This window comes from Scardinius erythrophthalmus, assembly GCF_964197995.2.
Source record: "Scardinius erythrophthalmus genome assembly, chromosome: 23".
Classification (NCBI taxonomy): domain Eukaryota; kingdom Metazoa; phylum Chordata; class Actinopteri; order Cypriniformes; family Leuciscidae; genus Scardinius; species Scardinius erythrophthalmus.
This window is the reverse complement of record NC_138243.1, coordinates 10757408-10818355: the sequence shown is the minus strand read 5'-3', so window position 1 is coordinate 10818355 and position 60948 is coordinate 10757408. Positions and strand designations below refer to the sequence as shown.

The 60948-nt window shown below is 36.1% G+C and overlaps 7 protein-coding genes across 10 annotated transcripts; 3 read left to right on the top strand and 4 right to left on the bottom strand.

Annotated features, from left to right (window-relative positions):
• The first annotated feature begins 1793 nt into the window (after positions 1-1793).
• Positions 1794-8659, top strand: stoml2 (stomatin (EPB72)-like 2). Its single transcript, XM_081354389.1, has 10 exons — positions 1794-2021; positions 3562-3714; positions 3794-3893; positions 3976-4034; positions 4110-4211; positions 4300-4434; positions 4537-4681; positions 5634-5713; positions 5894-6022; positions 6967-8659. Exons 1-10 carry the CDS (start codon positions 1977-1979, stop codon positions 7081-7083), a joined length of 1065 nt encoding a protein of 354 aa, XP_081210515.1. The 5' UTR covers positions 1794-1976; the 3' UTR covers positions 7084-8659.
• A 1307-nt stretch (positions 8660-9966) lies between these two features.
• pcyox1 (prenylcysteine oxidase 1) lies at positions 9967-16470 on the bottom strand. The gene is made up of 7 exons (XM_081354388.1): positions 16315-16470; positions 14633-14777; positions 13509-13715; positions 12602-12776; positions 12287-12498; positions 11299-11451; positions 9967-10794 (listed from the first exon to the last, which is right to left on the bottom strand). The coding sequence occupies exons 2-7, from the start codon at positions 14742-14744 to the stop codon at positions 10124-10126; spliced, it is 1530 nt and encodes a 509-aa protein (XP_081210514.1). The 5' UTR covers positions 14745-14777; positions 16315-16470; the 3' UTR covers positions 9967-10123.
• fam136a (family with sequence similarity 136 member A) lies at positions 15853-18359 on the top strand. Of its 3 annotated transcripts, none has more exons than XM_081354391.1 (4): positions 15853-16468; positions 16598-16728; positions 17759-17899; positions 17993-18359. In XM_081354391.1, the coding sequence occupies exons 2-4, from the start codon at positions 16642-16644 to the stop codon at positions 18179-18181; spliced, it is 417 nt and encodes a 138-aa protein (XP_081210517.1). In that variant the 5' UTR covers positions 15853-16468; positions 16598-16641; the 3' UTR covers positions 18182-18359. The 3 variants fall into 3 exon arrangements, with proteins under 3 accessions (XP_081210517.1, XP_081210516.1, XP_081210518.1); XM_081354390.1 differs by having other exon boundaries at positions 15880-16475; XM_081354392.1 differs by having other exon boundaries at positions 16016-16111.
• A 598-nt stretch (positions 18360-18957) lies between these two features.
• Positions 18958-28110, bottom strand: gmcl1 (germ cell-less, spermatogenesis associated). The gene is made up of 15 exons (XM_081353977.1): positions 27855-28110; positions 27240-27426; positions 25922-26045; positions 25725-25821; positions 25519-25616; positions 22993-23105; positions 22848-22913; positions 22690-22774; positions 21334-21424; positions 21121-21261; positions 20867-20936; positions 20712-20787; positions 20487-20632; positions 19831-19918; positions 18958-19741 (listed from the first exon to the last, which is right to left on the bottom strand). The coding sequence occupies exons 2-15, from the start codon at positions 27413-27415 to the stop codon at positions 19598-19600; spliced, it is 1515 nt and encodes a 504-aa protein (XP_081210103.1). The 5' UTR covers positions 27416-27426; positions 27855-28110; the 3' UTR covers positions 18958-19597.
• A 983-nt stretch (positions 28111-29093) lies between these two features.
• Positions 29094-41678, top strand: ggcx (gamma-glutamyl carboxylase). 2 transcript variants are annotated; one of them, XM_081354674.1, is made up of 15 exons: positions 29094-29407; positions 30087-30296; positions 30390-30548; positions 31486-31651; positions 31794-31872; positions 31982-32088; positions 32706-32869; positions 32949-33250; positions 35636-35767; positions 36090-36241; positions 36380-36549; positions 36649-36779; positions 36897-37044; positions 40213-40417; positions 40494-41678. In XM_081354674.1, the coding sequence occupies exons 1-15, from the start codon at positions 29377-29379 to the stop codon at positions 40651-40653; spliced, it is 2316 nt and encodes a 771-aa protein (XP_081210800.1). In that variant the 5' UTR covers positions 29094-29376; the 3' UTR covers positions 40654-41678. The 2 variants fall into 2 exon arrangements, with proteins under 2 accessions (XP_081210800.1, XP_081210801.1); XM_081354675.1 differs by having other exon boundaries at positions 29162-29407; positions 30090-30296.
• On the bottom strand, positions 41437-47384 carry snx24 (sorting nexin 24). The gene is made up of 7 exons (XM_081354676.1): positions 47084-47384; positions 46657-46740; positions 45242-45346; positions 45034-45128; positions 44854-44883; positions 44524-44588; positions 41437-42982 (listed from the first exon to the last, which is right to left on the bottom strand). Exons 1-7 carry the CDS (start codon positions 47150-47152, stop codon positions 42912-42914), a joined length of 519 nt encoding a protein of 172 aa, XP_081210802.1. The 5' UTR covers positions 47153-47384; the 3' UTR covers positions 41437-42911.
• A 3097-nt stretch (positions 47385-50481) lies between these two features.
• Positions 50482-57836, bottom strand: loxa (lysyl oxidase a). The gene is made up of 8 exons (XM_081354671.1): positions 57718-57836; positions 56930-57601; positions 56012-56120; positions 55418-55555; positions 52871-53027; positions 51360-51455; positions 51156-51271; positions 50482-51071 (listed from the first exon to the last, which is right to left on the bottom strand). Exons 2-8 carry the CDS (start codon positions 57549-57551, stop codon positions 51065-51067), a joined length of 1245 nt encoding a protein of 414 aa, XP_081210797.1. The 5' UTR covers positions 57552-57601; positions 57718-57836; the 3' UTR covers positions 50482-51064.
• Positions 57837-60948: the final 3112 nt, after the last annotated feature.

Genomic DNA, 60948 nt, shown 5'->3' with positions numbered 1-60948 from the left:
TTAAATTATTATTATTTTTTATTTTTTTTTATTTTGCGTTTTCATTTTTATTTAGTTACATTTTTAGTAATTTTGTTGTTTTTTTGTCATTTTATTAGTTTTTTTTTAAATAGTTTAAATATTTTTAAATATTTTATTTTAGTTTTAGTTATTTTAGAACAGAACGTTAAACTAAATTAAAATGAGAAAAAATGCCTTGGCAAGTAGCTGAAATAAAATACGTTTTTTTTTTTTTTACTTATTTTATTTCACTTATTTTATTTCACTTAACATTGTTTTATTTCTAGTAATGGTTTTAGTTTTAGTTAACTATAATAAACCTATTGTTCAATGTTTGCATTTGAACAAAACTGCATGAATAATGTTAATGTTTATTCAATAACAAAAAATGTATAAATGTATGGACTGTAATGATGGACTATTTGACTGCTGAAATGAAATTAACATGGTCATATTTCCTTTCATCAGTCCATCAGGTGGACGTATGGACGTAAAGCAGGATGACAGTCAAAAGTCAACTAATATGGATATTTCTGTTATGTACTCTCCTATTGCCAAACCCTTGTGTGATCCTTTGGTCAAATATGACCAGTGTAAAACTTTTTATTGTTGTTGTTGTTTTGTAACACAATTTGTGTACATTTTTTTATTTATTATTTATTTTATTTTATGCATAACTTAATGTATGCATTGTTCTGTTATTAGTAAAATAACTTTACATTTTAAATCTACAAATCTCCATTGTGACTGGAGCAGTGTTATAGGATTACTATAATATCAATTATTTATATTTTGAATTAGATTTTATTTTCATTTGTATATTTATGCTGTTCATTGTAATTATAGTTTAAGTTTTAGTCATGTTATGTGCTTTTGTAATTTATTTCATATTTTGAATTAGCTTTAATATATTTTTCAGATATAATTTTAGTCATTTTTCTAATTTTCTCATTTTTCAATTTTTTAAACATTTCTAATTTTCGTCAAAGAATTTTGTTTCATTTTTTTATTAAGTCTTAAAGCGCCGGTTTCACAGACAAGGCTTAAGCAAGTCCCAGACTGTTTGAGCTGTTTTAACTGAAAGAAACTTGCACTGAGATATCTTTAAAATACATCAGTGCCGTTGTTTTGTCTCAAGATGCACACTAATGTTTTTTTCTAAGGCACAGTTAAATGTCCTAATTGAACTAAGGCATAATCCTGGTTTAATCTAAGCCCTGTTTGTTAAACCGGGCCTATATTTCATTTTATTTCAGCTTGATTTAATTTACGAAAACACTTATTAACGTTTTAATAACGTTTATTAACGTTTTAGTTTTGGTTAACAATAAAAACACTGGACTGGAGCTGTTGATATGAGCCCACGTTGCACATGCATCACAACAAATTATAATTTCTCCTAAATTATGCAAAACTAGTTGATGCTGTACGGTAGTTTAGTATAGTCGTGTATGTTGTCATGTAGAAAAAAATTACATCCAAGGGGCCCTTTAACCTAGAAGGCATTTAGCCACATTGCACCCCAGAGAAGTTATAAAGCCATATGTAAAAGTTTGCTTTACAACATCATCTAAAAGCTGAATTAAAAATATGACTGCCCACTAGTGGCTGAATTTTAAAATACAAATATAAAACAACAACAACAACAACAACAACAACAATAATAATCATAATAATAAGAAAAACATCCCTTGAAACATTCATAAACATACTGGTGTGTACAATTAAACGTTATAATTTATTCGTAATATTTCACACTCAACGTTAAGCTAAAGACATTACGGACGTATTCCCGGAACCATATGAAAAGCATTTGTTTCCCTCGCAGACCCGGATGTTTGAAATTGACGCACGCCTGTGATGTTGTAACTTTGATTTCCGCAGCTGTTAGAGGGTCACGTTTGTAGTGTAAGCTCGGGAAGAGTTCATTCATTTGTTATAGACATCTTCAACATCTGTTTTCACACAGGGTGAAAATGCTGAGGACGGTGGTGTGTCGGGCAGGGAGCGGCCTTTTAAAGGTAACACACGTGCACTGCTGTTCTGTAGGACTGTCCCGTCACTTCTTGACACCTCTGCTGAATTCTGTCTTGAAGTTCATTTCGAAATTAAATCGATATAAACGAGTTCGTTCGCACGATTTTTTTCGAGATAATATTCTAAATATTTAACACAAGTATTATGAATTTCATTGAAGACGTGATGATTGTTACATCAGCTGCTTGTTTCATCTAGCGTGTTATTATCCCACATTACTGTACTTCAACTTCAAGCCTCATATGAATAATGGCTGGTGTCAGATATGTTTAATAACTTTTGAATTAAACAAAACGGTCTGGCAGATGTCAGAATGACTTTATTTGCCATTGCAGAGATACAGCGGAATTTATCTTCATCGACAACACACACACACACACACACACACACACACACACACACACACACACACACACACACACACACACACACACACACAGTACAAGTAGTACAGAGTTGTACTCACTGATCTATTATATATTTTAATGGTTGTACAACATTTACTACACTACATAGTGCTCAAAGTTTTAATTTTTATTTCAATATATATATATTTTAAATAAATTGATTTAATTATATATTTATATATATAGAATATTCTTTTTGTCAATTCAATTAATCGCATCTAAAATAAAAGTTTGTGTTTGAATATATATATATATAGCCTATATGTGTGTGTTTATATGTGTGTGTTTGTGTGTGTGTATATATTATTATATTGATATATGTGTGTGTGTATGACGTATTAAATTATTCATAAAACATATTGATACATAATATATAAATATATAATAATATTCATTCACAGTATTATATTATATAAACTCAAACTTGTGATAGATGCGATTGATCGATTTGACAACACTGATGTGTATATATATATAATTTCTTTTTTTTATTTACTTATCTTATTATACAAATATAAAAAAGGTTATATATAGTACCGGTCAAATGTTTGGAAACATTACTATTTTTTAGTATTTCTATTTTCTCCATGCTCATCAAGCCTGCATTTATTTGATCAAAAATACAGAGGAAAAAAACCCTGTCATATTGTGAAATATTATTACAATTTAAAATAATGGTTTTCTATTTTAATATGCTTGAACATGTAATTTATTCCTGTGATCAAAGCTGAATTTTCAGCATCATTACTCCAGTCTTCAGTGCCACATGATCCTTCAGAAATCATTCTATAGATGCTGACTAATTATCAATGTTGGAAACAGTTGTGCTGCTTAATATTTTTCAAAGATAGAAATCTTTTTAGCATAAGAGACTTTTCAAAAACATTAAAAATAGTAATGTTTCCAGACTTTTGACCACTTGTGACTTGTGTATATGTATGTATGCATTTATGTATGTGTGTGTGTGTGTGTGTGTGTGTGTGTGTGTGTGTGTGTGTGTGTGTGTGTGTGTGTGTGTGTGTATTTATTTAATTATCGTATTTTTGAATTAATGCAAACATTTATTTTATATATATATATTTGCTGTGTAATTTGTCTGTCTCTCTTCTGTGAACAGCATTCGCGTCAAACAGTGCCTGTGTTGTGGAGGACTCGAGCTCAGCAGCGATGGGCCTCCAGCCTTCCCATGAACACTGTGGTCCTGTTCGTTCCCCAGCAGGAGGCTTGGGTAGTGGAGCGGATGGGCCGCTTCCACCGGATCCTGGAACCAGTGAGTTCTCATCTCTTCTCCACCAATAGCTTCAATATATATGAATCACTTCCATTTCAAATATTTGATTTCCCCGCAGGGTCTAAACTTCTTAATTCCAGTCTTGGACAGAGTTAGATATGTTCAAAGCCTCAAAGAGATCGTGATCGATGTGCCGGAGCAGTCAGCAGTTTCCCTGGGTAAATCACAGGCATTCTGATCTTTTTCTCTCCCACTTTTATGGATTATTGAGATGAACTTTATATGATGTTTTGCTTTTAGACAATGTGACCTTGCAGATAGATGGAGTTTTATACCTCAGGATACTTGATCCGTTTAAGGTAAGTACTTTGCTGCTTTATTCCAGTGTTTCTTTAGGCCTTCCTCTCATAATGTGCTGTTGTTCTCGTCTGAAGGCCAGTTATGGCGTGGAGGACCCAGAATATGCCGTCACCCAGCTGGCACAGACCACCATGAGATCAGAGTTGGGAAAACTGACCCTGGACAAAGTGTTTAGGGTATGAATGCCAGGCAATCTGTCAGTGACTTACAATATTGGATATACTATTCATTTGCGTGCTTAAGGGTCTTTTCGTCCTTTGGCAGGAAAGAGAGTCCCTGAATTCCAATATTGTCCACTCGATAAACCAGGCATCAGATGAATGGGGGATTCGATGTCTTCGATACGAGATCAAAGACATTCACGTTCCTCCACGGGTAAAAGAGTCTATGCAAATGCAGGTATGATGATTTACTCTTCAACTTGATCTCATAGATCTAAAGGACCGAAAGGAGCTCCTCTCAATCATATGACTGATGTGATATGATATGAATGTCGTTCAGGTTGAGGCCGAGAGGAAAAAGAGAGCGACTGTTCTGGAGTCAGAGGGACACAGAGAGGCGGCCATCAACGTGGCGGAGGGTCGCAAACAGTCTCAGATTCTGGCGTCTGAGGGACAGAAGGCCGAACAGATTAACAAAGCTGCTGGTGGGCTTTTTACTTTGGTTTGGAATAATGTTAGCAGCTGAATAAAATGTTGTCAAATCAAAATTAAACCAAAATGATCTTATTGTGAACAATATATGGTATAACTTGTCCCACCTCTGAACTGAATTTCTTTTTTGACTGATGCCGCCAGGGTTATTATCTAAACTAAACCATAAAAAACTGTTTCATTACTTGAAATAAAAATAAACGTTAACTGTAATATTGAATATGAATTATTTCAGCTATTTACTATTTCTCTTTTTTGTTTAGTTTAAGTACTAGAATAACAAAAAAGAAATGAGCTAAAACGGACATTTAAATGTGTATAAACAGTACTTTTCCGTTATATATATAATTAATATATAAAATTATAAATTAAAAGTGACTAAAAAACAAAATGACTGAATTTAAAATAAATTAAAAAATATATAGAAATAAACTCACATTTAAAATGTTATACAATAATAGTATATCAATTATTTTACAGTTTTTACATTGAATAACCTGTTTTTACTTGGAAAAGCATAAAAATTTATGAAAATTAAATAAGTTAGGAATGCTGTTTCATGTTATATTAAAAATTGTTTTATAACTATTAATTTTTTAATATTACGGTTGCTTTTTTATGTATAGTGAATTTAAATAAACATATAAAAACATATGATAACTTAAAATATTTTTTTACATTATTATTGATTTATAATGCATTTATTTATAATAATACAAATTACTGTTATAATAACAGATAATTGCAAACAAATTGAATGAAATAATTGTTGTTGTTAATTTTTTTTATTGTTTTATTTATATTATTATGAAGAAATACAATAAACATTTTTCTTGTTATTTTTAAATAATGCAAATGTATATTAATTATATGTTCGTAATTAAATCAATGATTGAATATTCATAATCCTCACTGACGTATTACTGCTCTTTTCCCCCTGTGCAGGAGAAGCGAACGCTGTATTGGCTAAAGCGGAGGCGAAGGCCAAAGCCATCCGGCTGCTGTCCGAGGCGCTCACTCTGCAGGTACATCTCATCCTCTTTTGAAGAGCGCAGATCACACTTATAAACATGACACTGTATCTCAGCAGAGAGGAAATCAATTCTTCAGTCTGACTGATAGAGTATTACATCTGAGACGAATATGGTGAGTTCAGACTGTTTTATATTATAAAGGCATCTTGTTGATGTCTCATAACTGTACAGAATGGAAATGCTGCGGCATCTTTAAGTGTGGCCGAACAGTACGTCTCTGCTTTCTCCAACCTGGCCAAGGAGTCCAACACCATCTTACTGCCCTCGAACACAGGAGACATCAGCAGTATGGTCACTCAGGTATGACTTCATGCTGTACCCGACAGTGATTCATTGTTTTTGAACAAAGCCTCTTTTGTTCACCAAGGCTGCATTTATTTGATCAAAAATACAACAAAAGCAGTAATATTGTGAAATATTATTTTCAATTTCAAATAACTCTGATATATTCTAAAGGCGCATTGTGTAATATTTAGCAGGATCTGTTGACAGAAATGCAATATCATATACACAACGTTTTCAGTGGTGTATAAAGACCTTACTTAATGAACTGTTATGTTTTTATTACCTTAGATTGAGCCATTTCTATCTACATACACCGCGGGTCCCCTTACATTGAAATGCGCCGACATGTAGGAGCCCTAAACGGACAAATGTGTTTCGTCACTGTTGTTCTTCGTGCAAAGAAGCTAGCTGAAGTCAGCGAATAAAACACTGACACAATGATGAACAAGTAACAATAATATTCGCAATAATATCGTTTTACTGAATAATTAAGTAAACATAATTTCTTAATTTATCTCTGTAAAGAAACCTCATTGCGTAACTGGCTACTCTCTGCTGTCTCAGACGACGACATCTTTTCCTGTCGGCCGCCGTAACTTCTGCTGGTTGCAATTCGCAACCTCACCACTAGATACTGTGTAAAATTACACACTGCACCTTTAAAAATGTAATCTATTCCTGTGATCAAAGATGAATTTTCAGCATCATTACTCCAGCAGTGTCACATGATCCTTCAGAAATCATTCTAAGATGCTGTTATTAATTATTTAAAATTCTAATTAAATTTGAAAATATTGCCGCCATAACAGTAATAGATGACTTTTAAAAACATTTAAATCTGAATTATTTTTAAAATCTACTGTAATCTACGCTAGTGTTTATATGGTACATAAAATATCCTAATAATTAGAATCATTTTTAGTTTGCATGTATTCCTCATTGTTCTCTACCGTCTTCAGGCCATGGCGATTTATGGGAAGTTATCAAAGACACAAGCTCCGAGCACGGCAGACATCGCGACCCCCGAGTCCTGGGAAGGAAATGCAGTGTCTGAAACTGAAACTGCACAGAAATAGGTTTGAGTCTCATTCTGGGACAAAAGACACAAACTGATACCGATTCTGTTTGTAGAGGACTGATGTGATAAAAATTAAATTATGATGATAAAATACCTGAAACACTATGGTGTTCTGTAGTAACTACACAAAGGTTTTATTGTGTGCGTTATGTTTTGTTTCTGTCTAAGTTTGGGATGTTTTGTTTCTAGTTCTTGTAAAATTAAAGGCCATTCACCATTATTCAAAGGTTTCTGCTATTCATATTTTCAATAAAAAATTTAAAATAAACAAGTAGTCATGAATTCATGAGATTCTAATTAATTGCAAATGAATGAATTGATGAACTGCAGAACATTGGTAAATGTTGTATGGCTGGATACAGCTTTTTCCAAACCGATGTATTTTGAGAGAGGTAAGGTACGCCACATTAGCGAAATTTCTGTGAAATATTTCATGGGCGAGAATGGTCCATTGTCTGTCGTCAATTGTAGAAGCATGCAGTTGCACCTGTACACTTTTAGGGAGGACAAACTTTAAATTCACTAGGGCTTCCCCTGCGTGTGGTTGCTACATGGTCGTTATATGGCGTTTGAAGGGTGGTGTGATGGGAATATCAGTGCTGATCTGATGCGTACCCCGAGATAAAATCCTGCAGACGCCTCTGGAAGCGCAGGTCACACAGAAGTCACTTTCACTCTATTAATATTTCATAAGAAATGATATTTCCTGCATTTAGAAGTGCACTACAGCAAACTCAACAAAAAAAGTAGTTTATAATTCAGAGCTATTGCTACTTTTATATGGTTTTAAGTAGAGGGTCGTGTATGTATTATATTTTGTAAAAAAAAAAAAAAGTGATCAAGACTACATAATTTCGTAATTTTTACTTTTTCCTGAAAATTGTGACGTAAACTCACAATTCTTGCTTTTTTTGCCTGCAATTCTAACTTTTTTTTTTTTTTTGTTCCCAGAACTTTTTAAAATTTGTATTCCCTGGTGGGAACTTTCGATAGAAAACCATGGAAAGCAAGCTGAGTTAAAACCTTTGTCATATACACTAATTTCACTGGTCTTGAGGCCACTAACACAAACATTTAAGTATATCATGTAAAACTGCACAAATAATACATTTAATCACATTTTAAAAGACATTAACCTTTATTGCAATCGTAAACATGTTTTGATTTTCAATCAATATAAAATTCTCCATCTTAAGTCCCATCAATGTCAATCCTGCTTTTGACAAGTTTTAACAATCATCCATTTGTTCTTATAAAAAAAATCCCAAATATGTAAACAGACTAAAATGAGTGTTTAGTCTGTTTAGCATCATTTACAACGGGATAAACTTACAAAAATAAGAAAGGCTCATTTTCATGAAAAACACAAAGTTAGAAACTCATATCAAGTCCAAGTCTCAATACTTGCCAGTTTGCCATTACTGTTAATGTCTGTGCAACAAGGGGAAAAAATACTTCAGAAGGTTTTGATCCATTATTCTCTGATCATTATTAAAATTCAACAAATGTAATGCAATTATTTTTAATTGAATCACCATAAATTGACAGCAGTAAAACAAATACCACCATAATTGAAAAAAACTGAAATAAAATCGAGTCACACATCCATTCTTTTGAATTTAAACTGTCATTCAAGGTTTTTTTTTTTTTTTTAATTTATGAAACCGAAGACACTTTAAGGCACCAAGAATAATTAACAATATATTAAATGCAAATTTGCAGGAAGAACAAAATAAGAATTCAATAGTTTCCTGTGCACATTCATCAGAGTTATAGGTCATTGAGATTGTAAATTACAAGTTAAAGGAGTGAACAAGTGATCTAACGTGGTAGTTTTAACATATCAGTGCAAACTTAGCACATGATAGCATCCTGACCACTCACTCACACACACACACACACACTACTAGCAGTAGTATCAATCAATCTATATTAGTACTTTGTTCCATTTCGTTTAAAATAAAGAGCCACCTATAGTGCTAATCCTAGTGCTTCTACATACTGTACAGTTTCTCATCACAAGATGATGTTATTAAAAGAGCTAAGTGGGCAATGTACCCACAATCTTATAAACGCTCACTATTACGGTGAAATTTCACAGTGCATCCTGGGTGGCTCTTCTTAAAATGTACCTGAAGGACACAAGAGTGAATCTCATGAATCCCGTCTAGAACACAAAACAAGCGGAATACATTGTATTGTAATTACCATTCATATTAGTAGTAAAGTGTTTAATTTGTCATTTTTAATTTAACTACTTTTATTACAATATTTGTTTAATGTAATATGGCTAAAACATTATATTAATGAAAATGATCAATGAGAATAACTTGCTTATGGGGAAAAAAAGTGCTTAATTGAGAAGAAAATATTTTACAATACAACCCTACAGAGATTCCCCCACAAGGACGAATGTAGACAGACTGTCTGTCAAATAATTATTTTCTCTATGGCTTTGTAGTCTGTGAAACATGCTGATTTACCCTTAAGTGCTCTGTACAAAGTGAAATTGTATAAATCTATTGTTCAGAAATCTATAATAATAAAGATAATAACTAATAACTATTAATTGCTATTTTTTTTTGTTGCAGTGAAGTTAAGTGATGCTACCTTAAATGCCAGGCCACTGCTAACGAAATCATTAATGAATCGCAAAACTGACAAAAAAAAAAAATATATATATATAAAAATCTATTAATTATAATAATATATAGTTTATAATAATATATAAATTGTATCATGTAAAGTATATTTGTAGTAAAGATCAAGTATTTACTATACTGAATTGAACTTATGTAATGATAAGATTCTTCCACATTACGGTAATGAGAATTTTGGGGTGAAAGTGCTTAATTGTGCTGAAAATAATGTTACTAAAAATGGGTGAAATATAACTTCTTATTTTGGGGGTGAAATATAAAGCAGATATTTCTTTATGAGATTCACCAAGATTTTTTTTTTTCAAATAAACAGCATCAAAATCCAATCTCTCATCTCCATTAGAGAGTTTATTGCTTATGAAGCGCCCTGCTCTTCTGTCAAAGTTCACCTCTGAGTCGGGTGTGCAGATCCTCCTGGTCGATTTTGCCCGTCTGCTGGAACCAGCGGTGATGGGCGAGCAGGGCCAGATTACGGCCAGAAATGGCGCTCATCTCCATGGCACTGGCCGCCCACTCCACGGCGTTGAGGTAGTAGAGGCGCTCGTGGAGGATGAAGGGAGGCGTCCTGCGGTGCGGCGGGTTGTAGGAGGGGTACGCGAGCCAGCGCTTCTCCGACACAGAGTCCCAGGACAGGAAGATTTGCTGCAGATGCTGCTGAGAAAGAGGCTGGGACGAGAAGATCTTCCAAACTTTGCTTTGGCTGGCAGGGCTTGGGCTGTAGCCCTTGGGAATCTTCACCGGGTTCAGAGAGCTCAGGCTCAGGATGTCGGCGGCTTTGTTATCCAGCGTGAGGACATCGGATACAAAGAAGTCTTCCGGCTTGTCTGTGGTGCCCAGGAAGGACACATTGAGCAGGCCGTGGACCAGCGTGGCCACCGTTTGGTGGTAACGGCCGGGGAAGTGGGATGGAATGGGTGGAGAAAAGCCTGAGAAGTTGATGTCAGACATGCCCTGGTGGAGAGGTGTGGCGACTACAACTATGTCGTACATAGAGTGGGCGGCACCAGACTCACCAACGTAGTTCAACTCATAGAAATTTGTGACTGAACCTGACAGGCAACAAAAAAAATTGTTAAATATTGTCAGACTGTAGAGACACATTACCATTCAAAAGATTTTAAACTTTTTTTGTCTCATGCTCAACAATGCAGAATTTATTTGATCAAAAATACAGTAGCAGTAATACTGTGAAATATTATTACAATATGTTTTAAAATTGTATGTATTCATGTGATGCAATGTCACATGATTCTTTAGAAATCATTGTAATATTCTGATTTGATGCTCAAATATTTATTATTATCAATATTGAAAACAATTGTGTAAACATTTATTCGGATTCTTTGATCAATAGAAAGTTCAAAAGAACAGCATTTATCTGAAATAGAATATTTTGAAACATTATTAATGTCTTTACTGTCACTTTAGGTCAGTTTAATATATCCTTGCTAAATAAATGTTAATTTTTTTTTTAAAGAAAATCGTACTGACCCCAAACGGTAGTGTACATACTGTATAAAACGATTTACTATAATGTTCATAGTGGACTGTACCAATTTTGGATGGTCTCATCTTTATGGAGATGGCAGTCACACGAGCTGGAACAAGCTCGGCTTTGCTGTGGTACAAAAGCCCGGAACAAACCAACTTATTCCCTCCATCCACTGCCCACAAACCTGGCTCGGCTCCTGCTAGTGCGACAGCGCCTACAAAAGGAATACGCCATATTCACACACTTCTGCTGTAGGACCACATTACACAGTAGACAACAAGATTATACATCAGATTACACAGATATGAAGTGTTGACCAAACGCAACAACAGATTTGTGGTACAAAACTAAAAATGCAAACTTTGCTTTTACATAATTACAGCACATGGTCTCTATGGCATTTGAAAAAAAGACAAGAAAAGGCAAAAAAAAAAATCAATTTGACAGTTTTTTTTATTTAAATGTATGCTTTGGTTTTTACATTTTTAAATGTATGTTGGTTTCATATTTTGAAAAACTTTATATATAAAAATAAAACAACTGAAAAAGGATAAATATGACTAAAAATGTCATGTGGAGTAACCAAAAAAAAAAACATTTTCCTTACACTGCGAATACTTGTGAGTCTACACACCTTAATCATTATTTTCAGAAAAGTTTTAAATACATTTTTCAATGTAAAAAGAATATTTTTATTAGAAATATAATGAATCAAAAATTTGTAAATCTCATTAAGTTTTTGCAGAGTCGCACCACATGACATTCTTCAACCTGAACTAACTTTGCCTTGTCATAAAAAGGTCAAATTATCTGATATTTTAAGAGACAAACAGTCATATGATATGATTTCCCTGCATGTTTGCACACTGGTTGCACCAGATGATTTTGAATTGGCACAAACATTCAGAGTATTATAAATATTTTAAGGCAGTGGCTATTTACACTGTTTAAATAGCAATAGATTCAATTTACACAAAAAAATTTGTGTTATATGCCCATTTGTTATTTATGCTGAAAGGTCACAAACATCCTTTATGGTATAAACTTACCTGCAAAACCATTGATTCGCACACTTTGGCCGTAGTTGACTCGTGTGATGGGTGCTACCATGTCATTAAGAAAGACCTGAGAGAAGCCCTCGGCCAGCATGGCCTCCTCCAGCGTCTGATTGACCAGAGTGAGGAAACCGTCTCCACCCATAGCATGCAGCAGCTTCTCCACGCTGGAGAACGAGTAGCCAAACTGCTGGTACTGATATATCCTACACAGAGGACAGAAGGGGACAATAAAAGGAACTTAAGAACTTACTGGTCATAATCATTCTATTCCTCACTAGATGAATTAAGGCGGCACGACAGACAAACCTCATAAACTTGTCCAGTATGCCCTCCACCCACATATTCATCCGAATGAAGTGGAATCCGTATCTCCAAAGCATGCGTATGAAATTCACGATGAACCAGTCGCTCTCTTCGAAGGTCAGCTCCTTCCCGTCAAATATCGCCAGTTTAGAAGCTACATCAGCACGAGGTGACAAACCTGATCAAAGAAAATTACATAAGATAGGGCTTTTCACACTTAACCCGGGTTGTCGTCGCTCTAAACCCTGCTTTTAACCCCAGGTTAAGGTTCACACTTTTAATTTAAAAGCAGAGTTAGCGTTTTTTACCTGGGGTTATGAAACCCTGGTCTGGAGCAGGGTTAGCATCGCTTTTGCACTGTTAACTCTCTAATGCGGTGCCAAACGTGTCAAATGATCTGGAGTTAGAATGTTACAGCTAGATACTTAGCAACAGACAGCCAATCACATGCCTCACATGTTGGTGTAAAGAAGGTTTTGATTCGTAATACTTGATAGCAATGTATTATACAATTAGATTTTACATAAACCGATGCTGTGCTCGTCCAATCAGTGACACTGGCACTGCAAATATGCAAATAAGGGCATTAACCCAGGGTTTAGGAATGTACAGTGTGAAACGACATCTTGTCAATACAATCTAAGTCTAGGTTTTTTTCATAGATATTGACATGATAATTTGTTAAAATGCAAGATGTATCTCTCATTTGAAAATGTATTAATTAGTTGATGTACATTTTAGAATATAAAATTCTCTAATTTTCCCAGGGTAAACTATTTCAAGTGTGAAAAGCCCTGAAGTGACACACTTTAGTTTCTCCGATTAAACTGAAAATATCCAGTTGTTTCGTAGAAGGACATCATAAGATTTCTTTAAACAGAAAGATCTTGAGAGGGAAGTGGACACTGACCGAGTCTGTCCAGAAAGTACTTCATGTGCAGGTTAAGGGGGTGAATAATGGATCCCCCCGTCTCATACTCGTATCCTCCAATGTTCTCAGTGGCCAGACGCCCTCCGACAGTCCCCGCCTCGAACACTTCGATCTTCACTCCCGGCCCAAACTCTTGTCTTAAGAAAAACGCTGTTGCCGTGCCTCCAATACCACCCCCAATTATTGCTGAAGAAGAAATGGACTCTTAATCCATCAGATCCTACCAAACACTCCCATTAACCCTATAAAGTCTACGGTCTCATATCTGATACATGAATTTCTAAAAGCCTATTAATTAACAACATGAGAAAAACTTGCTGAAAAACCTGTTGTACACAATTTACTACATGCATTTTCATTTACATGCTCTATTCAGAATTCAAATGTTTTTAGCAAGTAAAAGGCCTTTTAGTGTAATTGTCTTTTTGCTGTGAAATCTTAAAAAAAAAAAAAGATCAAGTAAAAGAATAATTTATATTGCTATTAATATTTCAAGATGAACCCTTACTGGACTGAAGCAACTGAGGTTTATTTGATTATCCATACGAATTTTCTTAGAAAAAAAATCACATTAAAATGTGAGTATCAAATATGATACATTGGGCTTTTGAAGAACGTTTATTAATATATCTCTCAATCCTCATTGTATTGCATTGCATTATATGTTTTTGCCCAAAAAAATAATTTAATTATGTAAATATTATCTTACTAAGACATATTATTATTAGATATATAGAGTGAAAACTGAAATTTATGTGCATTTTATGCAAGTAGTCTGCTATACTGGTTTTACAAGCTATTGGCCATATAAATAACATATGCTCAGTTTGGACTTCTGAATAAAACCGAGGTGTTCTTCTCCTCCTCAAGTGTGACCTCAACATTTCTTACAATATCATCCTATACGAGCCATAAAAGCCTGGTGTATCAAATATTATACGAAATCTAAAACACATATGCAAACTTTTTGTTTTTAGATTTAGGCTTAAGGTTCAATAAACTGTTCCATTTAAAAATTGAGTTTTCTGACTAGCCTATTATCATTGTAGGTTAAAAAGTCTCACACCTACTAAAATAAATGAATGATGTGAATTTGACCATACCGATTTTCTTGGGTGGCTCTCTGACTTCAGGAGCAGAGGCAAAACCCCTGCGTCCTACTTGACAAAGCCCGATGAAGAGGAGAGCCTTCACCGACAGGTGTCTCAGAGCCATTCTAGGGATTTAGTGCTTTGCAAATAATAACATCTGAAAAAGGAATGGCAAGAAAATAAGTAAACGAGCCATTTACATGAGATCATAAACTTTTTCATTTAGGAAATGTACTTTGGAAGAAGGTGGATGTTCGAAATGTCTTCACTGATAGCAGTGTTTTATATCATCTAAAAGCAAAAGTCAGATTTTGCTTTACAAAACAAATCATGTAGCTTGCTTCCAGATTTGCATTTTATTATCTGGTTGATAAAATATGCTAGAGAAAAATATTCTATGAAGGAATTTTCATGAATTTGCAGGGATGTCAAATGCAACACATTTCTGCAAATTGTATACGAAATTGAATACGTCCATTACGTACTATATAGTAGGCGAAAAACAGTACGTGAAAAAACAAGTATGTCTGAATTCAAAGTTCTCTGATTTCTAAAGTGTGCATAAGATGGACACTTTACTATCCCATGAGGCCACGGGAGAGGACTTGTGAATGGCAGTGAAGCGACCCAACTGACGCTGGTAGGTCACATGATAATGACAACATGGCAAATGTAATCCAGATTACTGCACACATTCATACTACACACACACCCATACTATATATAGAATGTACTTTAACAGTTGCGAAGTAACTACTTATTTAAACTAAATACTACCTACTCACGAGAGTATGCATTTTTGGATGCAGCTTCTTAATTCAGCTATAAAAACTAAAAAAAAAAAAACTAAAAACAAATGTGATGTCTAACTAAAGCAATTTTTGCTTATTTGTATTAGTATGTCTGTTTTTATTAATTCTGAGGAATACTGAATCTGTTTTTGTCCCAGTGAGATGAGTAAATGCCTGCTCAGTGCTCACATTTAGTCTAGCACTATTAACCATCACATTCACTCAGCGCAACTCCAGTTTTCTCTCAACATGGGGACAGGAGAGCTGTCAGTCAATAAATATATGAAAACAAATTATCTTGCGTTACTTATTTGAAAAAGTAACTTAGATCATTTGTAACGTAACTTTTAAAGTAATGTTTTACTAGTAATTGAACAAGTAATCTGATTACGTACCTCGCGTTACTTTTAATGCGTTACCTCGCGTTACTTTTAATGCGTTACCTCGCGTTACTTTTAACGCGTTACCCCCAACACAGGTAATGAGAAACAGTAAAATATTTTCATTACTCTTTCTTTTCATTTCGTCCATTTTTAAGGAATCATTTAACAATTTATTTATTTTTTACAGTCTATGATTGACACGCGCCTTTAAGACTATTTTCACCTGTGAAAACTTGGTTCAGTTCAGTCGCGTGGTTGAGCTCCGTCTGCTCTTGAACACAATTATGGACAGAGAGTTTCGACAGTCTGCTAATAATGTAAGCAGTAATAAACATGTAAATCTTTAATCAATAGCGTTGATAAAAACTGCTGTATAGACAGAGAGGACAAAGTACAGTTAAGTCTAATCGATTCAAAACAAATTAGTTAAAGAAGTTAAACTTCTTAAGACTTTCATGCCGACATTGTCATGCATGTCACGTCCACGTTTACGCAGCTGTCAAAACACCATACATCTCACCTCTGTAAATCTCGGTTTGAGAAGTTAAAATAATAAAGTGAGTGAAATCCAGAAGCCGCAGAATTCGTCTTTGAAAGAAGAAGTACGGAGCCGGAAATAGGAAGTACTCCATGACGGAAGTGGCGTGAATATAGTGGCAGCATGCTTTGGTGTGGTACGAGGTGACCTTACTGTAGTATTATTGAAGCATTTTGGTGTCAGTTCAAATGCTTTTGTAAGGTTTCAGTCGTGGTTTCCAGGAGTTGTTAGTAAAACGTGTTCGGTGTGATTCATGGCTTTATAGAGTCTGGTTAAAGAAGAACTGAAGCAGTGGATGTGAGATCAGGAATGGCAGAGGCTCAGCAGGCTCGCGTGCAGAAGGCAGTGGAGGACATGGTTCAGAGTCTCGAGAGAGATCACATCCGGAAGATGCAGGTGAGGATGAGGAGGAGGAGGATGACCTTCAGATTCTTCAGAAGTAACTGATCTGAGGGACAAGATGATATGATATGAGAACACTGTTGCTCTTCGTGGCTCAACATTCATTTCAGGGCTTTTTTAATGATATGAATAGGAATGATTCATTCAATGTTCAGCAATGTTAAAATTATTACAATTTAAAATAACTGTTTTCTGTTATTATATTTTACTGTAAGCAGCCATTTTCAGTATCATTAGATACTTGTCACATGATCATTTAGAAATAATTCTAATATGATGATTTGATGCTCACAAACATTTATTATAATTATCAATGTTGAAAACAGTTTTTGCTGGAAACCATGATGAAAGTACAAAAGCATAGCATTTATTTGAAATACAAATCATCCATAACGTTATAAATGTCTTTCGATTAGTTTAATGATTCATTGCTTTTTTTAAACAAACATATATATTCACACATTAAAAGTTTGTGGTCAGTAATATGTTTTTATTAGTAGTAGTACTATTATTATTATTGAAGAAATTAAAGCTTTGCCATAACAGGAATACATTAAAAATTAAAATGTAATCAAATAGAAAACAGTTATTTAAATTGAAATAATATTTCACAATATTACAGTTGTATTATGTATTTTTGATTAAATAAGTGCAGAAAAGTTAAAAAAATGAATGACTCTTTCACAACAACCCCAAACTTTTTAACAAAAAAAGTTGTTAACTTTTTAATAGTAAATTACATAATTATATACATGTAAAAGGAATTAATATTAATATATTATTTATATACAATGGATTATACAAAAAATATATGTTAGTAATTATAATTAATTTACATTTTTATGGAATATTCAAAAAAATCATTCAGTAGTTTTTGTTAAATGTAGTTTCTGTCAATATGAAGTAATATAAGATGTTTAAGCATAGTTTTGTCATTGATTCTGTACTGACTAGAAGTCTTTTAATGTCTAAAATATAATCTTCGCTATAATAAACGTCTGCTAACACTGAAATGTGCTCTCAGGGCCGCATGTTCCACTGCAGTGCCGAGTGTTGTGAGCGTTCCGGTGAGTCCATGAACCAGGTGCACCAGTGTATCGAGCGCTGCCACACGCCGCTGGCTAAAGCTCAAGGACTGGTCACTAGTGAGCTCGAGCAGTTTCAGGTCAGTCGTTCTGTGAGATCATTTACTCTTAATCTTCCAGCTGGAAGAGCGTGATGTGGAAGAACTCTTGAACTCTTGAACTCTCGCCCACAGGATCGGCTCTCGAGGTGTACGATGCACTGTAACGATAAAGCCAAGGACCTGTTTGACTCCGGGGCGAAGGAGCCTGCTGTGCGGGCGCTGATGGACAGCTGTGTGAGCAGCTGTGTGGACGAGCACCTGAACCTGCTGCCCAGTGTGACCCGCAGACTGAAGGACAGCCTGAACTCAATACCCCAGTGAAGAGCGGGTTATGGCCGAGGCTGTAGAAAATCATTCTCGTGAACTCATCGGTTTACTGTGAAGATTTGCTTTTCGAGAAGGTTGCTCTTTGCTGTCAGCGTATTGGCGAGTGGCGTGTGTTTATTACTGTCTGTATTGTTTGTGGCTTTTGTACAGGCAATAAATGTGACGAAATCAACTTGCTGTCTGTTGAATGTGTCCCAGGGAAACAGAAAAAAAAAAAACATTTTGATGAAAGAAAATTATTCTATTTTTAGAGCCATTAAGACGTTTTTTGTATTGTTATTTTTATTATAATAAAAAATATTTGTAATAAATTGTTTATTATAATTAAATTCAAGGCATTATGTTTTATATAACATGCATAATTAATATATATATATATAATATAGTATGTTATTATATATATATATATATATGTAGCATACATTGTATGTGTGTATATAAAATGTATATGCATATTAATAAATATAACACTTGAATTGAATTTTTAATTATAATGAAAAAGTGTATTCACACACACACACATATATATATATAACGTATATATTTTATTTATATGTATGTTATATAAAATAAGTTTTTGTTTTTAATTATACTTTTAATTCTAATAAATGTTAATTATAAAATGTTAAGTATATACATAAAATATTTACTATATATATATATATTTATAAAAATAAATATATACTATATATATATATATATATATAATATAGCTATAAAATGTATATATACACAAAAATATTAACTTCTAAATTAAGTCTATAATAATTCAAATCATTGAAAATGTTCTAGGCCAGTTTTATTACTGCACTGAAGTGATAAAAAAAGTGAACAATTCCTTCTGTCAGTGCTGTTTTAATGTACATCTTAAGAATTTTCATCATATGACGCTTTGGTCCAACAATATTTACATTTCACCAAAAACACATTGTGTAGAAATTTTCATTGGACACTTGTGGAAGTCACTTGAAATGCCCTGCTGGTAAACCAACACATGCCTGCCTGTTCAACCATCACTGATCCTACATCAGCATGCATTGACTAAAACAACAACTTCTATCATGTTAGCACCAATTTCAAACGACTGGAACAGTACAAAACCAATATTCAGTCCTTCTTTTTTTTTTTTTTTTTTGTAAATAAAAAAAATTTGGGAATGCCTGACTAATTAACAACCAGCCTAACAATAACAATGAGAAATGTTTAAATATAAGACAACTTCCAACAAATAATTTACAAACAGAATCAAAGAGCACTCACTCTTAGCTCTGACACTGATATATAGTAAATGATTTAAAAGGCACCTGACTATTTACAAATTAAGGATACAAATAAAATGAATGAAATAATATACACGAGGTTAACAGAACATAAATAATAAAAAGGGGCTCGATTAGAGGCGGTGTTGGGTCACGACACACTGCGTGCGCTGCTGCTCTCTGGCTCTGGTGTGTCGCCTCTCCTCTCACTGGACGGAGAAGTGTAGAGGAAGTTACAGCACACATACAGAGGGAAAGACAAGAGCCGGCTGTCCAGGTTCATCACCACATATTCCTGTCAATGCGACACAAAGAAGTACTTCGGTCAAGTCAAGTAACTGGAAACAAAATGATTTTATATTTGACGTTACGATGACAGAATACCTGGTCTTTTTCAAGGGTAACAAGCTGGTACCCGGTTGACCGGCTGCAAACCACTTTTCCACTGCTATCAAAGGAAGCAAGGCGCAATCTGAAAAATAAATAAGAATCGTTAAATACTAAAGTAAAAATATATTTGATATTTTTAAAAATGTAACTTTAAATCATTTTCAAAATGAATGAATTATAAAGTAACTGAAATTATTAATTATATAATATTAATAATAAAAAAAATATGCTTAGTACCATATTAAAAACTGATTTAATATTTTTTACTATTATTTAATATATAATTTATTTTATAATTTATTAATAAATATATTAGTTACTAAATAACTAATTAATTATAAAGTAATTGAAATTATTCAATAATTGAATGAATTTATAAATTATTCAAAGCATATATACATATATTAATTTTTAATAACATTCATTATTTTCTATAAATGTAAGTTTTCTAGATAAATAGACAATTTTATTACTAAGAAACAATGTCCATATATGTACAGCATGTACAAAGATATACACATTGTACAAGCAAATATTATTATTATTTGTAGTTTAGACCGTCTGCAGAAAGATGCTATATTATAATACTCATTCCTTCATAATGTAACGCAAAATAATATGAGAAAAATAACCATTGTGAAACAGCTCACCGGTACGCAAGGTGGCGTCGTGGCTGTAAGCTGACAGCGCCCCCACATGGCTGACTGAGGGTGTTTCTCTTAAAGATTATGAAGCGATTTGTGTAAGTCACCAGCAGGTCAAAACCATAATTGAACCCCGTCCATCGCCAACAGTACTGTAGAGACGACAAAAACACATACATGTCATTCAAAACAAAAATATGCAATATACTGTATAGCAAGAGTTCAACTCACATCTCCATCTTTGGTCAGTTTTCGTCCACAGCGCATGCTGTTCAGCTCAAACTCCTCTTTATTGGCCTCTTGTGGCCTGTAACCATCAGATTCACTCATTTGCAATTCAAACCACGTTTAATGAGTAGCAGTGCAGGTGTTGGACGTTCTCTCACCCGTTATCGTTATCATGTTCTGTCCTCAGCATGGCGAACCACTGCTGTTTGTACACGGTGCTCAGCCACTCTGATAAACACACAAGAGGAAGTCGGGTTAATATACATACGCCCCACTAAAACCCACCTCGGATAACAATGGACCGTTTCAGGACAAGATGATGCATACTGCACAGAAAAATAGCAAAAGCTTTCTCAAAAATATTTAATCTGACTGGATTCATGCAAGGTCTGGAAGTCAAGAGGAGAGTCACCGGGCGGTAGGATGTTGTCCCGTTCCAGCATGCGGGCGGAGGCCAGGTCATTGATGATGTACTGCAGGCGGATGAGTCGGAAAACGGGCACAAAGGGCATCCCGTCATCTGAGTTCAGAAAGGGCTCCTGCTCTCCAACCTCTGTGTACGAGTGTGGCAGTTAGAGGAAGATTATAGAAACGTGATTCAAGCATTTGTATGAGTGTGACGTACCACTTCTTCTTTTACACAGCCAGGCGTCTGCATCGAGCAGAAGCTGTTTGATAGGACCGTCCCAGGATGGATTAAGCTGCAAGAACATCCACTGAAAAAAATAAAATAATAATAAGCTGTGATGTCATTTCTATGGAAGCTTGTTTCCGCCACAAAATAAATAAAAATAAAAGATAATTGCGACTTTTTATCTCACAATTGCGAGTTTACATCTCGCAATTCTGACTTTATTTCTCAGAATTGTGAGATATAAAGTCAGAATTGCGTGAAATAAAGTCGCAATTGCGTGTTTTAAAGTCAGAATTGTGAGATATAAACTATTCTAAGGTAAAAAAAAAAGTCCGTCTTTTTTTTCCCCTTAGAATTGGACTTTATATCTCACAATTCTGAGAAAAGATGTCAGAATTGCGTGATATAAAGTCGCAATTGCGAGAAAAAGTCAGAATTCTGACTTTATAAGACGCAATTGCGACTTTATATCTCGCAATTCTGACTTTATATCTCGCAATTCTGACTTTATATCTCAGAATTCTGATTTATATCTCAGAATTCTGACTTTATATCTCAGAATTCTGACTTTATTTCACGCAATTCTGACTTTATATCTCGCAATTCTGAGAAATAAAGTCAGAATTGCGAGATGTAAACTCGCAATTGTGAGATAAAAAGTCGCAATTATCTTTTAAAATGTTTTATTCAGTGGCGGAAACAAGCTTCCATTCATTTCAGTGCACCGCTAAAAACACAGACTTAACCCTATAAAGCCTGACATTCATTCTTTAAAAGTTTGGAAACATTAAAAATGTTATATGTTTTTGAAAGAATTCTCTTATGCTCACCAAGGCTGCATTAATTTGCTAAAAAATACAGTAAAAACAGCAATATTGTGAAATATTACTACAATAAAAAAGTTTTCTATTTAAATTTATTTTAAAATGTAATTTATTCCTGTGATGCAAAGCTGAGCATCATTCTAATATGCTCCAGAAACATGTATTATTATTATCAATGTAGAAAACAGTTAAGTAAAAAAAAAAAAACAGGCTCCTTTGATCAATTATATATATACATACACATGTTGCATCATATTTTAAACCCAAATGTTCTATAATTAATGTATGAAATAATAAGAAACCACAAGTTGCTTCCTTAAATCCACTAAACATTATGTTTAGAAATATCGGTAACAGTATAAAGTGTATTCTTTTTTTCTCCATATATTGTTGTTCTTTTGTTATTATTTTCTCACAATCATTAAAAATATATTTAAATGTATTAAATTTCCATCTACTTCTTGAAGCATGTTTACACCACCAGGGGGCAGAAGACACGTGGATCATGTCCCACATCACCTACCTTTTTCAGTGCTGTGTAGACATCCATCTCCACTTGCATTACGAACAGATCGGAAGACTGAATAAGTTGTTCCATAATTTCCACCCTACACACACATACTAAATGAGACCAAACATTTATAAAAACTAAACCTTCAGATGCATAAAGTAAGACTGTACCCGAGCTCCTTCATGAGGTCCACGTTCTGATGCGTCATGAGGTTATTGAGGAGCCACTCTAAACACCTGCAGTGCACATGCAAAATGCTCATTATGTCACAAGAGTGGTGGAGAATAATGACGGGAATCTAACAAGACTACTGACTTCTTCATGACGGAGTCCAAGCCGTACATGGTGGCTGAGTTATAATAGCTGCACACAGTCTTCACATTCACGTTCTCCTTCATGGTCTCTCCACACTGCTGGATCAATCCATCCTGGGAAAGACAAAAAGCATATTATTAAGGATGACACTAGAAAGACAACCTGCACCAGTGATTAAAAAGTCTAGTTGGTGTCTATAGGGGTGTTGCTATCTGGTTGCTAAGGTGTTTCTAGGAGAGTGATTCTGATTGGCTGTGCATTTGTCGCTTTCTGCAGCAGGGAGGATATTTTCTGCTTGTCTTGACATTCCAGTAGTTCAGATTTGCATTGCCTTGTCAACATTTGCACTTGTTAAAAACACAAGAATTATATTATAAATATAAACTATTATACATTTTTCAGATAAGCTCTTTACAAATGAAAAAATAATAAAAATTGGGGTCTGTTTTATACAGAAGTCTCATTCTCACCAAGGCTGCAAGTATTTGATAAAAACACACAAAAACGGTAATACTGAAAATTATTATTACAATTTAAAATAACAGTTTTTTGTTTGTAATATAATTATGAAATTTTATTTATTCCTGTGATATAAAGATGCATTTTCAGCATCATTACTCCAGTTTTCACTGTCACATGATCCTTCAGAAATCAGATGATTATTATTATTATCAATGTTTAAAACAGTTGTGCCTAAATATTTTTGTGGAAATAGAAATCTTTTGTAACATTTTAACCAACAAGAGATGGCTCAGAGTAATTTCAACCCAGGGTCCTTTGCACCATGACCTCGAGCCAAACACCCCCCCCAGAAGCTTTTTTTCCCTTGGTCGAACATTATTAAAGTTAGAGCTTATTTAGAGATATCAGCTTAGTGCAGGCGCTAATGGATCCAAGGTTGTATCTCGTAAATTACCCCACTAATAATAAGTGTAATAATAATGTCCAGAATGGTACCAAAATTCTACAGTAGTACAAATAGGTTCTGTACTCATAAAACGAGGCATTGGAAAGTTTGTAAGTACACCAGGGCCCGTATTCATAAAGATTCTAAGAATCCTCTCAGTCTTAGCTTAAGAGCAATTCGGAACTGATCTGAGAGCAACTCTGAGTAAGGAAAAGACAAAAACTTTTATCTTAGTAAGAAGGCGGGGTTGACCCCGTTGCTATGTATGACACAATCTTTTGAAGACTGTGATTGGTTGGTTGTCCAAGAAGGGGAAAAAAGTGATTTTAAGTATAGGGTCTATTCTAAGCCTTCACTTTGAAATTACATGCGTAATTTTTCCTATTTGACCGTTCCCACACACACACATTGTATATATAAATCCTTATTTTATTAACCATGCTGTTGATTTCCTATAAGGTATTTGCTTGGCTTAGAATGAAAAAAATTGTTCCACTCTTTCCAATTACACTGATTGTTGGCATGTCTATTTAAATGGTGGTTTGAATGTTGGTTTTAATGTATCAAACATGGAATTTTCACAGTTGCCAAATATCGTAATGTAGTGATTACTTTCAATTCGGGCGCTATGGCATTTCTGCGCTGTGTTGGAGATATTAGCGTGTCTCTAAAAAGATCTGTCACAAACATGATCCCTGCATGATCTAATTTCAAGCGTCTTATTAACTCACTGTCATCCATTGTCTGCAACACATTTCTTCTCCTTCTTTGTCTTTCTGCCATTTTCTCCTCTGCTAAAGAAACTCTTAAGCCTCTTAAAAGTCCTCGTCCGTGCTCCTAACAATTTTGACCTTAAGACCTCTTTTAAGGGTCAAGATGCTTTCTGAATTACTTTTTTCTTTACTAGGATTTTTTCTTTAAATTTAAGAGTAAACGCCCACATTTCTAAGAATTTTCATAGAATTTTGTCACTAGGAGCTACTCTTTGCATTAAGATTCTTTATGAATACGGGCCCAGGAGTTTTTTAAATAACACTTGCCTGATGGCTTATGCTAACGCTAACCCGGACGTCGAGGTCACTTCCGTGATTTGAGAAAAAAAGCTTCTGGGGGGGTTGTTTGACTCGAGGTCATGATGCAAAGGACCCTGGGTTGGAATTACTCCAAACCATCCCTTTAAATGTCTTGACTATCACTTTTGATCAATTTAATGAATCCTTGCTGAATAAAATTACTTTTTTTTTTTTTTTTACATATTAAACCCAAACCTTTGAATAGTAGCTCAATAACACATAGACATTATAGTTTTTAAAATCAAACTAAAACTCTAAGACAGCCATACATTCATTAAAACTTTCGCTGAAAAATTACAGCATAGATGGCAAAACCCATTCATACAGATATGTCACTATGACTATCAAAAGTAATTCTAGTGGATTAGATAACCTTAAGTAGCTAACAAGTTGATTAGCAGAATTCACAACCACATTTTTGGAAAGCAAAAGTTTGCACTAAATAAAAATGTGTGCACATGATCAAAAATGTAAGATAGGGCACGTGACAGAGAAATCGCATATCTTTACGGATCAGACGCTGTTTTTAACCCTAGGCATGCTTACCAACTGAAGCATACAAGCAGCAGCGAGAATATTAACAACCCGACTTGGTTTGATCAGTACGTCATCCCTGTAGAGTGACCCGAAAACCACCTGCAGGGCTACAGATGGAGCAGAAAACAAGGTCAGGATATGAATGTTTGGTGCCCACAATACAAATACAACAACTTAAACGTGTTCATTGCATCAAGGCGGTGTAAAATCCTCACCCTCGGTGTCAATATTTTGGTCTGGGATCTCAAGCTCAATAACCATCATGTTAGACTCCTTCCAGGATCCACTGAACATGCTGGAGAAATAGCCAGACTGTTTCCAAACAGGAAAATGAAAGGGGGAAGAAAAAAACATTTAAATCAAAAGCGAAATGAGTAGTCTGTTATTAGGAGAAGTGAACAGCTGGACCAACCTGACACAGGTATATTTTATGCAGGTTCCACTCCTGCCCCAGGGCACGGATCTGGATGTCACTGTTTTCTCCATTCAGGAATAGCGTCTGGTAGATGTACTTAGAGGTGCTTTTCAACTTCTTCCTGTCCGCAGAAAAAAATAACTAAAAATTAGACATCTATTAAATACAATCAAACAACACTAATTAATGTGACAATGCAGTCATCAACTGTTACATTTATATTTTTTAAAAGAAAGAAATGAATACTTTTACTCAACAAGGATGCATTAAATTGATCAAAAGTGACAGTTAAGACATTTATATTTCAAATACAGTCAAACTAAAATGTATTCTGACACCTTCAACATTTCTCACATTATCACAGTTTATTCGCTATAGTTTAGAAAATGGTAATAAAATATGACAAGAACTCCGAGTTATTAAATCAGTTGATATTTCACTGGTTTTGGCCATCCTTCTGTTAGACTGTCTCACACATTAATTATGTTGAATAGCTATCAGCTGTTAAATTTAAGTACACAATTAGATAATACCAATTTAGGTAGATCAATTAACAAGCAATGCTTCATTTTGTTCAGTCTGTGGTGTAAAAACTTCGCATTAGCAAATAAAGAAAAAACACTCAAGAAAGTGTTTGAATAATTTTTGGTCCCAAAATTGAATAGACTTTACTGGCACTCCACTGTATGAAGAATAATTGGGTATAATGTGTCACAGTTTACTTTATTTTGCTATCCTCACTTATATAAATGAACTAGAGTGTCCTGCACCCACTAGTAAAACAAATATATTGGTTTGACTGTAAATGCTGTTCTTTTGTTATTCATCAAAGAAACAATTTCCACAAAAATATAAAGCAAAACAACTGTTTCCAACATTGATTATAACAAGAAGTGTTTCTTGGGCAGCAAATCAGCATGTTAGAATGATTTCTGAAGGATAATGTGACATTAGCTCAAAGTTGTGAATGTAACCTAAGCGCCAAAATTGAAATATCACATAAAACATTGGCGAATAAAGCAACGTTTACATCCCATGTGTTCAAGAGAAAAAAAATCATCACTTCCGTACGTGTATGGAAACATAGCTATTGAAGACTGGAGTAATGATGCTGAAAATTCAGCTTTGCAATCATATATTTTAAAATATATACAAACAGAAAACAGTTATTTTAAATTGTAACAATATTTCACTGTATTTTTGATCAAATAACTGCAGGATTGTGAGCGTAAGAGACTTCTTTCAAAAACAAAAACTTCTTATCGACCGACCCCAATCTTTTGAGCGGCAGCGGCGTGTGTATTCTGAGTCTGACCTGCGTGGCGTGTCCAGCTGGCTGTCCTCTTCCTCCGGCTCGCTGTCACACTCACAGCGGGAGCTGCGTTTCCTCTTCCTGCACTCACAGCTGTGTCTGTTTCCTGCGCACTGCCTCTCCAGGGCCTCCTCCGGGCCCCGGGCCGACGACTGGAAGCGGCTCCCGAGTGAACCCATGATTATTCAGCCTACAGACAAGCACTACTCATTTAGTAATGTAACTAAACTGCTTCACAACACCACTGACCTGGCATGACAACTGTACAACCAATGCATTTTAACTTGGTACTACTTGCAGAAAGCCTAAACATCATTCAATTTAAGCACTGTATGGATGTCAGGGTGTGAAGTCAGGTGACAGGTGGTGAGTGAGATCACTTTCCACTGCTTAATTTACTTAGCTTGCAATATCTAAAGTTATTTTGCCTAAATTTCTTTTTGCAGTGGTTTCATTTAGGTCCTGTGAAGCTCCAGTCTTGGTTTAGTACAGAAAAAGTGACGTTATGCTGTCAGAATAATTATTTCAACATCTAGAACTTATTATTTTTCCATAAGCTGTGTATTAAAGTCGTGTGTATGTTAAGAACCTTAAATCTGGCCTCTTGTAAACACTCACCACACGCTTCTGCCTCTCAAAACACTGGACACACCCTGGAATCTGCTCCTCAAGCGCTGCGCAAATGCATTATTAGCCGTGTTATGAACGCATATTGTGGCTGTTACAGCATCAAAATCGGCTGTTTAATGAATAATGAATTAAGCAGCAGTTTGAAACAACAGCAGACTGCTAAATAACAGACAGAGGTATGTGTCTCTCCTCCACGTCACGGCGGTGTGTGCTGGTCACCGGGCGCTGCTGCCCCTGCTGTCGCGGAGACGCTGCGACACTTTCCGCACACAGAAAAACAACTTATTTTTGTTATGAAAACGTAATTTTTTTTAAAGAAAATAAAAAAGACTGACTGTTTATGTTCTTCTATGTCATAAAAACTATATTATTTTACTGCAGTCTTGTTTAGTGTAATTTTATATGTTGTGTTGACATTTTGTTTATCTAAGTTTTATTATTTAGCGTTCATCTCAGTGGTTAGTTGTCTCTCTGCCTTGTATTATAAATGTGCAATAACCATAAAACGATAAATATTTTGAATTAATTATTTATGTAAATCAATTAAATTATTTGAAACGCTTTACACATAATACACTGTGCAATAAACAATCGCTGTAAAAAACAAAGTTGCTGCTATAAATTTTTCAAGTAAAATCAACTTGGATGTTTAAGTCATTTCAATTTAAATGACATTAAAATTACTTTTAAAATTGTTTTGAAAAAAAAACTGAAAATTGCTTAACTTATTTTGATGAGTTAAAGCAATGTAAAAACATATGTTGTCATAACTTATTAATCATATACTTTTTACAGTGCACTTTACACAATGTCTCATTTGTTAACATTATTAGTTAATGTATAAACTAACATGAACAAACTATAAGCAATATATTTTTACAACATTTATCTATCTATGTTAATGTTTGTTAAAAATACAGTAACTCTTTTGCTCGTTACTTAACATTTCATTAACTAATGTTAACAGACACAATTTTATTTTATTTTATTCTATTTTATTCAAAAAAATTATTAGTAAATGTTTAAATTGTTGAAATTGAAAATGTAAGTGTTCATTCTTTGTTCATGTTAACTACTTTAATTAATTCAACCTTACGTAAACTTTAAAACAGTGAGGTTTTTCTATATTTTAAGACATATGCGGGGACATTACTTCCCAGTTTACTTCAAAACAAGAATGATTGGTATTCAGCTGAGATATCTAAGAAATGAAAATCCCACCAACACACCACAACCACTGAGAGGTTTTGACCGCTAGACCTCGTTTCCACTTCCCCCTTTGATGGGCGGGACTTAGGACGGAACCAGCCAATGAGCGTCGAGCTATCTACACAGTCGCCTACCTTTCCACGGATAGCAAGCTTTCAGGGTGCTGTGTGTCTGTTTGACACGTACCTCACCCTGGTGTGTGGTAGTCTACCCATGTATCGGGTGTGAAAGAATTTCGGGCGGTTCAAGACTGACAGACCTTTTGTAACGTTCAGTGCAGACTGGTTTCATAACCTGCAACATGGAGCCAGGGGCGAGTGACGCGACAGCAGGTAAATACTGTATTACTACAGTAAAAGTGGCGTTAAGAGATTGATATGGATATAATACTATATCAGATAACTTTGCATAACATTAGCTTTAGTATACATCTCATTATATAAGGTTTACGTATCGTCTGATTAAGTGCATTAAAAGTGAAAATGTAGATATAATTTGATTTATCTCTCTAGGTTGAGTACAATGCAAGTACTGTTTTGTAGTATACTATGAAGTGTACTAATGAGAAAATGTGTTCCTCAGAGGTTGCTTATTTATAGCTTATGAGTTCTCAGTTTAGATTTATTCAGTTAACTTTGTTTCTCCTAAAATTCTTTCTGTTAGACTGATAGACACACATGTTAATATAAATATTTGTGTACAAAGCTGAAAAATGTATTTGGACAGCATATCTCTCTCAGGTCGTTTAATATAAAATCAACATATTTGAGTTCATACAGAAGTCGTACTGACATATCTGACTTGTCATTAAAAACTTTGGTAAAATGGCAACTTTGAGACGTTTTTGAGATCTCTTCTAAAACTGTAGGCGTGATGTATAATAATGTTTTTATTTTTCTCTGAGATATTGGCTGAATAAAAATGCTAAATCTCCATTCACTTTAAGTGTAATATCATCGCTGATTAGGAGAAACAACAGAGATATTATTGAGATTCCCTCTGTCACTTTAGCAGGTGCTCGATACGTTGAACCCTCCAAAGCGAAGAAAAAGAGCAGTGAGGAGAAGGAACAGGCAACTTCGTCCCCGTCAGAGCAGACCAGCACCATGAAGCGTCTCTTTGGCTTTGAGAAAGAAGATGTGTCATCATGGCATCGGCTGGTGTGTCTCCTCAATCGCCCAACTGACCCGGCCTCATTGGGCATTTTCCGTTTCTTATTCGGTGAGTCCTCATTTGTGCATGAAGTATGTGATTGTACAGCATACATAATTTCAAACTGTGTTGCAGGTGTTGATGTGTGCTGTGTTTCCTCAGGTATGCTGATGGCGCTGGACATCACCCAGGAGCGAGGCCTGAGTCATCTGGACTATAAGTATTTAGACGGGGCACCGGTGTGCCGCTTCCCCCTCTTCAACTTCCTGAAGCCCCTTCCCATGGACTGGATGTTCTTTGTGTATTTTGTTATGCTCCTTGGTGAGTTCCTCGAAAAACTCTTAATGAAATGCAACAGTGACTGCCCACTTTTCCTGTGGCCTTGCTTCTGGAACCATTTTTTTCACCTTTCATTTTCTCCATAGGCATTTCTATAAATTCTTTAGTAAAGTGACAAACCAACCTGCTATGAGATGTATTGCTTTGAGTCTTAAATTATTAAAAAAAACAATGATACAATATAAAAATATGGACTTATATTAATTATAATTAAGAAACGAGTTTTATAAATATTAAATATATTCATTATATTTATATTGTTAAAATGTATACAGTTATTATTATTAAAATATATGAATTATAAAATATTTTATATAGGGATTCACTATACTGGTTATTGGCCAGTATTAAGAGAGTTTTTAAATTTATTTCTGTCACTCAATATTTGTTTGTACATCTCTATTTTTAAATTTAGATTACTTTTTATGTCATTATAAATATATAAATTGTAAAAAATATATTATATTTATTATTAAAATTGATATAGTACTCATATTATTATTAATTATAATTTTAAAATATATTAATTATTAAATATTAAAAAAACATTTAAAGGGATTCACAATATACTGGTATAACTCGAAATAGTTTAATAACACTTAAATATAATCTTTGAAATTAATATCTATGTTTCATACTGTACATTGTAATGTTTTGATGCCTAAATTCTGTTGTAGCGTTCAACATTAGTATTTTCTTTTTAATTTATTTAGACAAAATAATATGGAATTGCATTATTGGCCATTTATCAGTTATCAGCCATTGCTGAAAAATAATTATCGACGTATTGGTATCAGCCAGAATGGAGAAATGTAATAATATTTTTATTCCGAGAACCCATTGTGTCATTTTGACAGATGTGAACACAGCACTTCTTTAAGAAGACACAATAATGATCATCCACTTGTGTGTTTTGCAGGCGCTGTTGGTATCATGGTCGGCCTTTTTTATCGCTTTGCCTGTCTGATGTTTATATCTACTTACTGGTACGTTTTCTTCCTGGACAAAACGACCTGGAACAATCACTCTTATCTGTACGGACTCATCGGCTTCCAGCTCACGCTCATGGACGCCAACAGATACTGGTAAGCTTACACTTCCTGTACAGTGGCCCCAAAAACTTTTGGACACTTAGCTCACACTTAAAAATATGCATTACACAACAAAACATTAACCATAGAGTAATTCATTTTAACATAAAACAAGCAAAACATTGTTTTAATGCAGGTCATTAGATGGACTCCGAAACCCCAGGAAGAGGAACGCCCATGTACCGCTGTGGAACTACACTTTGCTGAGAACTCAGGTCAGCTGATGTATCTAGATTTGACTTGAAATATCATCTCTGTGTTGTAGGACATTATCGGCATAGACAAAGTTATGATGAGATAGTAAATGTGCATTGCCTTTGACAGATTTTCATAGTGTACTTCATCGCTGGGGTCAAGAAACTAGATGCTGATTGGGTAGAAGGGTACTCAATGAAATACTTGGCACACCATTGGTTATTTGACCCTTTCAAGTGAGTATATTAGCCTCCAATTACATCTGTATCATGATCAGTATCATGGCTATGTTCACACTGCAAGCCTTAGTGCTCAATTCTGATTTATTGCTCAGATCTGTTTTTTGTTTGGCTGTTCACATTTGTTTTTTAAATGTGTCCAATATCAGATTCGAGGTCGAACTGATCGCAGTCCCGAACTGACCCTTTATGCGCTAAAGAACAATAACAAGACGTAAACACAGGTTACTGAAGTCAGCATTTACACATTGAATCACACATGAGCGGAAAAAATCGGATTTAGGCAACTTTTGCCTGCAGTCTGAACGTTTCGATTTTTGATAAATCGTCAGATTAAATTTCAGTGACATTTTGACATTCAAATAAGAGAAATTTAAGCATTTATAGAGTGTTGCAGGGATGACGTCAGAACACGGGAGACTAATTCGCCGCTGGTACCTTCGAGATTTTCACATGGGTTTCAATTTATGAGTAAAATAAAGCCTGTGGTAAATAGTCTTCCAGGTTCTGACATCATTCAATTGATAATCGCTAGTTAATCATTAGCACAAAATTCATGATGATGACAGACCTAATTTTGTCTTTTTGTTCCCGTCTCCCTCACTCTGTTTCAGAATGATCTTGCCTGTTGAATTGGTCAGTCTGATGGTGGTCCATGGTGGGGGTCTGATCTTAGACCTCACAGCTGGATATCTGCTTTTCTTCGATGCCACACGTCCTGTCGCCATCTTCTTTGTCAGCTATTTCCACTGCATGAATTCCCAGCTCTTTAGCATAGGTAAAATTACGCTAAAGGACTAGTTTACTCAAAAGATTTGAGATTTTGAAAACTTTATGATCTTTATTTTTATCCTCAGGAATGTTTGCTTACACCATGTTGGCCACAAGCCCTCTCTTTTGCTACCCTGACTGGCCTAGACGCTTTTTTGGCCGTTTCCCAGAGTTCCTCTGGCCTGTGCTGCCCCTCATCTCTCCTGCCCCGAGTCCCAGCTCTTCCTGCGTGTACCCAAATCCACCCAGTGTGCCTAGAGAACAAGATGAGACCCACTCGGCTCCCAGACCCACCACACCGAGCTTCAAGCACAAGTTTAGAGCCTTCTTCACCATCCTTTACATCACAGAGCAGCTCTTCTTGCCATACTCGCACTTCATCACGCAGGTGATTTTAAACTGCACTATGTTGTTCAGATGCAGTTTGATCTAGAAGGTTCATTGCGCTTTCACAATCAATGTAAACACAGATAGTGAACAAAAGCAAATATCTGCACAAACCTTTGGAAGAGGAATCACATGCCTTGCTCACGCACATCAAAAAGGCCCTGTTTACACCTGGTATTAAGATGCGTTTTGGTCGATCGGTTCACAAGTGGGCGACGCTAAATACAGGTGGTCTAAAACATTTTGAGCTCGTCCACTTTTGACCACTTCCAGAGGTAGTCGAAAACACATTAGACCGGATTGCTTTCGTAGTGTAAACGCTCATGAGGTCGAATGCGTTCGAACAGCCACAAAAGACCACCAACTCTACGCCTACCGACTTAATGCGAAAACATTTAGGGAAGCGCGCTAGCCAGACGGGATTTAAACTTTATCGGCTGAAGACCCAAGTTTGGTTTGAAGACGAAAAACATACCAAGCACAATGTTCTCTCACCATTCCTGATTTCTAACTCACACTCACAGCGTTTAGCTGGTCTTGCGGCTGTCAGAGCAGAAAGGAAAGCTGCTGCTCTCCGTATGTTTTTCCGTCGTCTCCAGACGCGTTCATATGTTAGATCAAAAGATTTGAAAAAACCCATACATTTACCCGCCCATAGACCCTCCCCTCAAAGAAATCAGGAAATGGTTGAAAGTGGAGAAAAGAGACGGATTAAAACACCAATAATTTAACTTTCTATTTAAATTATTATTATTATTATACAAGAAAAAGGCTTGACATTCACTTTTTTGCTCACCAGCCACTGTGGCTAGTGTTCTTCCAAAGTTACTAGCCACTAAACATTTTCAATGGCCACAATTTTGACATCGATACCATGGGGAAAAAACTGCCATTTCGATATTTTTAATATTATCAGCTAGGGGTGTGACGAGACACTTATCTCACGAGACAAGACACGAGATTGGGTTTTCTTGAGATTGGCTTTCCTCCTGTATGATTTCACATGAGTCTCTTCAGACCTTACTGTACATGAATTATGAGCTTCCAGAACTTTGAACTGATTAAGGCTGTGTGTGACCTGCTAATTGAACTCCTTTCCACAAGTTGAACATAGAAATAAAAACAGTATAAATCACAAAAAAAAAAAAATGTCTTAGTCTTAAGTGCAAACAATAAGTGCAAGTGCAGCCATAATCAAAGTACTGTAGCGCACAGACTCTTTATAATTGTTGTAAAATTGCTGTTTTATTTTGCACCGGCAGTTATAGGGTTACGGCTGTAAGTTCGGAAATAGGCCGGGTAAAGAGAAACGAGCGTTGCAGTTGTTCTTGCATTCCGATTAAAAGTTCAGAAACGGAGGCTCCCTTGTCTGTCGTTCTTCAGACGTTACAGTAGGCTACTCTCTCTGTATTCAAAGTGCAAACAGAGACCAGAGCCACAACTACACAGTCCAGAGATAGATTTGATATTGGGAGACAGACTATTGTATGTATGCAGCCTAATTTGCGCGCATCATCAGGGAGCTCGCATTTTACTTTCACTTTAAAATTCCTGATCGCACCTACTATGTAAAGCAGCGGTGCTGAGCACACATTCTACAGGATAAGACATTTATCAGACGCTTAGGCTCTGTTGTGCAACGAATCCTCTGCCATCGTCACACGATCAGTGAACTGTGCAACTCGTGTATGATGAGCAGAGCAGCCGCAAACTAGAGTTTACAATGGTTTTTATTTTTATAAAAACAGCGAGACAGCTTTTCACTCGACAAGAAATCTCGTCACATTCTAGTCTCGGGAGATCTCGTCACACCCCTATTATCAGCATAATTTCACTGCTGTCACTAAGACCTAATGCATGGATCCATTATACTGTTTCACATGCGTTTTCTTTCACAACTGTTTACGCTCTCTTAAAACATAACTGTTTAGGTGAATACTTGTAAAGATCGCCATTCTGACATTATTTTGTGTGTATTTGACTGTTTAAGCGCAATACGCAGCGAAAAATAACTCAATTTAGTACTAAGAGGCGGCTTTATGTGAGCGCACTTTGGGTGTGAGAGCAAAAAAAGCAACTGGTATAGTATATTCTGTGGAAAAAGAGTATCCGAAGCATTTCAGATATTTCAGTATCAATATGTATAAAAAAATATATATTTTTGACAACACTACATTATACTTAGTTTAATATTTCAGATGCCTTTTTAAAAGACTGTGTATATACAATTCAACCTGCCAAGGTGGCTAGTAGGAGTGAGTGTGTTTTCACGCCACTGCTGAAATCCACCTGCATTCGGCGTGTTTTAATGTATAAGAATTATAAATATATAGAAAAAATATAAGATTTTGTCAAATGTTAAACATTTAATCTCTGGGCCATACAGGGCTATAACAACTGGACAAATGGACTGTATGGCTACTCATGGGACATGATGGTTCACTCTCGCTCACATCAGCATGTCAAGATCACCTACAGAGATGGCGTAACAGGCGACGTTGGATATCTGAACCCTGGAGTGAGTCAAAACTATTTTACAGGAATGTTCCAGGTTAAACAGATTAAGCTCTATTAGCAATAATTTCAAAACATACCCGTTAGTGGAATTTTTTGTTTTTACATTTTTCATTAGCTTGCAATGCAAGTATATGGAAAGAAAAGTGATTCTAAATTAATTTCCTGTGATAATCGACAACATGCTACAGATACCATCAATAGAGCTTGACTTGTTTTTAGCCCACAATATTCCTTATTTTAACAACTGGAGTCATTTAAATTGCACCACTACGTTGTTATGCTTTTATACGCTTATCTTCTCATGTCATTCCAATATGGTGCAGGTTTTCACTCAGAGCCGGAGATGGAAAGACCATGGAGACATGTTGAAGCAGTACGCGACTTGCCTCAGTGAAAATCTGCCACGCTTCAATATCTCAGACCCAGAGATCTACTTTGACATTTGGGTGTCCATCAATGACCGTTTCCAACAGAGGTTTAGTCGTGTTTATTGTGTGTTCAATTTACACTGCTAGATGTTCTTTGATTCATACAGACAAGATGATAGTCCAATGCTTCTGACATCAAAGTTTAAAAGCCATTATTTCAATATGTTTCTGCTTCTATCCAATAGGATTTTTGACCCACGCATTGACATCGTAAAAGCCGATTGGTCGCCATTCCGCCCCAATCCATGGCTCATGCCACTTCTCGTTGACTTATCACCATGGAGAACCAAATTTGAGGAGATTGAGGGGTCTTTGGACAACCAGACTGAGGTGGTATTCATTGCTGACTTCCCAGGTATGTATCTCCTGATTTTTTTTTTTTTTTTTTTACTGGAATACTTTTGGTTAATTTGCTCACACAGGTGCTCATTTATTATTAATGTGACATCCACAGGCCTTTTTCTTGAAAACTTTGTGAGTGAGGATCTTGGGAACACCAGTGTTCAGGTCCTGGAGGGTCTAGTGAAAGTTGAAATAGTGGACGAAAAGAAGAACTACAGTTTACAACCAGGAGAAAAGATGCAGGTACAATTCTCCTATCCTCTATTATGAAACTCTAATTTGTTCCAGTGTAACATTTTAAACTCTTACTATTATTCATGTTTGTATCTACGTTGATGCATTTCATTATTGTGTGTTAAGATTCCAGCTGGCGCGTACCATAAGGTGTACACTGTGTCAGAAGGGCCATCCTGTTACATGTACATTTATGTAAATACTACTGAGGCGGAGCTTCAGAAGAACTTCACCAAGCTTTCTGAACTTCAGGAGAAAGTGCGCAATGGAACAGGTAAGTCACTTTTCGGTTACATGGGGAAACTTTGATTTCAAAACTACTACAAATTCCTTCAGATTACATGAATTCTTTGTTGTTTACCAATCATTTTCACATGATCAAATAGTTGAATTATTCTCTTTAACATATTTACTTTGATTTGTACATATTGATTTTCCAATTCAACATTGCACACTGTGTCCACATAAACAGTGTGAATTAAAATTAATTCAGTGTAAAAAAACAAATAGAAACAAAACCAAGAACATCTTTATTTACAATATGAACAGAGCTTTCGTTTTGTAAATAGACTTCAGTGTTTTTTAGTCTATAGCAGACATGGGCAGTATTTCAATTAAATGTATTTTAAATACGTATTTAATTACTTTAGTGTATTTTGTAATTTGTATTTTGCAGGTGTGGAAAAAATAAAATGTAGTTTGTAACAAAATATTTTGAGGCAGTGTATTTAGAGTATTTCAAATACTTAAATACTCAAGAAAAATCACCATATGCTTATCACCATAGTAAATGATTTTGCCATATTTTTGGTCTGATGTTGGCAATGGCAATGTCCAGGTTAGATGCATGAAAATCACGTGACACCCTGTAGACCGGGCTCCCTCCAAGAAGTGAATGAGTTTTGAACCCCTACGGGTGACGTCACGGACACTACTACATATTTTTTTACAGTCTATGTTTTGAACACAGGAGAAGAAGTGGCGCTGCTCCTCTTAAAAACGGCATTAAAGGGATAGTTCACTCAAAAATAAAAATTTTGTCACCCTTTTATTGTCCCAAACCTGTATGAGTTTCCTTCTTCTGCTGAACACAAAAAAATATATTTTGAAGAATGTCTGTAATCAAACAGTTGACAGTAGCCTAGCCATTGACTTCCATAGTATTTTTTTCCTACTATGGAAGTCAATGGCTTCCGTCAACTGTCTGGTTACCAACATTCTTCAAAATATCTTCTTTTTATTTCAACAGAAGAAAGAAACTCATAGCCTACAGGTTTGGGACAACTTACGGATAAGTAAATGATGACAGAATTTTCTTTTTTGGGTGAACTTGCTATCCCTTTAAGGTAAAGTGTTTTGTGAAAAATATACAGTCTACACACACATATTGCACACTGAACGGCATTATAGAGAAAATAATTGTGCCTTATGAGATCAATGCACTGTGTTGTCATTCATAAAAGGACATCATACCTATTATGAAACAGCGCGTCTTTCGTAACTCCACTGAAATCTCCATGCTAAGCAAGCGTTCACAATATAACATCCATCTGCAGGTTTTACATGTTTTTAAACGTATTACATATGAGAAATATTGATATTCTGTCGGATTTTGTATAAAATAATCACCAATCCTAGCCTGGGTGCCAGCCCGAACCCCGCCCACAAAATTTTTTGGTCGGGAAGTTCGGTCTGGACTCGATCCGTTGAGGAGTAATTATGCTCGGCTCCCAGAAGGCCGAGCCAATCAAATTGCCAGGGCTGGCTTAAATCGATGATGGACAGATGATCTGCGGTTACGTAATCACCCACGTCACCAAAGAGCGCTTGGGTTGAATTGGTTTTCAACAAAGATGACTGCAGCAGGAGAATTGAGATGTTTACAGTAGATTCAGCTATCGCGTCTGTTATAAAAGAATTTTATGCCGTCCTTCCTACGGGATTCGGCAAAAGTTTAATTTATCAGCTGACTCCGATGGTCGCTAAGAAGATGGGACGCAATGAAAACCATGTGGTCATTGTGGTTTCTCCTTTGGTCGCACTAATGGAGTGCTTTATTATTACTTTACTCATTACTACTTCCTGCGTGTGTGCAGTTGAGCTCTGTTGACAACTATGCGTCGCTCAACATACGTCACTTAACTGCGTTGCTCTGATTGGTTGTAGGTCTATCCAATTGAGTGCAGAGTTTTGTTTTTTTCCTGGTTCGGTTAAGACACGCCTCATAATCAAAGCCCTATGGAGCAGTATCAGACTCACATTCTGCCTAAAATATGAGCATGACGAAGTCAGGCTACATCAATCCTATTGTTTTTCAATAATTGCCCGATTCTACTATGGAAAAGGCATACACGATCAGGGCAGTTAGAGTCTTGTGTGTAAAACAAACCCACACATATTATGATTAATATGATTAATCATATATATTATGATTAAAATGGAATTTTGATTTTGTGACAAATTCTCTGTCTATTTTTTTCCCCCTTTTTTATTTTGCTACTTCGCCATTTTGAATTTACACATTTCTTATATTTGTGTTATTGCTACTATTTGTGTTATTGACCTTTCAGTAATAAAAAAAAAAGACTTAAGATTATTGTGGGAGTATTTTTGTATTTTCAAAATACTAATTACTTGTATTTTATTTAAATACATTTTTCACAACAGTATTTTGTATTTTATTTTGTTACATTTCATGAGCCAGTATTTGTAGCTTGTAACAAAATAGTTTTTGATGTATTTGTGCCCACCTCTGGTCTATAGTTTTATTTATATACTATTATAGTATATAATATTGTGAATTACCTTTATTTTATATTTTCAGTTTTTAATGTAATTTAGGTTTAGTATTTTTGTTGCCATTTTTTATTATTTTTTTTTTTAAATATTTCTATTCAGATAAATTTTTTCTTAAATTATTATTATTATTAACAAAAACAAATTTTCAATAGTTTAGTTAAAGACAGCATAAAACTTCCCTATTGTGTCACATATCCAAGTGAAACGGCTTCACGAACAAGAAAAAATGTAGGGAGGGCCAGCGGACCTTATTTTGTCCATCGGGAATTGATTGGCTGGTTGTGGTTTGCTATTGGACGATCTCATGTGAGTGACAGGCTGTCCCGCCTTTGCGCCAGTAAACACATCATCAGAGAAGAGATGTTGAAGCTACTTTGATTAGAGAATACGTGGGCATTCAGTGTTTTGACCCTAATGCAATTTGTCTCACAGAATGCCCACTTTTTTGTGCACAGATAAATCATATTTTATAATAAATATAAGAATTGTCACAATAGCAACACTGGTCTAGATCAAAAGTTCCCTGTAGTATAACATCTTTTAACATCAAAGGGGCTGAAAGAAGCCATTTTTTTTGTGTGTGTGTGTGTGTGCGTGTAGCTACGCTGAAGAAGCACACATAACAACTTGTTGCTGTTTGTAGAAACCGAGCCTTTGCCTCCTGAGATGCAGCCGCTCATCACCGGTCTCGACGACCAGGACTCGGACAACAGCGTGATCGACCCTGTAGTACGAATCTTCCTCAAACGACAGAAGCGCATGCAGGAGGTGAAAAGGCGCCGGGAAGCTTCTGTGGTCGAGAGGTTCCAGAGATTTGCCTCAAAGAAATACTACTCGATTAGACGAGGGTATGTAGGGGTATTAAAGGGAGATGTCAAATGTCTTCCGACAGTACAAATTAATTATTTTGGTTCATCTCGTTAGGCTCCTGATGACAGCCATCGCTTTGCGTAACCTGGCTGTAGGTTTGCCACCGCTAGAGCAACTGACGAGAGAGGTGGCCTACGCCAACCTGAAGGAGCCTGAGAGCGAGACCAATCAGGATGAGCGTCTTAAAGACGAGGTGGGTCACGGAGAACTGTGAGAAAACAGACTGTTACTGAGCTGCAGAAAATCAACAAATGCTTTAGTATTTTTGGAACATTCCACGATTGTGAAAAAAAAAATCAGGTTATTGTTTACAGTTTTTTTTATCATACACTTAAGCCCAAAAATGTAAATCTTTTACACACCCTTGTGTCATTCTAGACCCATATCACTATGTTAGATTTTAAGTTTTGTGAATAAGTCCTGAAATGTTGTCCTGTTCTTAACATGGTCCTGTCATATGGCTTCAAAAGACCTGGAATGTACTGTAGCGCACAAGTGGTAAAAGACTATTTTACAGTACATTTTTCAGTTTTTTGGGAGTTTGACAATGTCTTTCTTTATTCAATTTTCATTGTATGGAGAGAGAGAAAAGCAGCTGGAACATTCTTAAAAAAAATTTTTTTTTTGTGTCCCATGGATGTCATACAGGTTTGGAACAATGATGGACAGAATTTATAATCTTTAAATTAACTATTTTTTCATTCCCTTTTACTGGTTACTGAAATGTAAGTAATGATGACACTAAGATTTTTTTGAGAGTAGTCAGAAAAAAACTTGCAAGTTTAAAAGCTATTAATTTACTATTACTTTTTCAGTATTAAAATAAATCTGAATGAAACTTGGCCTTTTGTGAAAGTGTTTGAAGTGCAGTTTTTTTTTTACCTTTAAACCAAATAAAAGCTTTTATCTTACAATTCACTCATTTGTGGTTAAGGGATCCTGTTATGTTTCGTCTCATCACCGGATTTATGCATACATTACATCAAATGCATTTAGAAACTATTTTCGTTTCTAAACCTCTAGAATGGGACAAACATGGACGGGTACTGAATTGTCTTTGATGCATAAGTTTCATTATGCTAAATGCTGTTATTAAACGCCTGGGTGGCCTAAAATAACTTGAACTCAACCTTCTTTATATGCACACTGGGATTGTGGGATTGAGAATGCAAGAAAGCTGTCCAGATTGGAATTTGTCTGTATGTGTCAGTCTTTTAATAAAAAAAAAGTGCAATACTGCCCCAGTGTGTCATTATAACATGCTTGAGTGGTGACAAAGTATTTAGTTAATGAATAAATGTGTTCTGTTTTATTGCTATCAGTTTTAAAATGATATTCAGTTACAACTGATCTTTTCACCCTTGTTAAAGTGCAAGAGACAATCCAAAATGTCAACAAATACACACATAATGGAATGGCACATCGTTCACACACAGAATTAAGACATCTAAATGAAAACAAACACTTAAGTTCTGTAAAACTGCTTGAAATGGTACATAAATCCATTCTTATCGTTGTCATCTTTATAACATTTAAACAGCAATGACTCGTATAACCACTCAAACCGAATGGACATCACCAATACTACTTCCGTCAGTAGTGTGTAAGCTTTTAAAGCTTTAGTTCACATGCGTTCTTTTTACACAGTGAAGTTCCAAAAAATATTAGACTACCATTGGTCCAGACTAAACTGCATTTACAAAGAGGTTAACCCACTGAAAAGGATTTACTTGGCTCCAGGTTAGCAAAGCTAACTTGCATGGTAACTTAAGTTTTTGTCTTGACAACTCTTTTTCACAGTTTTGGGCAGTAACATGATATAAGATATTAGGGGTGTTCGACAGCGCTGTGCAGACCGCTGACATCAAAACACCGCGATTAGAGAGAGGACGTCTCTATGCTTTCGAATCGCTCTCGCTGTACTTTGATGTCGCACCAATCGGTCAAGTCCAACACATCTATATATGCACTGGCTTGGTCCACCCATTACTTCCCTTTTTGCTAATTATAAGCCAAGGCTGTTAATCGAAAATTGCCACATCAAAACCAAACAAAGTAAATAACGTCCATAAAATTCAATGACAAATGAAAAGGTTCCAGGCTCTTCCAACAACTTCCTTATTTGATAAGTCACCTCATCTAGAGAAACATGCAGTCAGTGGATGAGAAAATCCGTCTGACCTCATATATGACACGAGGAGAGATGTGCAAATACTTGCGGAGGTACTTCTCATATTAAATGAATCCTTGATTCGGCAGTCGATATGAATGTTCACTAAAACTAAATATCAATTCCTGCATTTTCAGAACAAAAAACAAACAATAAAATTGAATGGAGTGTTGAAACCAAACCACACTCTTCAAGGCTGTAATGAGTGAGTCTGTTAAACTGGTGCTGCGTGGTTTAGTGTTGGTAATTTGAATCCCTTTTTATCCGTGAACTTGATGTGACGTTGTCCGTAGTGCTGAGATCTACCTTGGCTGGAAGTCTGGATAAAATATTCCACGTAACACACCTTCGATAACCATATTTGAAAACGTATCTGCAAAACAATTGAAAAGCATTCATTGAATGTATATGTAAAATAATACATATGCAGTGTTAAAATAGAGGATTGTTTTGTTTTTTGCAGGATGTCTAGTAGTAAAATACTATTTATTGCAACAAGACTCTGAAACTTTAACTACACGGTGACAAATGAACAGTAATTAGACTGACTGAAGTCTCAGCTCAGTTCAGATATAATCCTGTGGTTAAGTGAGCGAATGAGTCATCTGAGTCAGTTCAGTGAGGACGGGAGTTGTCTGACTGATTCACAAATAAATGCTCAAGTTTACATGCATACATACACTACTGAAACGAATGCTTCTATTCAGCAAGGATGCATTAAATTGATCAGAAGTGACAGTGAAGACGTTTATGTAACAAAAGATTTCTATTTTTTAAAAATGCGGTTCTTCTGAACTTTGTTCAAATAACCCAGAAAAAAATGTATCACGGTTTCCACAAAAATATGAAGCAGCACAACTGTTTTCAACATTTGAAACGTTTCTTTAGCATCAAAACATCGCATTAAAGCCCGTACACACCGGGACGAATATCGGCGTGCGTTATTCGCCAGCGTTTTTCAACGCGTTTTTTGTGTTCACACCCAAGCGATTTTCGCTGACGATGAGCCGAGTGAACATGCAAATTCATTCCCTGACATTAGATGGCGCTTAATACCACTCCATAACAGTTCTCTTTTATCAAGATTTTTGTAGTCGCTGTCGCGTTTGTCATATAGTTCTTTATGTTTTCCGACACCAACGAGATCAGCAGCTCTACATTCATCTTGCCTTGCATCTTCCTCGTCTTATTTCTTCCCGGCAGTGTTTAGACGCTACTCGGCATATATCTTCTTCGCCGTTACGTATGTGTGCTCGGCAAGATCGTTTTGTGTTTGAGCGCCCCCAAGTTGTGTTTTACTGTAACTTCAGAAGCTCCAGACACGTGAGCAAAAGCGCCAATCTCATTGGTCGGATAGTTTTTGACGCGGCGCGTCAAACCAAAAAAACAAACCCGAGGCGTTTTTTAAAAAATTAAGCTTTTACGCGTGGCGTTTTTCGTGCCGGTGTGCACACTCACATTGGCGCCCTTTGTTTAGTCACGGGGCGTTAAACGTCGGCGAATATCGCGCACGAAATTCGTCCCGTTGTGAACAGGCCTTTAGACTGATTTCTGAAGGATCATGTGGCACTGAAGACTGGAGTAATGATGCTGAAAATACAGATTTGATCACAGGAATAAGTTACATTTTAAAATATAATAGATAACAGTTATTAAAATTTTAAATAATATTTCATAATCCTGTTTTTACTGTAATTGCAGCCTTGATGAACACATATTTATCTATACTATATACTTAATTTAATGTTATATCATTTTGTATTTATTTTTATATCTATCTGTTTATAATATCTTTTGCTATATGTTTAATGATATCATTTTTATCAGTCACTCCCAAAGAGCAGAAGGAAACATGAATGCACATGCATTCTTCTGCCCCTTAAAAAAAACGAAAGCTGAAGGATAGACATGTACCGTTGGTGACAGGCAGCAGATAGGGATCCCTCAGGAAGAGAAGTGCTGGCTGATGTGTCAGTTTACTGCAGTGTTTGTAGAGAAAAGGTCAGAGATCGAGAGAGATCGAGAGAGAGGGAGAGAACAGAATGACTCACAATCTAGTTCGGTTTTTGATGACAGTGTTAAAAACAAAGCGGACAGAGAAATGTATCACATGGTTGTGTCATTTCCCAGCCAGCGCAATAACTTCTCAAAAACGCTTTTATAACAGCACGTCACACATCAAAATGGCTCTGAAAGGTTGGATTTTTACATTCTGTGCTTCTCTCAGATGTAAATATTGCATACCTTGATTCCTCCGATTCTGTTTCAAATGATCTAAACAGAAAAAAGACAGTCACTTTAACACACACATACATTCTACAAAGATCTTTTTTGTAATTACTATATTGAAAAGTCTTTGTTTGTCCAAAGGTCTGCTTTCTAAGGCCTTTGCTTCAGACAAAATTACACACTATAAAGCCTTACCCACAACTCTCAGTTTTTGGCAGTGACGGGAAATGGCGGATATTGAGGAAATCCAAGAATATCTTTGGAAGAACCTCATTTTCCATGATTATAGTCTACACATACACACACACACACACACACACAAAATCAAATGGTTATTCCAGAATACAGGAAAGGGACTGTTTGTCATTGTGTGATTTAATTTGTTCAGCATACGGATCAATACCTGGAGGTAGAGCTCTAGTCCCAGTCTCCTCTGCTCAAGAACCTTAGGCACCCAGTTCCTCACATGCTTCGAAGGGATTTCTGGAGGTTTAATGCTCTTTTTAAGCTATTAAATAGTAGTTAGGGAGGAAAAAACATGTTACACACTGTCCAGAAGGAGTCTCTAGAGTTTACACACAGGGCAGGAATGTTTTTCAAGTGGAATTTCTGCATTTTGCCAAAACTGTAAATTGCGTAAAATTCCACTTCATCTGACACTCGATGTCAAATATCTTCTTTCCTCATTGTACACAATCATACAGTCTTGATGTACTCTAGTAGCACACAATAAATACTCAACATTATTTCTGACCACATACAGTAAATAAGAAGTGCTGATCTAAGAAACTGCTGAAAACTTGCAGATGTTTTCCAATGAACTATTTCAGCAAAAGTGCTTTTTCACATGCTGTTATTTATCATTAATAATAATAATAATAATAGTATATTATTATTGGCTCTTTGGAATCACCCTGGGACAATTGTGTGCAGTAAGAGTCAAAATATATTAGTTAATGCACTTGATTTCAAGAATTAACAATGAACAAATATTTTACAGCATATAATTTAGGAGATATCTAATAAGGTTAAGGAAGCCCATTTTTAAATAAAAAATAAAAATTATCCTGTTTCCATTTCTAAATATATTCTGACGTTGATGAGACATGCTCATTCTGCTGTGTATTAGAAGAAACAGCCGGCCATTTATTCTTTGATTGTAACATCAACAATAAATTCTGGTTTGATTTAAACTCTTTAATTTTAGCCCTATAGAAGATAATCACTAATTTGTTATCAAAGATATTATTTTTTTAACATGAAAACCCTGAATATGTTGCCAATTTCTTTATATTGCATGCAAAATGTTTCATTCACAAAAAAAAGTCTAATTCTCCTTTGTGCCTTGAATTCAATTCTCTAATTTCATCCCCAGACTTGTACGCAATATCTAACCTACTAGATTTGTTTAGCCTTATGAGAGTCTTCTATGTGTATTTTTTATTATTCATGTTTTCCCCAATGGAATTATTTATTTTCATGCAAACTTTAATTCATAGATATATGAATAGATAGATTTTTCTCTGATAATTCAAGTTACATTAACTAATGTTAATTAATTGAAGTGTTACCAATTTATTAAAAGTATACATACAAATTAATAATAATTACACTTATGCATTTAGCAGATGCTTTTATCCAAAAGCAACTTACAAGTGAGTCAAAATTAAATTGTCATCAATTAATTTCTTCATTTAATTTTCTTCCCATCCACGTTTTTAGTTTTTTTTTTTACCACCAAATACATTACGTATCCACCATTACGCATTTTACTGCAGAGTGATAAAGAATATTGTTAGCAGTTTTATGCGTGCTTACCATTTTATGCAGGGCGTGAAACTCACTGTACCGTTTCTCAACAGTGTGCTGTCGACCACACATGAGCACCTCGATCTTAAAAACCTGGCGAGACAAAGTGCTTTTCTATCATTTCCTTCGAATATAATACAGTCTAGTTGAGTGAGCTGAGATGGCTCATAAATATCAGGATGAATTCACTTTAAATACAGGCTATATCAAAACCTAGACATCATTTACAGACATCATAGGAGTGTTCAAACGCGCCCAAACCTGCTCCAAGTAGTCAGCGCAATAAGCTTTGAGACACTGCCAAAAGAGTCTACGTCTTAAATCGACATTTCTCATTATTCACTGAGGTCAAGTGTAACGTTTATTATCGTAAATTGGGATGAAAGCGTGTTTACGCCAGCTGGCTGGTCTTGAGAGTAGCCGCTGTTGAACTCACCGTGTAGCCCTTCTCCATGTTACTGCCCTCCGACCGAAAAGACGGGATTGACACTTCTAAAGGATGCATGATCCAGCGAGATATATCAGCAATTATGTGGCACACCAGATCAAGTAATTGCGAGAGACCTTGGTGGGCCCTTCAGAGTAATTTTACTGGTTGTCGAGTTCACTGGACGCCTGACATGAATTGAAAATATTCCACGCACTTCTTCTCCATCGCATGCAGGAGGTTTAGCGGTCGGTCTGCAGATGTAATGCCGCCACCTGTCGTGCTGACAGAGAATACATCAGAGCTAATCACACTGCAGCGATGAGCGCGCGCGTTTTCCAGTCGGGAACTGCTAAAAGGTCGGAGAAGGCAGCTAGTTGGGATATCTGTACCTTAAATGAGTAAGACGGTTGCTGCTGTTAGATGTAGCCTATGTATTGTAATAAATGCATTTGAGGGTTCCGGATCGGTTATATATCTAATTTTGTAGTTTCAATTAAACAATATGACTTGACTATCAACTGTCAACATCATCCATTCAGCTCGGTTACCAAAGTTACTGTAAGACAAATTATCAAAAGGACCTAAAATATGTATTTAAGTATTCAGGTTTTCGTTCTGTTCTGTGGACTGTTTGTCTGCTTTTCTGCTTCCTAGCTCTTTCTGTTTGCCAGCTACTGATTATAGTTTTGTCATGGGCTTTGTCTGAAATCGCCCTGTATCTTTGAATAGGGCACTATTTGAAGGGACAGCCATTTGAAGTAGTGTCTGAAACCACCATAGTGGACGTTATCAAGTACACTCATTCAATCCCACAATGCACTGCACTAACGAGTGTACAACCGATGTACGCTGGGCTGAATCCGAAATCGGATACTCTCTTGAGTAGGTACTTATTTTGAATACTAAATAAGTATTTTCTATATAGTATGAATGTGTGTAGAATAAATGTAATGGCACACTTTATGTGGACTTGTGGTCTTGTGGCCTTAATTGCGCGTGCTCGCCAAGTGTATGAGTCCGTAGGGTGTCCCATTCTGCATTTCAGTGCGCAGAAGTGTGCTCGCGAGCGCCGCGGCCGCCATCTTTGTGCCCTCGATGTGGACTTCAGCGAAGCCCGCACTTTCGCACCCTCCACACGAGTTACCTACCCAGGAATCATTGTTGCGATGTTGCGAACGCCCAATCAGATAAATGAGGGGAGGAGTTTGTCGTTACCATGTGACCTACCAGCGTCAGTTGCGTCGCTTCACCTCCATTTACAAACCCTCTTCTGTGGCCTCATGGGATAGATTGGCTGGATCCCAAATGGCACACTCCGGCCATGTGGACCTCTTTCGAGTTCACACTTGGTGACGTCAGTAAGTGCAGACCTAAGGGATGCTGGCCTCGAGTCCACGCGAGAGTGTATTTTGAGACAGGCTTGATGACATCATGCCACCAAAAGTCAAACAGCCACAAAACTCCTCTCCTCATTTATCTGATTGGGCGTTCGCAATGATTCCTGGGTAGGTAACTCGTGTGGAGGGTGCAAAAGTGTGGGCTTCGCCGAAGTCCGCATCGAGGGCACAAAGGAGCACACTTCTGAATCTGAACCCTGAAATGCTGAATGGGACGGACTCGTACACTTTACGAGTGTGCACAATTTAAGGCCACGAGTCCACATGAAGTGTGCCATTTAGGATCCAGCCTAAAGAGTCCACATGCACACTTCAGAATATCGCTGGTACTAGTACGTCATCCGTGTACTTTTTGCCTACTCTTTTATGAGTACTGTGAATTCAGACATACTTTTTTTGTCACATACTGTTTTTCGCCCCTAGTAGGGAAGTATGAGATTTTGGATCCAGCCTTAGTGAACAGTTCACCATAGACTGTATGAAACTAGGTGTACACTCAACGGCTAGAAAATACCCATCATGCACTGTGAGTTGCGCATCGAATGAATGGACCCTTTTCACAGACTGTGATGTTTTTCACAAGTTTTTGTAGACATCAACAGCGTAAATCTTGCAAAGATTTTTATGTATATATATTTTTTTAAATGTATGTACATTTATAACACTATACTTTGTATTATATTACCTTTTAATCAAATTACTAAAAACTAGTTAACGCTGCTGTGAGGGTGTTTCTAAAACAGCTGCTGTGGGAGTGAAGGTAAAAGTTAACATCTTTTTTCTCTTCTGACAGCCGTTATCAATCTCTCTCTATTTTTTTCCTCTTTTTGAAAGTTGTGAAAACACTATTGTTGAGTTTTTCTTTTGCTATTTGAGCAAATGAGAACACAAAAAATATATTTAATGTATTCTCTCATTCACCGCTATAGAATTGTACCAAACTATGACGACTTCCGCTTCTGAGAAACCTGGAAATGTGAAAATGGTAATTTCCCGTATCCGACCAGAAGATGTCGCCCGCAGCTGAATCATCCATCCATCCATTTTCCAAACCGCTGCTCCAGCGTAATATCATACAGGTATGAATTCCTTTTTAATCCATTATTAAATTGTTTAATTAATAGTTTCCATGACAGAGTTCAAGATAAATCTTTTCATTACTACTGCAGCTGCCAGTTTGCTAAGTTTTAAATGATTATTAAACAGCAAGCACAAACTATGCAAAAGCGCCAGCGCTTCCGGCGCTCTCAGTGTCCGAATTCACTCACTCGTTTTCATTCACTCTTTCAAGTTATTAGTGGACCAATGTGGGGAATAGTGAATGCGATTTCAAACACAGCCCTAGTTTGGCATGGTTATTGATTGCTTTGTTCACCTTTTTCTTGTTCAGTTTGTTTTCTCCTGTGTATTTAAGCCCTCAGTTTAGTTCTACTCCCTGTCCAGTATTGTCTTTGTGTTTAAGCCAAAGCTGTTATGTTTGTCTACTCCTGCCATTTTGGATTGTATAATTTGTTTTTGTTTTATTATTAAAGTTATATGGCTATGACTATATCCACCATCTCCTCCTCCTAGGCCTGACAGGTCGTGACAAAATATATACCTTTTTAGAAAAATAAATAAATCACACAAAACTGTATTCAGACACATCCCATAATGTTACAAAAATAACACAACAGCACACTAACCCCCGGTTTCAGACGAGGCTTAAGCTAGTCCAAGACTAAAATGCATGTTTGAGCTGTTTTAACTGGAAACGACATGCACACTGAGATATCTTAAAATACATCAGTGCCATTGTTTTGTCTCAAGATGCACACTAATGTTTTTTTCTAAGGCACATTTATAAAAGCTTCTTAAATGTCCTAATTGAACTAAGGCCTAATCCTGCCTTTTGTTAAACCAGTTTGTGAAACCAGGCCATAATATTTATTTTAACCATCTGTGGTTTGTTAATTATCATAATGTGAGAATGCCAAGTCAGAATACAAATAAGACAAATTCACTTAATGAGGCTGAGTGTGAAGTTTATTCAAGTAATTTTCATTATATAAAATGTGTTGCAGTAATATGAGTATCTGTATATAAATATCTACTTAGAATACACAACTAAAGCATCCCTCTAGCACACAAAAAAAGCACATTTTAGGTAAAAAACAACAACAATGTGGATCAACATCTGAAGGTTTCATTTTTATATTTGATCAGTCTGAGAGAATGATGCTTAATGATTTGGGGAATGCGTGGTATCAAACTGTGGCGGATTCTGGAAAAATAACCAACATTTTATCCAGTTTTTAGGAGGAATCCAGCACAGTATGACCCTGGACACTTATAAAAACATTGTTTTTGCTTAATAAATTCAAAGCAACAAAACATTAAAAGTAAACAAACTTTAAAACTGTATTTATGCATCAGGTTTTTATATTGTATGGCATAGTCTAATAGTCTAACACTAAAATGCCCTGCTGATTATTGGCTCTCACAAGCAGGAAAGTGGCCCATGACCGCTGTCCATTTATCTGTTCACTTTGTCGCAGGTTTTTATCATCAAACTATCATTTCCTATTCCTTGGGATTATTTTGTAGATTCTTAATACCTGAAATAAACCAAAAACATGAATACGTTACATTTAACTAGATGCAGTTGCCCTAGTCATTCGAAATACTTAAGGTATACTCACTGCGAAATATGACATCCTGAAACATAAGCGTAGTTTCCGGTGTAACGTACATCACAGCGCACAACATTGTTAGTGTAGTCCGACTCTGGCACCTGATAACTGGGATTTACACTAACCTAAACCAGAAAGGGAAAAAAAGGCTGGAACTCAGGAACAAGATATTTCTTCAATACAATAACTCTTAATTCGATTAAGGCCATAAACCTTGAGGATGTAGTTTCCAGGTTTCACATCGGTAATATCTATCCATTGGCAGTCGATGTCGGCATTGTAAGTGTCGTAACACCCTGGACTCAGACCCTGGACCAACAACAGCAGTATACTTTCAGCACACAGACATGTAAAATGGTAAAGGTATGTTATTTGGGTTGCACTTTATTTTACAGTACGTGCACTTACGTGTACTTACAGGGTTCTTACCTAAGAAATACTGGGTAATATAGGGTAACTATGGGTTACGGTTAGGTTTAAGGGTAGGTTCAGGGTTAGTGCATAGTGTATTATACAGTTATTGTAATCACTATAATAAGTACATAGTATGTACATGTGGAACAGGACTGTAAAAAAAAAAAGGGCTACCGTTATTTGATGTACCTTGAAGTATAATGGAAAAACCAAGATATATTCATACAGCATCATTGTATTTTACAAAGCACCATGGTATTACCATATCATGCCATCATTGGACCATGGTACTGCTATAGTAAGGTTAAAGAATCGAAAAACGACCTGAAACTGAAGTTGCGATAGTCTTTTCTTCTCTATTATGATGCATATCCATCTTCTCAAAAAAGAAACAATTTCGGCTGAACTTGATTTCGTCCATGGGGAGTTGATTGGATGGTTGGGTTTGCTATTGGTTGATCTCATGTGAGTGACAGGTTGCTCCGCCCTCAGAGAAGAGAAGAGATGTCGCTGAAAGAGGGAGGGGAAATTATTTTGATTGAATATTACGAGGGCACATGAATTAAAAAAAATAATAATGATGGATACATTTATAACAAATAATGCAATGTTCCATAAAAAATAAGAATGCTCAATTTTGATTTTATGGTGACTATAATGTATTAGGTGTGTTTGCGACATTAACACTTACAAATGGTAGTCAGAATAATAACACATTGACTTGTATTCTTTATAAACATGGTGATCCCAGAGTGCATTGTAAATCCAAGATGGTGGACAATGCAATAAAAATAATAATGTCTTCAGTGCTAAAAAGTATCACAAACAATATTTTGATCTTAACAAAAATGGTATATTTTTCCCAATATTTGTGTTCACATTTGAGGTTTCACTTCAGTCATAGAAATATAATATATACATAAAAAATGACTTTAAAGTTACCATGATATCAAAATGGACAATTCTTATTTTTCATGGAATATTGCAGTATTTATTATAAACGATGTATTTGTGCACATCATTACTTTTCATGTGCCTCGTAATCTTTAATCAAAATATCTTCCCCTCCCTCTTGCAGCTCATCTCTTTTCTTCTTTGATGAAGTGTTTCCTGGCATGAGGGCGGAGCAACCTGTCACTCACATGAGATCGACCAATAGCAAACCACAACCATCCAATCAATTCCAGGTGGACAAAATCAAGTCCTGGCCCACATTTTTTCTTATTCCAGAAACTGAATATATGTCACAATAGGGAAGAAAAGACTATCGCAACTTTCGTCTCATGCCGACTTTAATAAATGAGCGTGACCTGAGTGTGGGAGGTGCAGGCGTATCGTCGGTAGTAGCCGTAGTCACAGGACGTGTCCTCAAGACAGAAACTGGCCTTGTGTCCCTCTGCTACTCTTCTCTGAGAAGTGGCGTCCAGCAGGTCATAATGGCTGAACTCGTCCATGCTGTGGTAGTGCCTATAGAGACAGCAAAATATATCAGGTTATTATCATGCATGACTTTCAACTGGTGCATATCAAATTTTGCCTGCCTCTGGGAGTCGCATTGATAAGTGGGCTTGTTAATCGACTTAGAATGCCTGCCATTCATTTTCAACGCTTTAATCCTATTGATGAATATCCTCAACACTGGGACATGTATCAGATTTTCAGTCAGAGAGGAATGTCATGGTGGAGCCTTTCCAGGTGGACTTCATGGCCAATGTGTGAGCAAGAATTTAAACCACGCCAGAATATGCTTAGTTCACCTCAGATAGTTTCAGTGGAGCTAGTGAAATTGTTAAAAGGACAGTTCACATGATTTACTTTTAAATTTTCATGACGTTTTTTTTTTTTTTTTTCAAAAAGAAAATTTTAGAACAGTTTTTTTTTAGTTCATGCGTTTTTCCAAGCAATTACAATAAATGGGGGCTTCAAAAATGCTGCAAAAGCACCATAAAAGCTTCTTAAGCCATTCAATAGCTTTGTATGAGGAACACACTGAAATTTGAGAATCACTGCTACCAGTTCATTAGCTAATGTTTCAATCCATCTATTTGTATGCAAATTTTCTGAGCCAAAGTCCGTCATCAAAATAATGCTTTGGTATATTGACCTCCCAGATGCATATCACACGATTGCGTTCCCAAACACCAGGCATTCGAACATATTTGTTGCGTTTCATCTTCGCTCTCTGAGACGTAAGACATTTATGATGTAGGAAAAAGAGAAGTGGCTTCCTCAATTGCAGCAACTTCGATTTTTATTACAGATATATTGCGCCAATTTCCCAGGAAGAAACGATTTTGTCCTCTTGAACACATGGGATGAAATGGTGCGTTATTCGCAAATGTTTTATGCGACATTCCAATTTTGCATAGTTGGCCTATAATCAGGGCCAAAAACTAACTTTTTGCCATACCTGCCAATTGCCGGTGACTTGAGAAAATGTATCGGCCATGAAACCAAAATTTTGGTTATGACAAAATTCACAATTCTCTATTACAATTTCGATAGACTACCACAGCTAAAACTACTAGCCTGACTAATATAAATTCAAAACATTATTAAAGACAAGTAAACCGAATTAAATACAAGAACAAATAATCAACTACAAGCAATAGCACAAATAAATACAGTAGAATTTAATAAAAAAAAAAATACAGGCTTTCTGGGAGAGAATGTCCGTTTTGGATGTGAGAGGAACGAATTGTGTTCCCTTTCGCGTCTTCTTGCACTTGAATATTTTAAATATTAAGCAATGCTTAAACCTTTGTGACAATGCAGTGCTGGCGTCAGATTAAAACATATTAATAATTCAGATTTGTGAACAAATCTTCCAGACTGTTTTTGTGAACTGGATTACACAGTGATTTGTGAACTGAATCAATGATTCATTGAATTGATCCAACTCAAAAGAACAATCAATTCAGAAATCAGTTATTGCTACACAAATGGTATCAAGACTAATTGATGGTGTTTTGCATCATATTTGCAGCTTGAAAGCTCCAGAAGATTCATTGTAATTGTATGGAATAAAGCAACCTGTACATTCTTCAAAATCTTTCTTTTTATGTTTCATAGAATAAAGAGTAAAAGATTAAAAATGGGTCATTTTTTGGTGAATGATTTCGGGAAAACTGCAGCATAGCCAAACCTCAGTGTAAAGAAGACAGTGAGAAATAAATAAATACCAGGCAAGAAAAGCAGAAACCGATCATATTATGACACGTCAAATAAATGCAAATCAGCCCACAGACTTTATGCCCCATTTATGCGCAAGACCTAAAGTCATTGTATACACTGGAGCTTGTCCAAATGTACGCCGTAGTTGGTGGTGAGACACGGCTTACTTCATGATGAAACTATGCAGTGAGCTATTACTGACTCAACTGAAGTATAAGCAGCAATACCGGGCCTCTGCTTAGTGTTTTCATTTAGACAAGAACACAGACCCTTTTCCTTGTAAAAACAGCACCACCAGCACTAGATTGAGATATCCCTCAGACAAAACCCTCAAATCATGATGGAGCCGCAAATGAGCTTCACAATCTTGCTTTTCGCTATGGAATTCAGCTCACTGCATCATAGAGTTCTTAATAGTGGTCTGTGATGCATTACTTAAAGGAGTAGTTAATGGCAGTAGCTAAAGGAGTGATAATGGCAGTGGATTGCAACCAACAGATTGAAGCTCAAAACTAGACATTTATTAATATAACTCTGATTGTATCCATATTCACATAGAATGGCTTGAGGGTGAGTAAACCATGGGGTAATTTTCATTTTAAAGTGAATTACTCCTTTAAGACACAAGTGAGAAAACTGCAGAAAATGCTGCAAATGGTTGGAGCTGTCAGAATCAGACTTACTGATGGCAGCTGTGCCATTCCCAGGTGTAGCGTGGCCTGCTGGGAAGAAAGTCGGAGGTACCTTGGTTCTTGACTCTCTGCGGGAACCTCAGCAACATGCGTGTGTCGTAGTCTCTCACGCTGGACCTGTATGCAGAGCTGCTCAACAAAAACAGCCCAGCGGTTACAGAATATCAGACATTCCTTGAGTTTCTCATATTGTCCTAACAGCTTTCAGAATGTGTTTCTTGGCCCCGTGGCCACATTTCAAGTGCACATGGAACAACTACAGATGCACGTCTCCAAAGAAACACTCCTTTTACTGGACTAGACTGTTCTTGTGTGACCCGGTAATGTGTTTCGCAGTCAAGCATGTGATCATTTTTCCATGCAAACAGCTTTATGTGAAGTTTGTTTGCAGAGTTTCTCACTTCCCATCGTGGCAGGACTTTCGTTTAATTTTTTTCCCTCTCACAGAGCTGGTTTGAGTTATAGGATGTTCCTACCACATGGGTTTTAAATAGTTTCTCATGACTCATCTGTTACACTCGGAGGAATGCGAGTGTACTAACTCTCCTTCTCTTACGTTCTTCTGTTTTATTTCAGTAATATTACCTCGCCAAGCAGTTTTCCTCAGCGGCGCATCTGAGATTGTACATTGGAACCCGCTGCACGTAGGCAGACGCTTGAATGTAGTACGGGTCTCCCACGAGATCAGGAAAACCTATGAAACACTGAAATGTTTTATTAAAAGATACAAGAAAATGCACAGAACTATAAAAATAACAGCTTAAACCAGCATGGCCACCTGACAAATGCCCAAAAACCCTCTTAACCCATGCAACCAGACCACCCTGATCAGTGTTTTTTTTTTTTTTTTGCTGCAAAGATGTCATTATTTTAAACTGACAGTTTTAACTAAATTAAAAACACGTAATTATGCAATTGAAATAGAGGTGCATCTGATGACATCATGCACTTTTTTTTTTTGAGCAAGCACCAGTGATAGTCCTGCCTCACTTGGTGCCAAGACCTCTAAACACTTTTTTAACTTTATAGTTTTCAATATAGTTTCAATAAAGAGTTTTCATTTTAGCCAGTAGATGGTGGACAGATTATGAAGTTTCCGACCTGATTTGAATCCTCAGTAATCACACTGTAAAAAATTATATGATCAATTAGTTATGACAACATATGTGTTTACATTGCTTTAACTCATCAAATTTCAGCCATTTTCAACTTGTTTATGTTATGCAATATTCAACTCATTTTTTAAGTCAGTTAAAAGTAATTTAAGTTGAGATGACTTAAACAGTAGATTGTACTTAAAAATTTAAGGCAGCAACTTTTTTTTTACAGAATTTAATTATCAAACAAACAGACAGACAGACAGACAGACAGACAGACAGACAGACAGATAGATAGATAGATAGATAGATAGATAGATAGATAGATAGATAGATAGATAGATAGATAGATAGATAGATAGATAGATAGATAGATAGATAGATAGATAGATAGATATGTCCTTACCGTGCTGGAAGTATCTTGTGCCATATCCTGGACGCTGTTCAGGACGGGGTCTCTCGTACGTGTCATAATAGTTATAATACGGGTTGTCCGGATCAGTAGACTTGTATGGGTTGTAAGGATCATCTCCGACCATCACTTCATCGTCCCGCGCGGTTCTGTCGGTGCCGTTGACCGATGTTTGCAGCTGATCCGTGTGATTCCTGCGCCCGTGCGATCCTCTGGCGCGCGCTCCATCGCCACCTGATAACCAGCTCGAGGCGCCACCGCGCGCACCGATACCTGGCGGCAAACGCGCGGACCCGCGGCTCTGGGAGGCTCGTGAAGGGGATGATGAAGAAACTGAGCCGTCGGTTTTCGTAGCCGGATCATCATTGCGCACGATGGCTATCGGCCTGGCTTCCGTCTCCTCTTTCTTTCCGTCTCGTTTTAACGGTGGCTGATACTCCGAGCCTTGACTTAATATACTAAAGAGTTTGCCGTTGTGCTGCCATTGTATGGTTTGTCTGAGAGCTGCCGCACCAGTGTTGCCCTGACGCTGAGAATGACCCGTTTGTACAATGCAACTTAATAAACACACATGCGCAAAGGCGTAAATGAAGGTGTCAATTAAACTCGTACTCATTTTTATTTAATTGGGTTCTCCAGTTCTTCTGCTTGTCGATGTTCCAGTAACTGAATTGGGGGAACAAGAAACTGGGCTAAGTTGTGCTCTTTCATAAAGCTAATAAATGAAAATAATAATAATAATAATACAAATAATAAATTAAATTAAATAAAGTGAGACTTACATAACGGAAAGATGAGATCTCAGTGCGACCTCCTATTGCTCTGCATTTGGACTAACTGATGCGCAAGTGTAAGAGGGAGGAGCTGATTTTTAAAGTTTCTTGTTATACAAGCTCCGGTAACGGTTCTTATGAAAGCTGCAAAACGTGAGATTCAACATGTTCAAAAATAAGACGGACACATGCAAAGAATTTTTTTTCTTACATCAGTGGAACAATATTTATTGCAATTTTCCTCGGTGCAGTACATTCCCAGTCTTATGCTCATGAAAAAGATGTTCGCGATAATAAAAAAGGAAACACCTTTTAAACATCTATATGTAAAATCATGTGCCATGTATTTTATTTTTATTTTTTTAAGTAAAGGCCTATTATAGCCTATACCAAATAATGATATAGCCTATCATTTTCTAAAAAAACTAAACAATACTTTACTTGCTCCTTGAATACATGTAGGCCTAGCTATTAATCATTATTTTCCAACATATTTTTTCAAAGTTAAAATCATTATTATGTTACATCATTGGTTACTCAATTTGACTTAAAAACGCATTTTTATTTAAACAAAAATCTAAATATTTTAAACAAATGGAATGACCTTGATACAGTCACGTCAGTCTAAATTATCCCTCTTTATTTAAGGTTTTGTTGTCATATTGCTTTATTTATTTTATAAATAAATAAATAGCCTACATATATAAAATATGTTTAAAGACTTTTTAATTTTTAGTTACGTTATTTTCTGACTATTTATATTTTTGAATACAGTCCAGATGAAAAAAAAAAAAAAACTTAAAAGATGTTTGAGGAAAGATTTGGTTTTCATGTTGTGTTGAGACAAATCCCTCTCAGTCTGACTTTTGGATGAACCTTTAAGAGGCACTTCAGAAAAAGAATTCTTGGCGTGTCTCCACAACATGTCATTGTGGCCTGCAAATATAGGCAAAGCATAATTACCCTATGTTGTCTGTTCGGGAAGTTGTTGCTCATAAAATAAAATCCGTTTTTTACTTTCCTCCTATCACTTTCACAAAATCCTTTGATACTTTTTGGCACTTCTCTTAAAAGCTTAAAAGTGAAAGCAAAGTCATGTGTGGGGCCTTCACAGGTTTACGAGGTGCTACTTTAAACATCACATGTGCTTATAGCTACAATAGGAGCTTCATGTCTTGTTGGAAACTGTTCTACGTTCGTTCGTCACATGATGCGCTGTGTTTATAACATTCAATCATAAACGCACCTGGGCCACCCAGACCTCAACATAGATCCACTCTTTCCTTCAACTGCTCACATCTGACCCAACTACTGCCTTATACTTTCCCATGAGCAATGCATCCTATGGCTTGCATGATTGCAAGTTAGAAGAACTTAATCAATGGTCTTGAAATTCTGTGTCTAGCCTCTTAAACCACCCATACCCAGTGACCAACCACAAGGACCAATATTGCAGAGCTTCCCAAAGTCTTTTTCCCTCTCTTTTCAGTGGACCAGCAGAGAAAATCCTTTAAATTTAAGGGTTCAAACGTGGATCATACATTACAAAGATGATATTTCATTGTGGCCTTCGCTCTGAGTCAGTGTAAATGAAAGCTCTGGTAGATGAGCGACTATATTCATCATCCACGAGTGCAGTCAACTTCCATAATGCGGACACTAGAGGGCACATTTTAACTTAAAGTCTGGTACTCTTCTTGACAGACATTATATGATATTTTGTATCCTCAGTTCTGTGAATGTATTTAGGACAACTTGGAGATGCCCAACTTAGCTAAAATAAACTTAAAATAATGCAAATCAAGAAAATCACAACAATGTGATGTGGTGACTATATCACAATATAGTTTGCCTTGTGTGAAATAATTACCACATAACAAAAATTACATTAAATTAATCAAGATATTTTTTAAATATTAAAATGTTCCATTTTATTATAACATAAAATGTATAATTTATTAATAATATTAACATTAATTTAAAAAAAAACTAAAAAAAAAAAAAAAACATCTTTCCATGCAAACTAACCTGCAAAATTATTTATTTTATTGAACTGGTGATTCATGGCACAGCTGGAAAGCTGCATCGACCAATCAGCATCCAGGAATCTGTTTTATAGTCTGCAGCATGTTATGTGTTAAAGCCATGCCATGCAATATGTTCTCCACTTGTGTCATCAAAGTACCCATCAATCAGTTGAGTGTTAAGAACTGTATCAGTTAAACGTTTGATTTATTATAGTGATCTAGAGAAAATCGATGACATGCACACATGAACTCAAAAATGGGCCTTTTTTTGAAAAACCTCCCTGAACCGCTTGCGTAAGCTGAAACGTGCCAGCAAGGCTAATTTTGCACAAAAGTGGACGCCTGCCCAACATTTCTTGGAGGTACGCGAGTCTTAGCAGTTTGAAAACGCTGCATTTGGTTCTAGAGGCTATGACAAGAATAAAATGACAATAACACTTTCAAATGGCAACATATTATAAAACAAACCCTAAATTCCTGTCCTCCATGATCTGCTGGCGCATTCAAAGAGATAAATAAAAGTGGTTTTCTTCACAAGGACTCAGGTGGCGTATTCAAAGAATGAAGCTCTCAATGTCTGCTCATGTTCCACAAGGCCAGATTTAAACGTTTTAATAAAGCCTTGCGTTCCAGTGCAGCTGCCATGTTTTTGAGAAAGAAAATAGAAAACACTTTGTACTCGTCGTCTCAGAGCCACATGAGCAGAACCAGCTGTACTGGGTCACTTTTGTTTTTCGCACATCACCCGGTACGTTCAGCGCCTGGGCTTCCCTTTCCTCTGGCAGCGGTCGTTCCTGCTTTCCTCAGACAGTAGAACCACATATGAAAGCAATTAACCTAGTTCCTCAGTCCACGTTGCTTGCTTTCTCTTCAACTGATAGGCTATGCAGTCAAAAGCGTCTGGTGAAAACACAGAGACGGCCAAAAGGTGGTGGTCACAGGTAAAACGCAATGTGAATCATATATTTGTGGGTCACATTAGAGAAATTTCACAGATAAAAAATGGTCCATTATCAATAGTAGGCCTATAGCGGCACATGAATCATCGCTCATACAGAGGTCACTTTCTGTTGGTCAACACGGATCATTCGTGTGAGTGTGACCAACTTGAATACGAGCGAAATCTGCTTGGAAAACATTTTCGCCCTGAGCGATGGTTAATGTGAATGAACTAGCCTGCAGGAGCAACACATGTACAATATGTTTGAGTAGC

Coding starts and splice junctions, on each gene's coding strand:
- stoml2 (XM_081354389.1), top strand. CDS start 1,977: ATGCTGAGGACGGTGGTGTGTCGGGCAGGGAGCGGCCTTTTAAAG. Junction 3,894..3,975: donor GCAGTCAGCAGTTTCCCTGG/GTAAATCACAGG, acceptor TTTTGCTTTTAG/ACAATGTGACCTTGCAGATA. Junction 5,714..5,893: donor CCGAGGCGCTCACTCTGCAG/GTACATCTCATC, acceptor ATAACTGTACAG/AATGGAAATGCTGCGGCATC.
- pcyox1 (XM_081354388.1), bottom strand. CDS start 14,744: ATGGCTCTGAGACACCTGTCGGTGAAGGCTCTCCTCTTCATCGGGCTT. Junction 12,777..13,508: donor GTACTTTCTGGACAGACTCG/GTCAGTGTCCAC, acceptor TTCTTTGATCAG/GTTTGTCACCTCGTGCTGAT. Junction 11,452..12,286: donor GCGAATCAATGGTTTTGCAG/GTAAGTTTATAC, acceptor TTCCTTTTGTAG/GCGCTGTCGCACTAGCAGGA.
- fam136a (XM_081354391.1), top strand. CDS start 16,642: ATGGCAGAGGCTCAGCAGGCTCGCGTGCAGAAGGCAGTGGAGGACATG. Junction 16,729..17,758: donor ATCACATCCGGAAGATGCAG/GTGAGGATGAGG, acceptor ATGTGCTCTCAG/GGCCGCATGTTCCACTGCAG. Junction 17,900..17,992: donor GTGAGCTCGAGCAGTTTCAG/GTCAGTCGTTCT, acceptor TCTCGCCCACAG/GATCGGCTCTCGAGGTGTAC.
- gmcl1 (XM_081353977.1), bottom strand. CDS start 27,415: ATGGGTTCACTCGGGAGCCGCTTCCAGTCGTCGGCCCGGGGCCCGGAG. Junction 23,106..25,518: donor CTGCTTGTATGCTTCAGTTG/GTAAGCATGCCT, acceptor TGTCTTTCCCAG/GATGGATTGATCCAGCAGTG. Junction 22,914..22,992: donor TTGGACTCCGTCATGAAGAA/GTCAGTAGTCTT, acceptor TGTGCACTGCAG/GTGTTTAGAGTGGCTCCTCA.
- ggcx (XM_081354674.1), top strand. CDS start 29,377: ATGGAGCCAGGGGCGAGTGACGCGACAGCAG. Junction 30,297..30,389: donor CATTTTCCGTTTCTTATTCG/GTGAGTCCTCAT, acceptor GTGTTTCCTCAG/GTATGCTGATGGCGCTGGAC. Junction 30,549..31,485: donor GTATTTTGTTATGCTCCTTG/GTGAGTTCCTCG, acceptor TGTGTTTTGCAG/GCGCTGTTGGTATCATGGTC.
- snx24 (XM_081354676.1), bottom strand. CDS start 47,152: ATGCATCCTTTAGAAGTGTCAATCCCGTCTTTTCGGTCGGAGGGCAGT. Junction 46,741..47,083: donor ACATGGAGAAGGGCTACACG/GTGAGTTCAACA, acceptor TTGTCTCGCCAG/GTTTTTAAGATCGAGGTGCT. Junction 45,347..46,656: donor TTCACGCCCTGCATAAAATG/GTAAGCACGCAT, acceptor ACTATTTAATAG/CTTAAAAAGAGCATTAAACC.
- loxa (XM_081354671.1), bottom strand. CDS start 57,551: ATGAGTACGAGTTTAATTGACACCTTCATTTACGCCTTTGCGCATGTG. Junction 51,456..52,870: donor CCTGCACCTCCCACACTCAG/GTCACGCTCATT, acceptor TTGTTGGTCCAG/GGTCTGAGTCCAGGGTGTTA. Junction 51,272..51,359: donor CTGGAAACTACATCCTCAAG/GTTTATGGCCTT, acceptor TTTCTGGTTTAG/GTTAGTGTAAATCCCAGTTA.